This window comes from Thalassophryne amazonica, chromosome 5 (genome assembly GCF_902500255.1).
Source record: "Thalassophryne amazonica chromosome 5, fThaAma1.1, whole genome shotgun sequence".
Classification (NCBI taxonomy): Eukaryota; Metazoa; Chordata; class Actinopteri; order Batrachoidiformes; family Batrachoididae; genus Thalassophryne; species Thalassophryne amazonica.
Window position 1 is genome coordinate 43,553,038 of NC_047107.1, and position 72,089 is coordinate 43,625,126.

At 42.1% G+C, this 72,089-nt stretch overlaps 1 long non-coding RNA gene across 1 annotated transcript; it reads left to right on the top strand.

Moving 5' to 3' along the window:
• The first annotated feature begins 31,343 nt into the window (after positions 1-31,343).
• Positions 31,344-54,735, top strand: LOC117509769. Its single transcript, XR_004560510.1, has 4 exons — positions 31,344-31,354; positions 38,835-38,841; positions 39,828-39,834; positions 54,621-54,735. It is a non-coding gene; the product is annotated as an uncharacterized LOC117509769 (long non-coding RNA).
• The last annotated feature ends 17,354 nt before the right edge of the window (positions 54,736-72,089 follow it).

Here is a 72,089-nt window from a genome sequence, read left to right on the forward strand (position 1 = left end):
CTCAAATCATCAGATAAAGTTTTTACTTAGCACTGTCACCTGTGTGCTTGCTTTGGGGGTTGGTAAGGTTAGACCTTACTTGTGTGAAGTGCCTTGAGGCAACTTTGTTGTGATTTGGTGCTATATAAATGAAATAAATTGAAATTGTCATTTGTAATAGTTACTGTATTGTGAGTTTTCTCACCACTCAAGATCTCTGAAAGAAATGACTGTATCTGACATTTATTTAAAAAAATTGCTTTAATGAAAATGAGGATTCTACACTTAGCAACTATGCTTCACAAGCAACTTGACAGGCTTGTTCATTTTTAGTTCATGTTATAGTCATTGTGCATGTTAAAATATGCCAACATGGCCCAAAATAGGAGGTTCTCCTGTCCTCATCTGTACCTACCAGTACCCACAATTTCATAGTTGAATATGCAATATGTTTTATGTAGGGTGACCATATGCTGATTACCGAAAACCAAGACACTTGGCCCAGTAATGAGATACTCAGTGATACTCAAAGTTTACTCAATTTAATGGCCCAATGAAAAACCAGGACATTTTCATCACTTTCAAAAACAAACCCAGGACAGCTAGGACAGGATGTGAAAACAGGACATGTCCTGGGAAAACAGGCCATTTGGTCACCCTATTTTATAGAGTTCCTTCCATGTTCTGGTCCCTATTCTGTCTCCTACACTGTTATAGTAGCTTACAGTGTGAACCCACCTAAGAAGATACGCTATGTGACACAGTTTTTTCCCACAATACACCCTGACATATTTGTCTTGTTGACATGTCTCTTAATTGGAAGGCAGTGATTGGACAATTTTAAAAACACACCACAGATATGACACAAGTTCATGAAAGCAGGTAAGGCGGTGCCCAAAAGAGCAAGTTTTTTATCATATACAAACTTTTGTTTCCAGAGTAATATTGTTTGTTTTGGGTGAATTCACACTAAGCAGGGTGGATCACGTCCAAGTGTGTTACGGCCGCAAAGTCTGGTTTGTTTGACTAGTGTCAGCGCTCCCTGCTGTGGGCAGTGTTGGCCTGCTGGCACAGGTCTGGCTGACTTGCAAAGGTGTTCTGTGGTGTGATCTAGCTGTTACTATGCCCGAAACCAAGCCTGGAAAAAATACAATACTGATGAGTCCAATTTTCTGTGGAGTGAATGGTTGCTTCGAAAGAGCTTTTGTCCACAGGGTGGTCCAGCTGACTTCCACGACCACAACTGTGCGCCAACACATAGGAGCACTGAAGTGACTGACATGACTGTACTTGATTGGCTGCACACCTGAATGACCTAATCAGCTTGTGGCAGAGCAGGGAAAGATGAAAAATGTGTGCATTAGGTGGGCCTTAAGTGGTTGAGAACCACTGCGGTTGGCAAACCAGCTGCCCTGACACGTGCGGTTGCTGACACATCGGGGACATTTAGTGTCACAAAGTGTATCATAATTACTGTCATATTGGCGACTGCGGTAGGTAGGTTCACCAATTAAGATGACTTTGTCAGCTCAGAATGGTGGACTGACTTTGATGTTGTGAAAGATACTGTGATCTTTGCAAAATCAATGGTTGTCCTGGTTACCACGTGAGAAGCTGAGTGAGGAGTAGGACTCCCTCGGTTTGTGATTGTCCTGGATTGAGAATAAGATCCAGGCTTTCCATGACTTCTTGGATATGGCCATCAGCAGGTTATCTTTATGCAGTGAAAGCGAACCTGTAGAGACAGTCATTTATCCCAGCAGTCGCATTCACATCTCTGGGTCTTTGGCCTTGGACACTGAGAGAAACATTTGTACAAGATGATATATGTATGTGTGTGTCTTCACTTAATAACACAGGAGCACCGACTATCAAACTACTTTTTTTTAACAATAATTACAGCATTAAAACAACTTCCATAGATCAAACAACAAAAGCCAATACTGTAGGCCTCAAGTTAGTCATTGATCCAATTCTGAGATGTGTTGGTTCAGAACTGAAGCGGTTATGTCCCTCTCAAGGTCTATAACAACCTGTTTAGGTTGCTCACTGCACCCCTGAAACTGCCCCTTAAATCATAACTACGACATCTCTCCATCACTGGTTTGTTGCCAGTTTACCTCACGGCAAAATCTATCTTAGTTTTACCCCATGTATCTCCCTTCACAGCTCCCAAATCAAACATTTCACAGCCTCTAGAAAGGTGTAGTTCAAGGTATTTTTTTTATTTTTTGTTTTGTTTGTTTTTTCACTCAGACATCTCTCAAATGCAGTGTTAACAGACAGTATGAATTACCCTGCAGACATATATCAGTTTTGGCTAAAAACTGTGTTAGTGGGAAAACATAAAGAACCTTTTCTGAAGTTGTGAATTCTCTTGAGATGCCATGTTATTGTTGTCTTTAAAGGAAATATATTTATGTTTGAGTCCAGCATACCAAGCCCATAATCACGACTGTTGTCAGATTTCATAACAAGCAATAATTTTATACATATATAAGGCATTTTCAGCAGTTCTTATAGTGAAGGGAGACAAGGAAAGACATGAAGTAAAGGCGAAAACCAATCCAGATTCGAACCTGGGGATGCCGCAAGCCACATTCTGTGGCATGTGGTGCATACGTTATGCCTTCAGCCAGCTTCCCCACAGCAAAAGCTTTCACTTCTGATTTACAATAATACATTCACTTACATAACATAGCAGAAATCAGTTTTATTAATGAAACCCTGTCATGGATGGTTAATACACATAAGTTAATGTATGTAATTTCTTATGTCTATTATGTGTAAAGAAGCATTTTGAGGCAACACATAAAAAAGCCTGTCTTAATGACACCAATTAAAGATTTCAGCCATTCATCATGGTCCATGGTTCCTGCTTTAGGGCCCCTTCACACATAGCATGAATAAGTAGTAATCAGGGTGAATCACGGTGAAACAGCCTGCACAAAAACATCGAGCCGACGTCGGGAGGGACATACGGTTGGGCAGGTGTGAACGATCCGCTGCAATGGTTTCGTCTATCAAAGGTGTGTAAAATGCCTGAATTCAACAAGGAGATAGACATATTTAACAAAAAATAAAACCACACACCATAAAAAACACTGCATTTTATTGAATCCCTCTTATCAAGCGAACAATACAAGTATGAACCATCTGTTCCTCTGTAGATGGCCCATGGTCACAGACCTACAGTCATGACATGACATGAGTGAAGGAGTGTTCTCTTATCATGTCCACATCTACTGGCCCGGCGTGTCCAGCCGGGCCGGTGCATATGTGGACGGTGCGCCGCAGGACAGACACTGTGCCATGTGGAACAGAGTTCACGTGGGTGACGTGACATTCAGCTCGCCCACTGGGTGTTATGATCTGATGGTCCGTTTCACCTGGGACAGTCTGTCAATGTGCATGCTGTGTGTATGTAGTTAGTGTAGTACTTTTTAATATACCTGTCCTGGCTGTGGTCTCTGTTTGTAATATGACACGTTATGTGTACTGAGCTGACATTTGTGTCTTTAGTCAGCAGCTGGGAGGCACCTCCCCGTGCTGTGTGCGCTCAGATGTGGATGTCTGGCCCCGCATGTTATCATGTCTGTACATACATATAAGCATTTTATGCAAGTGTGCTCCCTCCCCCGCCCCCCGCACACCACATGTGTACCCTTTTGCTGATTTTTAAAGTGTTACAAAAAGAGAACAGGTGAAAAATTATATAAATATACAAAAAAGACATATGTTTATGATTTTTCAGGAAAATTATAGTGTAGACACAAAATGTAAAACCTTTTAAATCTTGGAAACAGTAGCCAATTAGCCATTGTTATTGTCATATTTGAATTCAACATGCCAAAATCCATAATAAATAGGACATTTTATTTCTGAAGCAGGCAACTTATACATATTTGTGTACCAGTGTAATCAATCACTGAAATCATTTAGTTATTTGTAGTCAATCCATAATGTACAGTGAGTGAATAGATAGATAGATAGATGCTATCATCTTATAACTCAACAAATTAAAAGGACAGACAATGACAAATTAGTTCAAATCTGGCAAACTTTCATGCAGAAAGGTCTAAAAGCAGCTAATATTGCTCATCTAATATCCCCTACATGTGTTGGCAATCTGCTGGACATTTTAGTGGATGCTAGACTGTTGATGGATTACGTATAAGTGGTTGTCAGTGAGAGACCCAGGTCATGTCTTCAAACAAATTTACTAAATCAGACAACTTAACCATTATTTACTGTTTCACAATGACTATATCCTGAAACACAAATAAATGTCATCAAACCACAAAATGGTGCAGAAACAGTTTTGTATGACTTTAACCACAAATGAAAAAGTGCGATACCTCAACAACATGCACAGTGAATGGGAATGGTGAGAGTGAACTATTCTTGCTTTCTAAAACTTAATTAGCATGGTGATACTTACACACAACCCTGTGAAAAGAATGATGTATGAATTTAGCTGTAAAACAAAAAGAGAATAAGGGATACGATTGAGAGTGAATGGGCTACATGAGAGAGATAGGTTGAAATGAGCTTGTTTGTAAGTTTTTTTCAAAAGGTTACAGTACATTGTCCACAGCGCTGCACTGTTTCCACACTTTATGTTACAGCCTTTTTCCAAATGGATGAAATTCATTTTTTTCCCCTCAAAATTTTACACACAATACCGTATAATGACAGTGTGAAAAGATTTTTTAAGAGGTTTTTGCAAATGTATTAAAAGTAAAAAAAAAAAAAAAAAAAAAAAAAAAAAAAAATTAAAAATCCCATGTACGTTAGTATTCACAGCCTTTGTCATGAAGCACAGGTGGATACTGTTTCCACTGATCATGTTGAGATGTGTCTACAGCTTAATTGGAGTTCATTGGTACAGTCAGTTGACTGGACATGATTTGGACCTTACATATAAGGTCCCACAGTTGACAGTGCATGTAAGACTACAAACATAGCATGAAGTCAAAGAAATTGTCTGTAGACCTCAGAGACAGGATTATCTCAAGGCACAAATCAGGGGATGGGTACAGAAACATTTCTGCTACTTTGAAGGTCCCAATGAGCACAGTGGCCTCCATCATCAATAAATGGAAGAACCTTGGATCACCATAACTCTTCCTAGGGTTGGCCGCCCGTCTTAACTGAGCGAATGGGGGAGAAGGGCCTTAGTTAGGGAGTTGACCAAGAACCCGATGGTCACTCTGTCAGAGGCCCAGCATTGCTCTGTGGAGAGAGGAGAACCTTCCAGAAAGACAACCATCACTGCAGCAATCTAACAATCAGGCCTGTATGGTAGAGTGGCCAGATGAAAGCCATTCCTTAATCAAAGGCCCATGTCAGCCTGCCTGGAGTTTGCCAAAAGGCACCTGAAGGTCTCTCAGACCATGAAAAACAAAATTCTCTGGTCTGATGAAATAAAGATTTAACTCTTTAGTGTGAATGCCAGACATCATGTTTGGAGGAAACCAGGCACCGCTCATCATCTAGCTAATATCATTACTACCATGAAGAATGGTGGTGGCAGCATCATGCTGTGGGGATGTTTTTCAGCGGCAGGAACTGGGAGACTAGTCAGGATTGAGGGAACAATGAATGCAACAATGTACATATACATTCTGGATGAAAACCTGCACCAGAGCGCTTTTGACCTCAGACTCAGGCGACAATTCACCTTTCAGCGGGAAAGTGACCCTAGGCCCACAGCCACAGTATCAAAGGAGTGGATTCAGGGCAACTCTGTGAATGTCCTTGAGTGGCCCAGCCAGAGCCCAGACCTGAATCTGATTGAACTTCTCTGGAGAGATCTGAAAATGGCTGTGCATCAATGCTCCCCATCCAACCTGATGGAGCTTGAGAGGTGATGTAAAGAGGAATGGGCAAATCTGCCTAAAGATAGGTGCACCAAGCTTGTGGCATCACATTTAAGTAGACTTGAGGCTCTAATTGCTGTCAAAGGTGCATCAACAAAGTATCAAGCAAAGCATATGAATACTTACGTACATGTGATTTCTTAGTTGTTTTTATTTTTAATACATTTTCAAAACAAAACTTTTTCATGTTGTCATTATGGGATGTTGTGAGTAGAATTTTGAGAGGAAAAAATGAATATACTCCATTTTGGAATAAAGCTGTAACATAGCAAAATGTGGAAAAAGTGAAGCGCTGTGAATACTTTCCAGGTGCACTGTAAATGACATCAGAAGCGCTCAGTTACCACACCTACACCACCAGTCAAACATTTGACTGGTGGTGTACATTTCAAAGTATGTAGCATATTACATGGTCAAGTTCACTGATAATAAATGATGGCTTTTCTATTAGCTAATGTCCTATACTCTACATTTAAAATGATGCTGGAAATTAGAACTTGACTTCTGACACTGATTGCTGACCAGGCCATACCAAAATGTCACATAATTTCATCCATCAGCCCAGTGTCCCTGCTAAGTTTGATCAAAATCAGATAAGGCTTCTTTCAGCTATCTTCTGAAAATGTATACAAAGTTACATGGAGACCAAAGCAAACACAAGACCATATGACTCTGGCAGCATTCCAAATTAATGTCTTTTACAATCTGATCTGAAAATGGTTGTGCACCAACACTTTTTTCATGTCATCATTATGGGGTGTTGTGGGTATAATTTTGAGGGAATGTTGCTGTAACATAACAAAATGTGAAAAAAGTGAAGCGCTGTGAATATTTTCCGATTGCACTGTCTGTCTGGTGGCCATGAAGTCCACCATTGCTTGTCAAGAAAAGTGGACAGTTGAAATTGTGTCAGTTTCTGGAATGTAGAAATGTCCCATTTCTAGTCTAAACTTTTTTCTTTTATGGATTTAAAGTGTTCTGCACTGAAGATGGTGGAATAGTTTGAAGTGTTTTTCAAACTTTCAAATGCTTCAAATTGGTTTAAACCCCAGACTGTGCACAATTTGGCCAACATGACATCTAAAGTGAAGCCAGACTTTTTTTGCAATATTTTGTTCTTGTTTGGCTACAACATTGAGAATTAATTCCACCTCCTCTGTGTATGTCTAAAATGTTTTCCATTTATCGTTTCTCTTCAGTGACTTTTGAGTTCGACAGATTGCCCACTAGGAATACAAAAGGCAGAGCTTCAGTATTTTTTCATACTTAGGAACACAGTTGCACATGACACATACGTACCTATCTCTTAAAGAACCCAAAATATGACTCTGGACCATAATGATCGACCAGATGAATATTTATCATGTTTCATTTGACATACATTTGCACAAAGAGTTGGGTGTTCTGGAAACCCACTGTATAGGATAGATCCCACATGATCTGCAAGTATGTGCCTTAAACCCATTGCACTCATGCCAGAAGGTATTTGCTTTACACGTTTTATACACCACAGCTTTCTGTACACATTTCTGTGGTCATTGTAATTTATTTTGCATAAAGTTTTGCTGAGGTAGTGGTTATGATACAGTATGCATTAACTTTCAAAAAGGTTGGAATGAGAAAAAACAAACACTGTTCTGACCTGCAGTATAAATACAGTATGTAACAGTGGCCCAATTGTAGAAATGCCTGTCGGATTCACTTTTACTTTTAAGGGAAATGCAGCTGAAACTCTCTTTTATAATAACACTTCACTTTTAACTTGCAGCCCACTCCTGTTGACCACTCGAGCCTATATACATACACATTAATAGTCTGATCATTTTTCTCAAATGGGATACAACAATTCAATCAGCCATGCAGACACAGTAAACACATCCAATTACAGAGCTTTTTATGAATGCTTATTAGAGCATTACCCCAGGCTACTTACAGTGACGTAAACACAACAACTTACCGTCAATGTCTTGATGTTCTACCTTCACTTCCCTTGCCCCAGTGGATGAGGGATGACAAGTCAGCGTGTGTAATCTGTTAAAGGTAGAATAACAAATACCAAAGTGCCACTTCAGTTACTCCATCCCCCAGCAGCTGTTTCCACCCCTGGAGGGCAATTTAGATCAAGATTTATTAGACATAAATAAGTGAATGTGCTGCTCCTGTCTTAATCCCAAACTAGAATTTTGCTCACTTAAACAATAGACAGTCAAATGTCATGCACATTCTCTGAATTTCTTTTGTGAGATTTTCATCTTTACCCAACTGTTTACAAAGACTTTTCTGAATCCAATATACTAAGACACTCAACTATGACATTGTTGTTGATTGTGCTTGTTATTGATAATTATTATTGTTGTTGTTGTTGTTGTCTACAACTCTTCTTGAATGGGGTGCCAGCCCATCAGATGTTCCATCCCCAGGCAATGGTGGTACCCATTTTCAATTTGACTTGTCCATGGTAACAGACAGGCAGCCTGAATCACAGTGAGAATTGTATGTCAGTAGAAATATTGGTAGTCCAACTCCTGTCTTGCAGACCTACCTATAGAGCAGTTTGCATGATCCTGCTAACAGACACAACTTCTATCTTGGCAGTTGCAGTCAAAGATTTTCCTTAATCCCTGGCCCTCAATTGAAACTGTGTGACTGAGTTGATCGGGCTGCTTTCTAGGACATCCTGAGAATTTGTGGGATCCCCAAAAAGTTGCTGAACATCATAGCCAGCCATTATACAGATAGTATAAGTGCTGTGCGGAGCTGAGGCAGAGTCTTTTGAGTTTTTCCCAATGGAAACTGGTGTTTTGGCTCCTACACTGTTCAATACTTGCATGGTAGATTTTTGCAAATCAGCAAATTTGGTGCTTTTGTTGAAAAGAAAAGGTTTACCAAACTTGACTTTGCAAACAATGATGTAATTGTTATGGAATCAGTGGATACCCTAATTACAGCACTTGATAAGCTGAGTGAGGAATCAGAGTGTCTGGGATTGTGACTGTTTGAGATCAAGACTAAGATCCAGGCTTTTAATGACTTCCTGGACTCACCCATCGAGCGTATTGATATTTGGTGAGTGTTGAACTTATAGAGACATTTAGTTATCTCAACTATGACATTTATATCTCTGGCTCCTTGGCCTTTGAGATTGTGAGATGCCTGGAAGAGCTTACTGAGTTATGAAGTCACTGGATAGAGGTGTTTGGTGATGCCAGGCACTATCTTTGCAGGAGAACAAAGGTCCAGGTTTTTAGGGTCCCAGCACTACTTGTCTTCCTGTATGGTTGTGAGACTTGGATGGTCAGGGTCCAACCCCACTGAAGAACTTCCCGAGGAATAGCAGTGGGGACGGCCAAACCAGTGACCTGGCACTCCTGGCAATGAACCCTTGGAGAACCCTTGCCTCAGACAGCAACCAAATCATTGATCCTTTTGCTCTTAACCTCAACAATAGGTGCACTGTGCTGTTTTGAAGACATCAATGATAAGTGAAAGATTTTCTCTCTGCCTGCCGTTGGCATTTTTTCTTTTAGGCTGTGGCTACATAGGCCTGTGGATATTTGTATTGAACAGTAGCCTAGGTTTGTGTGTGATTTTGTTCATTCTGCATGTTATCAATGACTGTCACAGATCATCAAAACGTTGCTGTATGTATGCACGCACCTGAACGTGGCAGAAGTGTAGAAGAGGGCCGTTGTGACACACGAGACCTTATTTTATAGCACCTTCATAAAAATGGCAACCTCCCCCATAAGCACCTGCAGAAAAAATCTTTGGAGTCGCCACTGGTTCATTCATTAATAAAACAAAGACACAACAGTCCATTTTCTGCAGACTCAACCAAAGATGTGACTTTGTTGTATTGTGCTGTTGCAGTGGTGGAATCAGTGTCTTGTGTGCTGTAACCAATCAGGACACACTCAGCTAACACGTGTCTGCAGTACATGGCTGTGTGAAGCTGTGCACAGTACACCTGTGCAAGTGAAAATGGACACATGTAGCCACGTGGTTAAAGCCGTGACCTGTTTTACTCTGCAGGTGGTATTAATGGAGTATTTGGGCAATGTGGAGGCCATCAGTAGCACCAAAGCCTGTGCAGAAAGAGGAAGTGGTGGGATGTGTACTTGTGTCTGTTTGCCCATCTGGTTTTCAGTCTGATCCAGTAAGTGTTTGGAAGATTTGAGCATGCTGGAAATCCCCTCCGAGTCCAGACTGTCTGTCCAGCTGCTCTGTGAGGAGACCAACATGTCGTAACATTTCCTGCGATACAGCAGACATGAGGCTCTCCCTTCTTCTTTAAATTGCTGGATATAGTACATATAAGCATTTTTGGATTTCTTATTCTTCTCCTAGTCACTATTTCATGACGCACATTCACAACAGAGGGAAGGTGAACATGCTGGATATGTCATCTGCAGTAACTTCCTGTCCATGTGCATATTCTGTTTCACTTCCTCAAAAACAGAGACAGGGGTTTTGTTTTTTAATCATCACACTTTCATCAGTGGTCCATGTAATAAAGAGTCATGGAGTGGCACAAAGATTTTCATACTTTTTTTTTTTTTTAAATAACAAAACAACTACAATTTGCACCTCCAGGTTGTCAAAAGGCACATGGAGACTCAAACATTGATTTGATTGGTTTTTATTGTGTGAAAATTATTCTCTGTGCAGCCCTGACACGAAGCTGTGTAATAGACGGGTCAATTAGGGAATAATCCTGTTGTGTCTGATGATTTGTGTACGTTCATGCTGGTTCTGCAGTCGCAAATTGATCTTTAGCAGTGACGCGTTAGGTAAAACGGATATTGGCGTGAGATTGGGGTGTCTATTTATATGTGGCCCTGTGGTAGACTGGCGTTCTGTCGAGGGTCTATCCCCTCCTCATGCCCTATGACTGGTGGGATAGACGCCACCACCTCCGTGACCCTTAATCGGAGTAAGTACGTATAGAAAATGAATGGATGGCTCTTCCTCTGGGCACGATCTAGCACATATACGCCTCAACTTTGAGGACCCCAGCAGCTGGAGAAGGCCAAGGGTACACCCATGTTTTATCTAGAATCACCAGATAGTATACAAATAATGAATGTTTATGAGTTCAGTGGTACGAATATTTCATGAGGTGAAAGCTGTAACATACCATTCAACAAGGTGAAGCCAAGTTGAATGGTATGTTCCAGCTTTCACCCAATTAAATATCTGTTCCGTTGAAAGTAAAAACATTCATTTTTTTGTTCATATAATGGCTAAAATAGATCCTTGTCATTTTATATGTTATTAATTTATAAACAACAGAAAAGGGACTTACATTTTGGTGTTCCACTGCTGCTAAAGTCCAAATTGTGACGTGTAGTCCGTGGTGCTGTGCACTGACTTCAGATTTCCATTTAAAAAAAAAAGACTTTGTGTAGTTCCTCACTCGAGGCAAAAGTCACATCAGCTTTTCATCATTTCATGCATCCAGACGGTTTACAGCGGAGTGGATTTTGTGTGTGTGTGTGTTTGTGTTAGAACAACTAGCACCATCAGTTAGCTCAATTAAATCATCTCACTTCTGTCATTGTGAGCGTGCGCTCACACAAAAGGTATGCGCACGTGTGTACTACCAAAAAAAGGACTGTATATTTCCTCAGTGCAGCAAAAAAAAAAAAAAAAAATCTGAGAAATTAGTCCAGCTTTTCATTCTAACTTCCTTCAGATGGCTTACAGTGCAGTGGATTTGTTTTGTGTGTGCGTGCGCAAGTGCTTTTTGTGTGTGTGTGCGTATGTGCGTGCGTGTGTGTATATGCGCGCGTGCATGTGTGTGCGGCATGTACAGAGTGCAATGGTACCAAATGTATGGGACCAAATTTGCACTCTAAATGGAACCAAATCACACTCTAAACGCAATGCAACACAAATGGGACGAATAATCCATGTCATGTGACATACAAAGCACCAATCAAATGACAAGGATCCACTCAGCCATTATATAAATGGTTAATTAGGAGAGGTGGAGAAGAATGAAATGTCTACCTGAGTTGTTACCATTCAGGACCAGTGTTGGGGAAAGTAACTTTGGAAAGTTACTTCATTAGTTAATTTATACAGTTATATTTTACAGTTACTTCATACAGTTAGTTCATTAGCAGCTGCGGACACCTTTCCGGCAGCTGCTGAATGTAATTAATAAAGTTACTCATAATCTAATTTGGTTATTTTTAAGATTTAGTACTCAGAAAAGTAACTATTAGTTACTTTGCTGATTGCTCAATCTTACGAGTAACCAAGTTACATTACTCGTTACCTTATTAGTTACATTACTTATTAGTTGCAAGTTTTCTGCAGATTCTAATAAAGTAATTGCATAATGCTGCTAATGAAGTAACTGCAAAAAGCAACTAAAAAAGTAACTAAAAAAGTAACTTGTCAAAGTTACTTTCACAACACTGTTCAGGACTTAAGGCAGTTTTGTGATGTGGTGGATGCATTAATGCACAGTACCACCAGCATATGTTCTCAGACCTGACCTGACCTGACCATACTGTTTGTGTTTCTTCAATGAAAATAAAATCCAGTATACATTCAGTGATTTGGAAATGGTCATGTATTCATCCCTGACATGCCTAAAGAAATCTGTCTGCAAAAGTAATAATTCTTAAAAACAGTCCTTATATTTGGTTTGTCCAATTACAAATGGAGGGACTACGTATAATCATGGCTGTAATTCTTATGTGTTTAATGCAGTATTTTTGATAAACCCCTTGAATTGAAGTTGCAATTTTACATTTCAAGCATCGTTATTGTTTCATTTCAACTCCACTGTGATGTATACAAAGGCAAAATTACAAAAAAAAAAAAAAAAGTCACTGTAGAAATATACTCAACAAAAATATAAATGCAACACTTTTGGTTTTGCTCCCATTTTGTATGAGATGAACTCAAAGATCTAAAACTTCTTCCACATACACAATATCACCATTTCCCTCAAATATTGTTCACAAACCAGTCTAAATCTGTGATAGTGAGCACTTCTCCTTTGCTGAGATAATCCATCCCACCTCACAGGTGTGCCATACCAAGATGCTGATTAGACACCATGATTAGTGCACATGTGTGCCTTAGACTGCCCACAATAAAAGGCCACTCTGAAAGGTGCAGTTTTGTTTTATTGGGGGGGGGGGATACCAGTCAGTATCTGGTGTGACCACCATTTGCCTCATGCAGTGCAACACATCTCCTTCGCATCATACGTGAAGAGAACACCTCTCCAACGTGCCAAATGCCAGGGAATGTGAGCATTTGCCCACTCAAGTCGGTTACAACGACGAACTGGAGTCAGGTCGAGACCCCGATGAGGACAACGAGCATGCAGATGAGCTTCCCTGAGATGGTTTCTGATAGTTTGTGCAGAAATTCTTTGGTTATGCAAACCGATTGTTTCAGCAGCTGTCCGAGTGGCTGGTCTTAGACGATCTTGGAGGTGAACATGCTGGATGTGGAGGTCCTGGGCTGGTGTGGTTACACGTGGTCTGCGGTTGTGAGGCTGGTTGGATGTACTGCCAAATTCTCTGAAACGCCTTTGGAGACGGCTTATGGTAGAGACATGAACATTCAATACACGAACAAGAGCTCTGGTTGACTTTCCTGCTGTCAGCATGCCAATTGTACGCTCCCTCAAATCTTGCGACATCTGTGGCATTGTGCTGTGTAATAAAACTGCACCTTTCAGAGTGGCCTTGTATTGTGGACAGTCTAAGGCACACCTGTGCACTAATCATGGTGTCTAATCAGCATCTTGATATGGCACACCTGTGAGGTGGGATGGATTATCTCAGCAAAGGAGAAGTGCTCACTATCACAGATTTAGACTGGTTTGTGAACAATATTTGAGGGAAATGGTGATATTGTGTATGTGGAAAAAGTTTTAGATCTTTGAGTTCATCTCATACAAAATGGGAGCAAAACCAAAAGTGTTGCGTTTATATTTTTGTTGAGGTTAAAAAAAAACAAAAAAAAAAAAAAACGGAATTTTGTTCTAAAATTTTTTTTTTAGCCATTTCAAGAAATCTGTGCTGTGAAGTGCAGTGTTAAGGAAGTTGTGCGTGTGCTTAAGGCACTTGATTTGGTAATTGTCTTGAAACTGCTTTATAGACATGCATCTGTGCAAATATATACACATGTTCATGTGTGCACATATGCATACAGGCATGAATGTGTGGCTGCACATGTAAAAGAATGCATGTAGGTAATAATAACATGGTCAAGACTAGGGATGCCCTGGAGGCGCTCGTTACATGTGATGAGGCAGAGTCAAACTCTGATAGAGTCCATCTACCTTGCCTTAACCTTAATTTGACAAGAAGTGGTCCATCAAACAGCCTCAGGACCAATGTAATCTGTCACCCAACTTTAAAATATTTGTCATTTCATTCTCTGCTGTAACACAAGGTTCAAACATGCAGCCACTCAAGCAGCAAGACATTTCTTATTCACTATAGTCTGGATGTCTCATTTATATGAGGCATTCGGTGAGGAGCATTTTTGCCCCAAGGCAGTAATGCAGAAAAGAGAACTGGATGCTCATGATAATTTCTTTTAAATCTGTATTCACTGCCTACCTGTTGGTTTCATAGCTATCTGCTTTCCAAAAGAACCAAGAATCTAAATTGATGTCACACTGGCTTATCAAGCCTGCTGTTGTTAACATATGTCATCTTTCTACACTTATTTGGTTCTGTCTCATTTATTTTTCATTTGCTACCATACATTGTAATTTGAAACTCCCTCTGAGAGCCGAGTCAGAGTTTTTACATGAAGGCTGGCAGAGATCATTTATGATGATCTGATTATACAGCTTCATATATTTCAAAATTGAAATATGAACCTTCAAGTGTGAGAAATCTGCAGGTATTTTGCTTTGTTTTGTTTGTTTGTTTGCTACTGTAATTGATCATCAGCAGAGTTTGGCCAAGGATATCTGTCAAATTTTGACGCTCTGGCATTGCCGCTTTACGTCACTACGAGTATGTGACGAGTCACCCTACAGTCACATTACCTACAAATGAGGGTGACAAGCAGTTGATGTTTGTTGTTTGATGGGCATTCCCGGCGTGTGGACAGCTCGTGGTTACTTGGTGTTTACTGTGCACAATGTTTAATGATGGATTTTTAAGGACAGGAAACCCTGACACTGTCATGATGAGTTTTTCCTTCATGCTTGACAGCGTCACGGAACCAAAGCTTGCTTGATTTGTTTCAGTCTTACATCTTTCACAGTGATGTTCCTGTATCACTAGTTAGCATGCTAACATCTCTGTAAGATGTCTTCTTAATCATGTCAGAGGTATTATCTGGTTACAAAAGCATTTTTTTAGATTTAGAATGTTTCTTTCTCGCTAATGTTTACAAAATTTATGAGAACAAAAATGGCAAAAGATTTATACAGAAACACAGCTGTTTCTGCGTGTATCGCACCATCTTGGATTACCTCATTCAAGCCAACAACCAACTGACATCACCCTGCTTTTTTACTGGATTGGCAGTAGCATGTGCATTGCTTAATATTTGCTTAAAATAGACTTTATGTCTGCCTAGCTGCCTAGCTGGCAGTGTAGTGATTGTTGTGTCATGTTGGTGCAAAACGTCCATATTAATTGAGAATGAATGACAGGTCATCGTTTTGCCTCTGTCGCTTGTACCTATTATATGACCATAGGGCTAAATAGTCCCTTCGTGTTGCCATGAGTGTGAGGCAAGTTTGTTGTGATTTGGCAGTATATGAATAAAAAATAAATTGAAACGGAATTAAAATTAAAATTCATGTCACATAGTGATGCGCAGGGAAATGTGTTTTTTGTTAAATTCATTTGTCCCAGATAACAGACAGAACTATCTACTTGTCATCCACATCATCAGGGAGCACTTGTGTATGTTTGGGTTATGGTTAGGGTCATGATTAAGATTATGGTTAGGGACAGTAGTTCACATAGTGATGCAAAGGGTTAACCAAGTCGTCACACAAATGTTCGGGCAAAACAGACCATTTGCTTCATAATGTGACTGTTGGGGAAGTGTAATGACACGGACGCACAACAGGGGGCGCAAATGAATGGTCAATAGATACTCCAATAAATACAATTTATTGTGGCAAATGTGCACAACAGGTCGAATACTGCTTTTAGACAGTCAATTACAAAATACAACAGGTGACGTGTGGGCAGGCCCGAGGGTAGGAGACGCCTATCTAGAGAAGAGCCGGGGCCCACTAGGTTCCGCCACCAACGAAGACCTGCAGTACACCGAAGCCACCAAGTCCCGAGTCCCCAAGTGGCCTCTACTTCAGCTGTCAGATCCGGTACTGCTGGCAGGAACAAAAACAGGTTAATGGTGGGTGTGTGGACACCCAGTAAGCAGTCAGCAACTCACAATGTTTATCCACTTGGAGGGAACACCTCCACCTCCAACTCTGGAACCAGTTAACGGCAGAGCCTGAACTACTACTTAACGTAAGTGGAATGAGGAGTGAAGATTGTCACTCCCCCACCATCCACAAACCCAGCTCCAGCTGTAAGTAGAGTTCCAGGTACTCCTGCAAAAAGTTCAGAACAAACAAGGTATGTGCGTTCGGCACAGAAACAACAGCTGAGAGAATTACCTGAGTAGTAAACTGATATCTCGGCAGAGATGTGATCAGAACAGACCGGGAGTGACATGTTTAGCCGCATGTTCTCCTTGAATTGCTGGCTGTCTGAGTGGTGTCCAAAAAATGAGGTGGGCTTCATAGATAATTGGCAAAGCTTCTGGGGAAAACCTGGTCTTGTTAGGAGAGACGGCATCCATCCCACTTTGGATGGAGCAGCTCTCATTTCTAGAAATCTGGCCAATTTTCTTAAATCCTCCAAACCATGACTATCCAGGGTTGGGACCAGGAAGCAGAGTTGTAGTCTTACACACCTCTCTGCAGCTTCTCTCCCCCTGCCATCCCCTCATTACCCCATCCCCGTAGAGACGGTGCCTGCTCCCAGACTACCAATAACCAGCAAAAATCTATTTAAGCATAAAAATTCAAAAAGAAAAAATAATATAGCACCTTCAACTGCACCACAGACTAAAACAGTTAAATGTGGTCTATTAAACATTAGGTCTCTCTCTTCTAAGTCCCTGTTGGTAAATTATATAATAATTGATCAACATATTGATTTATTTAACAGAAACCTGGTTACAGCAGGATGAATATGTTAGTTTAAATGAGTCAACACCCCCGAGTCACACTAACTGTCAGAATGCTCGTAGCACGGGCCGAGGCGGAGGATTAGCAGCAATCTTCCATTCCAGCTTATTAATTAATCCAAAACCCAGACAGAGCTTTAATTCATTTGAAAGCTTGTCTCTTAGTCTTGTCCATCCAAATTGGAAGTCCCAAAAACCAGTTTTATTTGTTATTATCTATCGTCCACCTGGTCGTTACTGTGAGTTTCTCTGTGAATTTTCAGACCTTTTGTCTGACTTAGTGCTTAGCTCAGATAAGATAATTATAGTGGGCGATTTTAACATCCACACAGATGCTGAGAATGACAGCCTCAACACTGCATTTAATCTATTATTAGACTCTATTGGCTTTGCTCAAAAAGTAAATGAGTCCACCCACCACTTTAATCATATCTTAGATCTTGTTCTGACTTATGGTATGGAAATAGAAGACTTAACAGTATTCCCTGAAAACTCCCTTCTGTCTGATCATTTCTTAATAACATTTACATTTACTCTGATGGACTACCCAGCAGTGGGGAATAAGTTTCATTACACTAGAAGTCTTTCAGAAAGCGCTGTAACTAGGTTTAAGGATATGATTCCTTCTTTATGTTCTCTAATGCCATATACCAACACAGTGCAGAGTAGCTACCTAAACTCTGTAAGGGAGATAGAGTATCTCGTCAGTAGTTTTACATCCTCATTGAAGACAACTTTGGATGCTGTAGCTCCTCTGAAAAAGAGAGCTTTAAATCAGAAGTGTCTGACTCCGTGGTATAACTCACAAACTCGTAGCTTAAAGCAGATAACCCGTAAGTTGGAGAGGAAATGGCGTCTCACTAATTTAGAAGATCTTCACTTAGCCTGGAAAAAGAGTCTGTTGCTCTATAAAAAAGCCCTCCGTAAAGCTAGGACATCTTTCTACTCATCACTAATTGAAGAAAATAAGAACAACCCCAGGTTTCTTTTCAGCACTGTAGCCAGGCTGACAAAGAGTCAGAGCTCTATTGAGCTGAGTATTCCATTAACTTTAACTAGTAATGACTTCATGACTTTCTTTGCTAACAAAATTTTAACTATTAGAGAAAAAATTACTCATAACCATCCCAAAGACGTATCGTTATCTTTGGCTGCTTTCAGAGATGCCGGTATTTGGTTAGACTCTTTCTCTCCGATTGTTCTGTCTGAGTTATTTTCATTAGTTACTTCATCCAAGCCATCAACATGTTTATTAGACCCCATTCCTACCAGGCTGCTCAAGGAAGCCTTACCATTATTTAATGCTTCGATCTGAAATATGATCAATCTATCTTTGTTAGTTGGCTATGTACCACAGGCTTTTAAGGTGGCAGTAATTAAACCATTACTTAAAAAGCCATCACTTGACCCAGCTATCTTAGCTAATTATAGGCCAATCTCCAACCTTCCTTTTCTCTCAAAAATTCTTGAAAGGGTAGTTGTAAAACAGCTAACTGATCATCTGCAGAGGAATGGTCTATTTGAAGAGTTTCAGTCAGGTTTTAGAATTCATCATAGTAAAGAAACAGCATTAGTGAAGGTTACAAATGATCTTCTTATGGCCTCAGACAGTGGACTCATCTCTGTGCTTGTTCTGTTAGACCTCAGTGCTGCTTTTGATACTGTTGACCATAAAATTTTATTACAGAGATTAGAGCATGCCATAGGTATTAAAGGCACTGCGCTGCGGTGGTTTGAATCATATTTGTCTAATAGATTACAATTTGTTCATGTAAATGGGGAATCTTCTTCACAGACTAAAGTTAATTATGGAGTTCCACAAGGTTCTGTGCTAGGACCAATTTTATTCACTTTATACATGCTTCCCTTAGGCAGTATTATTAGACGGTATTGCTTAAATTTTCATTGTTACGCAGATGATACCCAGCTTTATCTATCCATGAAGCCAGAGGACACACACCAATTAGCTAAACTGCAGGATTGTCTTACAGACATAAAGACATGGATGACCTCTAATTTCCTGCTTTTAAACTCAGATAAAACTGAAGTTATTGTACTTGGCCCCACAAATCTTAGAAACATGGTGTCTAACCAGATCCTTACTCTGGATGGCATTACCCTGACCTCTAGTAATACTGTGAGAAATCTTGGAGTCATTTTTGATCAGGATATGTCATTCAAAGCGCATATTAAACAAATATGTAGGACTGCTTTTTTGCATTTACGCAATATCTCTAAAATCAGAAAGGTCTTGTCTCAGAGTGATGCTGAAAAACTAATTCATGCATTTATTTCCTCTAGGCTGGACTATTGTAATTCATTATTATCAGGTTGTCCTAAAAGTTCCCTAAAAAGCCTTCAGTTAATTCAAAATGCTGCAGCTAGAGTACTGACGGGGACTAGAAGGAGAGAGCATATCTCACCATATTGGCCTCTCTTCATTGGCTTCCTGTTAATTCTAGAATAGAATTTAAAATTCTTCTTCTTACTTATAAGGTTTTGAATAATCAGGTCCCATCTTATCTTAGGGACCTCGTAGTACCATATCACCCCAATAGAGCGCTTCGCTCTCAGACTGCAGGCTTACTTGTAGTTCCTAGGGTTTGTAAGAGTAGAATGGGAGGCAGAGCCTTCAGCTTTCAGGCTCCTCTCCTGTGGAACCAGCTCCCAATTCAGATCAGGGAGACAGACACCCTCTCTACTTTTAAGATTAGGCTTAAAACTTTCCTTTTTGCTAAAGCTTATAGTTAGGGCTGGATCAGGTGACCCTGAACCATCCCTTAGTTATGCTGCTATAGACGTAGACTGCTGGGGGGTTCCCATGATGCACTGTTTCTTTCTCTTTTTGCTCTGTATGTACCACTCTGCATTTAATCATTAGTGATCGATCTCTGCTCCCCTCCACAGCATGTCTTTTTCCTGGTTCTCTCCCTCAGCCCCAACCAGTCCCAGCAGAAGACTGCCCCTCCCTGAGCCTGGTTCTGCTGGAGGTTTCTTCCTGTTAAAAGGGAGTTTTTCCTTCCCACTGTAGCCAAGTGCTTGCTCACAGGGGGTCGTTTTGACCGTTGGGGTTTTACATAATTATTGTATGGCCTTGCCTTACAATATAAAACGCCTTGGGGCAACTGTTTGTTGTGATTTGGCGCTATATAAAAAAATTGATTGATTGATTGAGATGTGGTGTCTCCTCCAGGCTTTTATGGTGCAGTGATGATGGTTACTGACAGCTGGTAGTCCTGGCTCCTGGGTGGTGACTGCGCCCTCTGGTGCCTGAAACCCGACTACAGCCAGGGCGCCCTCTGGTGTTGGCCAGCAGTACCTCCTCTTCGGGCGGCCCACATAACAGGACCCCCCCCCTCAACGGGCGCCTCCTGGCACCCGACCTGGCTTGTCGGGGTGTCGCTGGTAGAACTCAGCCAGGAGGGCCAGGTCCAGGATGAAGCTCCTCTTCACCCAGGAGCGTTCTTCAGGTCCATAACCCTCCCAGTCCACCAGATATTGGAGACCCTGACCCCTCCGGCGAACATCCAGGAGCCTGCGGACAGTCCACGCAGGCTCGCCGTCAATGATGCAGGCAGGAGGCGGCGCAGGTCCGGGGGTGCAAAGGTCTGAGGTGTGGTATGGTTTGATCTTGGAGACATGAAAAACAGGATGGATCCGCAGTGAAGCTGGGAGTTTCAGATTCACTGCGGCTGGACTGATGACTTTGGCGATCTTGTAAGGTCCAATATACCTGTCCGTCCGTTTTTGCGACTCCGTGTTGAGAGGAATGTTCTTTGTTGACAGCCAGACCTCCTGCCCGGGCTGATATTCCGGGGCCGGGTCACGTCGGCGGTCTGCATGGCTCTTCGCCCTCGTCCAGGCTTTCAGCAGGGCAGAGCGGGCTGTACGCCACACCCGACGGCACCTCCTGAGATGGGCCTGGACCGAGGGAACCCCGACCTCTCCCTCCACAGCCGGAAACAATGGGGGCTGGTACCCCAAACACGCTTCAAACAAGGAGAGGCCGGTTGCTGATGAAACTTGACTGTTATGAGCGTACTCGATCCAGGCCAGATGTTGACTCCAGGCCGTCGGGTGCGCGGAGGTCATACACTGCAGGGCCTGTTCCAGCTCTTGATTAGCCCGCTCTGCTTATCCGTTGGTCTGTGGGTGGTACCCGGACGAAAGGCTCACGGTGGCCCCCAGTTCCCTGCAGAAACTCCTCCAGACCTGGGAGGAGAACTGAGGACCACGATCCGAGACGATGTTCGTAGGGATACCATGCAGACGTATGATGTGGTGGACCAGGAGGTCTGCAGTCTCCTGGGCCGACGGGAGCTTCGGGAGCACCACGAAGTGGGCCGCCTTGAAGAACCGGTCCACTATTGTCAGGATGGTTGTCATACCCTGGGATGCAGGGAGACCCGTGACGAAGTCCAGGCCGATATGGGACCAGGGGCGATGAGGCACAGGCAGCGGCTGGAGGAGTCCCTTCTCCGGTTGGTGGACTGCCTTGCCCCTGGCACAGGTGGTACAGGCCCGGACATACTCCTGGACATCGGCTTCAAAGACGCCCACCAGAACCGCTGCCGGACAACTGCCACGGTCCTCCGCACCCCTGGATGGCAGGCGAGCCTGGAACCATGGCAGAAGTCCAAAACTGCAGTCCTAGCGTCTGGTGGGATGTACAAACGGTTAGGTGGTCCACCGCCGGGGTCCGGGTGACGCGTCAGGGCCTCCCTGATGATGTTCTCCACGTCCCACGTCAGTGTGGCGATGATAGTGGACTCTGGGATGATGTTTTCTGGTGAATCCGACAACTCCGCTCTGACTTCCTCTTCATGCACCCGGGACAGTGCGTCCGACCACTGGTTCTTAGTCCCAGGGTGATAGGTGATCCTAAAGTCAAAACAGCCAAAAAAAAGAGACCACCGGCTTGCCTGGGGTTCAGACGCTTAGCGGTCCGGATATACTCCAGGTTCCGATGGTCGGTGAAGACCATGAATAGAACCACAGCTCCCTCCAACAAGTGTCTCCACTCCTCCAGGGCCTCCTTCACCGCCAGGAGCTCCCGATTGCCGACGTCATAATTCCGCTCTGCTGGGGTCAACCTGCGGGAGAAATAGGCACAGGGGTGGAGTACCTTATCGGACTCCCTGCTCTGGGACAGCACAGCTCCTATCCCTGAGTCAGAGGCATCTACTTCCACACCAAACTGGCGGCTATGATCAGGCTGCACCAGAACTGGCGCAGTAGAGAACCGGCGTTTCAACTCCCTAAACGTGGCTTTGCACCGATCCGACCAGGTGAAGGGAACTTTTGGGGAGGTCAGGGCTGTAAGGGGACGAACAACCTGACTATAGCCCTTGATAAACCTCCGATAGAAATTAGCGAAGCCGAGGAACTGTTGCAGCTTCCTACGGCTTGCCGGTTGGGGCCAATCTCTCACCGCCGCTACCTTGGCCGGATCAGGGGCGACGGAGTTGGAGGAGATTATGAACCCCAGGAAGGACAAAGAAGTACGGTGGAATTCACACTTCTCACCCTTCACAACCAGCCGGTTCTCCAACAACCGCTGCAGGACCTGACGTACATGCCTAACATGGGTCTCAGGATCCGGGGAAAAGATGAGGATATCGTCTAGGTATACGAAGACGAACCAATGCAGGAAGTCCCGCAAGACGTCATTTACTAATGCTTGGAATGTCGCGGGGGCATTAGTGAGGCCGAACGGCATGACCAGGTACTCAAAGTGACCTAAGGGGGTGTTAAATGCAGTCTTCCATTCGTCTCCCTTCCGGATCCGAACCAGGTGATACGCATTCCTAAGATCCAATTTAGTGAATATTTTGGCTCCATGCAGGGGCGTGAACACTGAATCCAACTGGGGCAACGGGTATCGGTTGCGAACCGTGATCTTGTTCAGCCCTCTGTAATCAATGCATGGACGGAGTCCGCCGTCTTTCTTGCCCACAAAAAAGAAACCTGCACCCATCGGGGAGGTGGAGTTCCGGATCAACCCGGCAGCTAATGAGTCCCGGATGTAGATCTCCATTGATTCTCGCTTGGGGCGTGAGAGGTTGTACAGTTTACTGGACGGATACTCAGCACCCGGGATTAAATCAATGGCACAATCGTACAGTCAATGCGGGGGTAGAGTGAGTCCCAGATCTTTGCTGAAAATGTCAGCAAGATCATGGTACTCAACAGGCACCGTCGTGAGATTGGGGGGGACTCGAACCTCCTCTTTAGCAGTCACACCGGGTGGAACCGAGGATCGTAAACACTCCCGGTGGCAGGTTTTGCTCCATTGAGCCACAACCCCAGACGGCCAATCAATCCGGGGATTGTGCTTACTAATCCATGGATAGCCCAAAATTACTCTGGAGGTAGTTGTCACAAAAAACACAATCTCCTCCCTGTGATTCCCAGACACAATCAGTGTTAAGGGCTGTGTCTGGTGTGTGATTAATGGAAGAAGGGTGCCATCTAGTGCCCATACCCTCACTGGTGAAGGAAGAGCCATTAGAGGGAGCCCTACTTCTGTAGCCCATCTGCTATCAAGCAGATTCCCTTCCGACCCCGTGTCAATCAGTGCTGGGGCTTGAATGGTTAAATCCCCACAGAGGATCACAACTGGGATTCGTGCGGATTTTCGTGCAGTACCCGCGTGTGTGTTATGGCCCACCCTTAGCCCAGTTTCTAAGGGTGAGCGTTGGTGTTTGACCGCTTGGGGCATTGTTTCTGCAGATGCTTGTTAGAGCCGCAGTTTTCTAATTTTATTTTGGCCCTGCTCGTGTCCATAGCTTCATCAGCAGGGGGAGCTGTTGTCACACGGAGCACTAGGGCTCTGGAGCGTGGGGAAGGCGGGGCTGCTTCGGAACGGGAAGGGAGAGGGGCAGCGCGTGCCCGGCCACGTCCTTTGTCTCGCTCCCGTCGACGTTCTTCCAATCAGTTGTCTAACTGTATAACCAGATCTATAAGCCCATCTAAATCCCACGGCTCAACCTTAGCCACCAGATGCTCCTTCAGGACTGACGACAGTCCGTTTACGAAGGCGGCGCAGAGTGCAGCGGTATTCCAGCCGGACCTCGCAGCCGCTATGCGGAAGTCGACCGCATACTCAGCTGCACTCTGACGCCCCTGTCTCATTGACAGCAGCGTCGTAGAAGCAATCTCGCCTCTGTTTGGGTGATCAAAGACTGTTCTGAACTCCCTCACAAACCCAGTATAAGAGGTAAGGAGCCGTGAATTCTGTTCCCAGAGCGCCGTAGCCCAGGCGCGTGCCTCGCCTCGAAGCAAATTAATTACATAAGCCACCCTGCTGGCGTCCGACTCGTACATCACTGGACGCTGTGAAAAGAGGAGCGAACACTGCATTAAAAAGTCCGCGCACGTCTCCACACAACCCCCGTATGGCTCTGGGGTCTTATGTATGCTTCAGGGGAAGGTGGGTGGGGTCGTTGAATGACCAGTGGAATGTCTATTTTCGACACCGGGTCAGCAGAAGGAGGAGCTGCAGCAGCGCCCTGAGCGCGCGCTTCCACCTGCGCGGTGAGAGCCTCCATTCTACGATTGTGGATGACGTTCTGCTCAGTCATTAGATCCAACCGAGCAGTAAAGGCGGTGAGGATTTGCTGCAACTCACCAATCACGCCTCCTGCAGACGCCTGTGCACCCTGCTCTTCCATTGGCTGTTCAACTGGTGGTTGATGCCCCTCGGGATCCATGACGTTGGCCGAGATATCCTGTTGGGGAAGTGTAATGACACGGACCCACAACAGGGGGCGCAAATGAACGGTCAATAGATAGTCCAATAAATACAATTTATTGTGGCAAATGTGCACAACAGGTCGAATACTGCTTTTAGACAGTCAATTACAAAATACAACAGGTGACGTGTGGGCAGGCCCGAGGGTAGGAGACGCCTATCCAGAGAAGAGCTGGGGCCCACAAGGTTCCGCCGCCAACGAAGACCTGCAGTACACCGAAGCCACCAAGTCCCGAGTCCCCAGGTGGCCTCTACTTCAGCTGTCAGATCCGGTACTGCTGGCAGGAACAAAAACAGGTTAATGGTGGGTGTGTGGACACCCAGTAAGCAGTCAGCAACTCACAATGTTTATCCACTTGGAGGGAACACATCCACCTCCAACTCTGGAACCAGTTAACGGCAAAGCCTGAACTACTACTTAATGTAAGTGCAATAAGGAGTGAAGATCGTCACTCCCCCACCATCCACAAACCCAGCTCCAGCTGTAAGTAGAGTTCCAGGTACTCCTGCAAAAAGTTCAGAACAAACAAGGTATGTGCGTTTGGCACAGAAACAACGGCTGAGAGAATTACCTGAGTGGTAAACTGATATCTCGGCAGAGATGTGGTGGTCTCCTCCAGGCTTTATGGTGCAGTGATGATGATTACTGACAGCTGGTAGTCCTGGCTCCTGGGTGGTGACTGCGCCCTCTGGTGCCTGAAACCCCGACTACAGCTAGGGCGCCCTCTGGCGTGGCCAGCAAGTACCTCCTCTTTGGGCAGCCCACATAACAGTGACAAATTCAGAGTGAGAAGGTGTCAGCGCAGCTCACCTGCGGATTTTGTCAGGCTGTTGAACAAGCAAATTAAGGAAGTCTAATTTTAATGACTCACCCACCTTGGAGTGGCAGGGCTTCATGACTTGGGGCTCTGAGTGGTAAAGTATTAGGAATGGATTAGATTTGCCCTGAGATGCTAAAGGTTCTGGGTGTGTTGGGTTGTCCTGATTAACATATCTCTTCAATTTCACATGAGGTCTGGAAACAGTACCCATGGACAAACAAAACTGGGATGGTGGTTCTCTTAAAAAAGAGGAGGAGAGAGAGACTACAGAGTGTGTTCCATTTATCAGGATATCAGGCTTCGTGGAAAAGCCAATACTTGTGGGCTGGAAAAAAGACCATGCATGATTACCAAACCTTGGATTAAAGAGGAACAGTATACATGGAAGAGCTGACCATAACTTAGAATAAAATATATCCTGGGAGAACAAGGTAGGGAATGCCACAGGTTCCTTAAACACTTAGGGTTAACAAGAAGAATTAATTTATTTGGTTTTGTTTGACATCAGTTATAAAGTACAAAGTCCCTCTGGATAATCCCGTACAGTAGGTGGCCGTATGCACCTGACATCAATTTCAATCTGCCAGTCAAAAAAAAAAAAAAAAGGTTTCAAACATTTCAATGCAGTGTTCCATTCAGTCATTGCTAATTTGCAGTACCAACAAAATATTTTGGCATTTTTTGTATTCAATAATTAGTTCTGCTTTTAAATTTCCTGTTGCTGTGTATTTCAGCTTGTGTTGTGATGTCTTCCTTTTCAGTCGAGGTCCAGAACAAAGTTCAAAACAGGTGTTATAAAAGTTTCAAAACAACTTGAGGCAGTGGTCACCACTAATTTACAGTACCAACCAAAACTTTTGGCACCACACTCAGCTACACGTTCCAACTATATTAATATTTCATCGTGAATTTGCCCAAAAAATCAGCAGATGCTAGTTCAGATCATCAGCTGATGCTCTCGCGGGACGTCACGTAGACACGTCTGTTGAATATTATGTAGGTTAAACAAGGTTGCTTTAGTGATTTCTCTGGCACATCAAATGTCACTATCATCTTCATTCCTGATTCTTTCCCTCAGCCCCAACCAGTCTCAGCAGAAGACTGCCCCTCCCTGAGCCTGGTTCTGCTGGAGGTTTCTTCCTGTTAAAAGGGAGTTTTTCCTTCCCACTGTAGCCAAGTGCTTGCTCATAGGGGGTCGTTTTGACCGTTGGGGTTTTTCATAATTATTGTATGGCCTTGCCTTACAATATAGAGCACCTTGGGGCAACTGTTTGTTGTGATTTGGCGCTATATAAAAAAAAAAGTTGAAAGTTGAGTTGAGTTGATTATGCACTTTTTTACCATATTATTACAGTCTCGCAGTCTCGTATGAACCCCTGCATGATATCACAGGATTTGACCACTTTCGGGGACAGCCTGCCATTGTGCAATACTACCACAGCATCACTTCACAAAAAAGATGGTGTACTCTTTTGTTGTTGGCTGCAATCACAGAAGCAGTTGCGAAAAGTGCAGTTTTTTTTCCAGTTCCCATTGGAGAAGGAAAGACAAGGCAAATGGGAAAGGTTTTGTCGGTAAGCGTTAGCCTACACACCTTTACAGAGTAACTGCATTCTCTCGCCTGCACAACCGACTCAACAACAAACAAAACAAACAAACCGCAACGTGTGTCCACTTTCCACCACATCGTCACTTTTTCTTTGCATTTTCACTTTGTTTGCTGTGTAATTTGCCCAAAAACTCAGAGAAAGTGCCATGTTTCTGATGGGGACATATGAGGGCTGTCCCCGGATGTAGGGGTTACTGCGTCAAATGCATAGTATTTTAACACTTTACTGACCGCCCTCAAACAGACTACAGTGCCCAATTATAGGGAGTGGGGGGGCAGCATAACTGAGAGGAACTCCCTAAAACGCTCACCCCTATCCACACCTTCATTCATCCACTGCAAAATATAGATTTGTGCTTTTGTGATATTGGTGTGTGTGTGTGTGTGTGTGTGTGCATGTGTGTATGATTTTTCTTTTTTACATTACTGTTTTTTTGAGCAGCAGATCAGTTGACCATGTGTTATGAAGAGTACTGAAGTCAATTTAAAAATGTCGGTCTGTTATCCTGGTGCATCATGCAGTTCAGACAAAGACTTTCTCGGTTCCCTAAATTTTTAGCACTTGCAACAGCTTTTATCTGATTAAGTAACCAGTCAGCAACATACTTCATATACTCAACAAAAATATAAACGCAACACTTTTGGTTTTGCTCCCATTTTGTATGAGATGAGCTCAAAGATCTAAACCTTTTTCCACATACACAATATCACCATTTCCCTCAAATATTGTTCACAAACCAGTCTAAATCTGTGATAGTGAGCACTTCTCCTTTGCTGAGATAATCCATCCCACCTCACAGGTGTGCCATACCAAGATGCTGATTAGACACCAGATTAGTGCACAGGTGTGCCTTAGACTGCCCACAATAAAAGGCCACTCTGAAAGGTGCAGTTTTGTTTTATTGGGGGGGATACCAGTCAGTATCTGGTGTGACCACCATTTGCCTCATGCAATGCAACACATCTCCTTCGCATCATCCGTGAAGAGAGCACCTCGCCAACGTGCCAAATGGCAGCGAATGTGAGCATTTGCCCACTCAATCGGTTACGACGACGAACTGGAGTCAGGTCGAGACCCCGATGAGGACGACGAGCATGCAAATGAGCTTCCCTGAGACAGTTTCTGACAGTTTGTGCAGACATTCTTTGGTTATGCAAACCGATTGTTTCAGCAGCTGTCCGAGTGGCTGGTCTCAGACGATCTTGGAGGTGAACATGCTGGATGTGGAGGTCCTGGGCTGGTGTGGTTACACGTGGTCTGCGGTTGTGAGGCTGGTTGGATGTACTGCCAAATTCTCTGAAACGCCTTTGGAGACAGCTTATGGTAGAGAAATGAACATTCAATACACGAGCAACAGCTCTGGTTGACATTCCTGCTGTCAGCATGCCAATTGCACGCTCCCTCAAATCTTGCGACATCTGTGGCATTGTGCTGTGTGATAAAACTGCATCTTTCAGAGTGGCCTTTTATTGTGGGCAGTCTAAGGCACACTTGTGCACTAATCATGGTGTCTAATCAGCATCTTGATATGGCACACCTGTGAGGTGGGATGGATTATCTCAGCAAAGGAGAAGTGCTCACTATCACAGGTTTAGACTGGTTTGTGAACAATATTTGAGAGAAATGGTGATATTGTATATGTGGAAAAGGTTTTAGATCTTTGAGTTCATCTCATACAAAATGGGAGCAAAACCAAAAGTGTTGCGTTTATATTTTTGTTGAGTGTATGTAGTTCATTTTCATAACTGACGAACAGTATTTTGATTTTTGGTTATTTCTATATTTGTGTGTGTATATTTGTGTGTGCTTGCACACTATACATAAGTCTGCATGTTTGTATGTCTGCACAGTTGTTTGCCTTTTTCCCACAGAATGTCTCTGTGGTTGACTTCTTGGCCATAAATGCCGGAAGTCCCACACCAATTGCATGTGACATCGGTTCCTGACAACCTCATGTTTTCAGCAAATGCCCAGCACACAGTTCGCTCCAAGAAATGCTTGTCCTTAATAAAAGAGGAGGTGTTTGTCCTCGCAAGCCTCTTGGGAAATCGTCCATGGCTCTCGTTTAAGCGGCTTGCAGACCACACTGAAAACACAGGCTTGTCCACAACAGATGTTTGTTTTGTGTCGACTTTGCTCTGCTACGTTTTGGAGCATAAGAATAGACTCCTTATGGAAGCTGTTGTCCACATGTGCCACTTTGCTGTGGTGTCTGAGGTTGGGACCTTATATCAAAAGCAAAAATGTTCACTCAGGCCCCTTGTTTAATGAGAATCTCTTGTAGATAAATGGCTTTACACATACTCTGATGCACAATATTGGGACAGTCAGGTATTTTAAAGGTGAAGTGGGCTTGTTTTTGTCAGCTCATATTGTCAAAGGCATCCATTTCCATTCATCTTCATAGTGTAAAGAGACACAGGCGTCTGTCTCAGTATTTGGGCAGACCAACCCTGCTCTACCAGCTTCCATTCAACTTAATTGTGTCGTGAGTGACAGGTGTCATGACAGGACTCCTTGACCTGCTGAGCTGTTGAGCTGACTCAGTTAGCACAGAGGCCAGTATTATTAATTTTGACACTGTATGTATTAGAGATGATCTAAAATAAATTCAAACTTGTGGACTTAATTATTGTTTTTTAAGTGCTGTGTGCTGTACAATCATTCCACTATGGAAAAAGAAACGTTCAAAGAAATCATTAAAGGCCAAAAATTATTATGACATTCATACCCGTGATGAGTGTATGTAAAAGCCCGACCACAACTGTACATCTGTAAATTCTTAATGATTCAGTGGGAACTCTGCTGCCCAACATGTAGGTTCTTGCAGGTTACGGGTTGACTCACACATCACAGTGTCTCTGTTCGTAATGACCAATTATTTTTGTTGTGGATGCCAAATTGTTTTATCAGGACATTATATTTCACTCAGTATTTTGCAAAATGGTTTGTGATAAATCAGTGCAACATCTATTGGTAGTTGTTGCACATTTTGTTTTGCATCCTTAGCTGCAGCCCACAGAACTTGAACAGATTTTTCTGACATTGCAGTATTCTGATCATTTAGCCTATTCATTCCATCACTTTTGCAATATTTGGTTTTTTTTAATACTATGTGCTAATATACAGAATGAAGAAGTGAGTGAGTGAGTGAGATACGGAGATTTTTGGCATGACATCATTCTGGATAATAATTTGTAGTGCTGTAGAGTACTGGCTATAAGAAAGGGATTGTTTTCTGCAATTTGTAATCTCGGATGTTACTGCAATGTGAATTATAAGATCAGTTGCTGTTATTGTTTACATTCTGTTTTTGGTGTGTGCTGCCTGGTTGGCAAAATATCTGTGACAGCAACAAACAGGAACAGGTGTTCATTTTGTCAGTTGATGGTGGCAATCTGCAACACTTTTGCTGTTTGGTAAAGACAATTATTTATATTTGATTGAAATTAGCATGGCTGCTAATAGTATTTTCTTCTGGAGCCAGCTGATTGGACAAAGATGTGAAGAGGAGCTCACCTCACCTGCACAATATCACCAGCAGCTGCCACTGTTATGACTGAGTGGTGATTGTTCACACTGCTGTTCTGGGACAATCTGATTACTCAGTATTGGAATGAGAAGTCAGTTTGGGTCAAAACTTGGCAATGGGAAACTGGTTCATGGATTTATTATTATTATTATTATTTTACAAATTTTTGTGCATTTACTGCCATTTGAAAGATTATTTTAGTTACCTGCTGTACTATTTGTGAGGTTAACCTCCACATGTTTACGACTGTAGGAACTATTTCCAATATAAGATCGGCTGTCTGCCTGGGTGGTTACCATCCAGGACCCAAGGCGGTTCTGTGGTGTCTTGGAGCGCCAGTAACCATCAACATGCTCCCAGCCTTGACTTGATTTGACTTGGACCCATGCTACCATGCTACATGACACTTTAGCTGTTCAGTGGTGAAAAGAAACGATTTACTGAGAGTGTTTTTTTGTTGTTGTTTTTTTTGCTTGCCCCGTGCCTTTGTATTACGTATAGAATTGCTTCATTTTAGCTTGTCCCATACCTTTTCACTATATATCCAGTTAGCCTGAGACAATGTTTGTGTTCTAAATCAATACTGTGCCGATTAAATTCACTTTTGTCCCAAGCGAAAAGATGAACCCCACAACTTCTAAAAATAGAACCAAGTTTGACTTCCCTTTTAAAGTTACCTGAATATATGGTATTTCATACATACAAAAAATAAAGAAAGAAACAGCTCAATTTGAGACAAGCTAATGTTAGCAGTATGGTTTTAATCAGAAAATTTCATCAGTTAATTACAAATCAAAGTGTTGTTTCAAAATGTGTGATTAAAAGCTCTTTGCATAATCTTAGGAGGAGAAATGAGGAAAAAGAAAGAAATGAAAGAGTAAAGGAAGAATGGGAAATATGGCCCTGAACATTACCACCAGCCGGGTCATTACTGCGCATTGCTCATGCTGTCATGGCAACTATTATCACAGCAATGTCGCTAATGGCATCTGAGACAGGGCAAGAGAAATATGTGAAAATTATTGTCACATTCAATTAAGATCCTTTCCTCTGAACTCAGCTGGTCTCCTCTAGGCCCTTCATTGATTAGTTATCAAAGAAGAATGGAAGGAAGAAACTGGAACTCCGACACTTTGATGCAGGAGTCATCACAAGATGTTGAAGTTCTCTGATAGATGAAGCCTGACCCTATCCAGCAACCTTAATCAGCATCATTGCTGACATATTTCTATTAGTTGTAGTGTAAGCTACTATCATCTCCGCTCAAAATGTAATTGTTCTGACAATGCCTGGGACATCTGGCCTTTCAGTGAAATGTGTCTTCCGAGACAGTTTGGAAGACAACAACCGGAAAGTCAATACTAAAGTATTTCCACTTGGCTCAGTGGGCATTATTTATTAAATATTAACTACACAAAAAAATTATAATTTTTGTTTAGGCCCAAAATTATAGGCCAACTATTCCCAACACTTACCTGAAAATAAGGAAGCATGACTTAAAGAAACCTGAGCCTCGAAAATGATGTCAGCTTAATGAGAACATATTGGGTTGATGGGCAGGTGGTTTGGTGAAAGGGAACAAGTGAAAAACAGTGTGGATGTTTAAAAGCTGGAAGATGGAATAATCTGGATTGATGAGTCCCGTTTGGTCAACATGTTTGTGTGCTCTGGAATGCATGAGGTTGTGGTGGCGGGCCACATGACAGAGGCCGGTCTGGATGGCCAGATTCCTGTGGTCAGACAACGACAGAGCTTCTTGCCCCCGTTTCAGAAAAGAAAAGAATAAAAAGGCAAAACCTCATTCATGTTTGTTGGCCTAGCTGTCGACAATAAACTCAAAGTACACCGAGCCTGCTTTCATATTTCCTAATTTAACATATGAGGTATATGTGTTCCAACATAGCACGTCTCTGTCTCATTATATTTCTCAAATAGAAAGTCTGCCATAAAAGACAGGATTATGAACCAGCCTTGTGTTAATAAGTGAGAATAAGGACATTTTCTTTCTCCTGAATGAACATTGGTGTAGTTGTAATCATGTATATATTTAGATTAATAACCCACCATGTCTGCAACCTGACTGTGGACCACAGACTACATGGCAGTCCTGCCAAAGCTAACCTTTAAGGTTGGTGAGATTGTATCATTGTCCAAGTCTCTTTCAAGATCATGTGACCACAATAATTTCAGGTTATCATGTGTATGTCTCCAAGAAACTTCATTCCACTTGGACAATATGGGCAGTGTTTCTGTCTCTGTGACCTTTTAGGTGATGTTTAATTTTCCTTACAGGGATGACAATTTATAATCTAAGTAAAGGAATACACCAGAATTACTTTGTTGAAATGTGAGCCATCTTACCAGCCATAATGGGCGGTGTTAGTATAGTGGCCACAAAGGGAATGTTGTGTTTCAGAGTCTTTGGATAGTGGAACTCAGAGAGCTTTTCCAGTCTAGAGTAGACCTGCCATCATCTCAGCCCTGGGGGGTTCAGACCAGGATTCTGACCCAGGTTGGTTTTCTCTGGAATGTGTGCATTTTTTTGGCTCTCTCAGCTGGTCAGCACTTACAGGATTGTCTGGAAAGCAGCTGGATGGTCCTGGTGTCTGAGGACAGAGTGGTTTGTGGCGCACAACCTGAACACAGTCAATGGAAGACATGTAACAATCTGGTGGTGGTTCATTCAACGTGAACACAAAGACTTTGTTGTCAGCTGAGTTTTGGATATGGATGAGGCATGGTAGAAAACAGCACTGCAGTCTGGAATATGTCGTACCTCTGTTGTACAGTGGCTTGCAAAAGTATTCAGCCCTTGGTATTTCACAAATTTAAATTTGGTTTTGGTGTTTCAAATACAAAAAGTAAACCAGGCTTCTCAATATAATCAATTCTAAAATTGAAAACAAATCTCTACAGCTTGATAAAAATAATTAAAAATATAAAAACCAAGATGATGGGTTGCATAAGTAATCAGCCCCTTTGGTAGAATACCTGTAAATAATCAGTTTAATTGCCAGTTTTCTTCAGACAAGTCAGGGGATGGGTACATGAACATTTCCAAATCACTGAATATGTCTTGGACTTTATTTACATAAATTATGAAGAAATATAAAGAGTATGGCACTCTATGGTAAATCTGTGTGGAGTAGACAGTTCTCAAAAAGTAACTGTGCAAGATGGAGAAGAGTGAGGAAAGCCACCAAGACACCCAGACAACATAGAAGACGTTTTATCCTTTGCATTACAGCCCGACCAATATATCAATTTCCCTATAATAACGGCCAGTATGAGCTTTTCATAGACATATCTGTATTGGCATTATTTTAGCTGAAATGAAAACTTTTATATTACTGAATAATAAATGCAGGAAAAAATATACAATTTGGCTGCTGGAAATGGTGTTTTTACTTTGTTCAGCAGAGATTGCTCTGACAGCATTGTTTAAAATTTTGCCAAGTATGGCTGGGACCCCATAACCCCTTGGTCACATTAGCTACAAGTGACAGAGGCAAAGTGACTAGCTGCCATTCATTTTCAATCAGAGTCAGCATTTTACAGCTACAAGAGAGAAGTTGCTATGCTGCCGGCTAGACAGGGTAAAAACAGACAAGGAGGCTAATTCATGCAAATAATGAGCGATGCCACACAACAACTACCATTCCGAGTGAAGGCACTGTGATGTACTTTGGTTGGTTCTTGGTTATATTTACAATTATTTATAATAAAATTCACATTTAAACTGTAAAACATCGAGCCTCAATTACATTTCGTTTTCATGTAGGTTTCATCACAGAATTTTAAGAATTGCTGCCATTTGTTCTGTGTAATTATCAGAAGATATATCAGTATCATCACATTTAAACTACATAATATTTCACCTCTAAGTAATAGAATTTTTCCTGCCTATAGGGATTAAAATAGCTGTCACTGATATAGAAGATAATATGCTGCTGTGTGCAAAGGAGTGCTATTGCATCTTTTATTTAATCATAGGTTTGTTCTGGGCACAATCAAGATTGTAGACTATGCAGATTACTCAATTGTGAAGTTTCTTGTGAGGGCAGCGGCACTGCTTGTGCTCCGGTTCATAGCATGGAAGCGGAAGAGGAGTGGCAAACGTATCCTCATCTGCTAACATCACTGTAAGGAATTAGAAATTTGTATTCTGTTTTTTCAGGGTAGACTTTTAATTGAATGTTGTTGTTGTTCATTCGGCTGCTCCCGGTTTTGTTTGGGGTCGCCACAGCAGATACAGCCAGATCCGCATCGGTAATTGGCACACGTTTTACGCCGGATGCCCTTCGTGACGCAACTCCAGTTTTACCCGGAGAAACACACACAGCCGCTGGTGTTCCAAAGAGGTCTCCCATCCAAGTACTAACCAGATCCTGCTCTGCTTAGCTTCTGAGATCTGACGAGATCAGGCTGACACAGAGCAGACCGGCTGCAGACTTTTAATTGAATGAAATAACCTTAAAAAATGTCTGATTCATCAATACAAACAAGTAACCAGTGATTACTGTGTATACCTACTAAATGCACAGAACAAGCAAAGGATGCCAACAGAACCATCTGGCGTGAGCCAGCTTGATTGTAGATAAAGAGATATTCAAAGAAACATCCAGAGTTGTCATGAGTCAGACGAGACCACAAATGAGTGTTTTTGCTTTTTTGTGATCCTTAGCAAATATTGTTTTATACATTTTATGGACATATACATTAAATTCCAAGTGAATAAAAATCAAAACATGATTGATAGTGTCTGTCCCTGTGAGTACAAGCAGAGTATATGCATGTGGTACATCCACTTATGAAAGGCCGGTCACTATATTGCGCTATATAAATACCAGAAAACTCTGTGCTGAACTTTAAACCAAGTTTTTGTGAATCTATGATGGAATGTGGAGCACGTCAGCTTCCTGGGCTCCATCATCACATGGGACTTCAAGTGGGAGCTGAACATCGGCTCCCTCCTCAAGAAAACCCAGCAGAGGATGTACTTCCTGTGTCAGCTGAAAAAGTTCAACCCGTCCAAGACAATGACGGTGCCCTTCTACACAGTCATCATTTAGTCTGTCCTCACCACATCCATCACCATCTAGTACGCTGCTGCCACCACTAAGGACAAGGACAGACTGCAGCTTATCATCCGCTCTGCTGAGAAGGGAATGGGCTGATACTATCTTTTTGAGGTTCTCCCCTCTGGTAGAAGGCTACGGTCCATCAAGACTAAACATCTCACCATAAGAACAGCTTTTTCCCATCTGCAGTGGGCCTCACTGGGAGGGAGGACCATTGACACCCACTGGCACTGTTTCACGCTACCACCAAGCCTCCATCCCCAATTCCTAACTCAACTGAATGGGAAGGTGTGTCCAAAGTTTTGACTTGTAGTGTATGTCTTATTTAACTCATTTCAATTCATTTATAAGGTGCCAAATTTTAACATAAGTCACCCCAAGGCACCTCACAAAGGTAAGGTCTAACCTTACCAACCCCCTGACCAAACACAAAGGCAACAGTGGTAAGGAAACCTCAAGCGGATGAGACTCAGAGGAGTGACCCACTGCTTAGGCCATTCCAACAATGGCCAAAGCAGTGGGTCACTCCTCAAATAAACAAAGTCCAACAAAGAATTATCAAACATGCAGCTTTGATGTGCTTACCCACCTATTGCAATTAAATGGTAAATGGACTGCATTTATATCATGCTTTTCCATCTGCATCAGACGCTCAAAGCACTTTACAGTAATACCTCACATTCACCCTGATGTCAGGGTGCTGTCTTACAGGGTGCTCACTACACACCAGGAGCAACTAGGGGATTAAGGACCTTGCCCAAGGGCAGTTAGTGACTTTCTGGTCAGGCTGGGATTTGAACAGAGGATCCCATGGTCTCAAGCCCAACATTTAACCACTAGACCAGGGGTGGCCAAGTTGGGTCCTCGAGAGCCACCTTCCTGACACTCTTAGATGTCTCCCTGCTCCAACACACCTGAATCCAATGAAAGACTCGTTAGCAGACTTTTAATGAGCCTTTCATTGGATTCAAGTGTTGGAGCAGGGAGACAACTAAGAGTGTCAGGAAGGTGGCTCTCGAGGACCCAACTTGGCTACCCCTGCACTAGACCATCAATCAATCAATCAATCAATTTTTTTTTTATATAGCGCCAAATCACAACAAACAGCTGCCCCAAGGCGCTCCACATTGTAAGGCAAGGCCATACAATAATGATGTAAAACCCCAACGGTCAAAATGACCCCCTGTGAGCAAGCACTTGGCTACAGTGGGAAGGAAAAACTCCCTTTTAACAGGAAGAAACCTCCAGCAGAACCAGGCTCAGGGAGGGGCAGTCTTCTGCTGGGACTGGTTGGGGCTGAGGGAGAGAACCAGGAAAAAGATATGCTGTGGAGGGGAGCAGAGATCGATCACTAATGATTAAATGCAGAGTGGTGCATACAGAGCAAAAAGAGAAAGAAACAGTGCATCATGGGAACCCCCCAGCAGTCTACGTCTATAGCAGCATAACTAAGGGATGGTTCAGGGTCACCTGATCCAGCCCTAACTATAAGCTTTAGCAAAAAGGAAAGTTTTAAGCCTAATCTTAAAAGTAGAGAGGGTGTCTGTCTCCCTGATCTGAATTGGGAGCTGGTTCCACAGGTGAGGAGCCTGAAAGCTGAAGGCTCTGCCTCCCATTCTACTCTTACAAACCCTAGGAACTACAAGTAAGCCTGCAGTCTGAGAGCGAAGCGCTCTATTGGGGTGATATGGTACTACGAGGTCCCTAAGATAAGATGGGACCTGATTATTCAAAACCTTATAAGTAAGAAGAAGAATTTTAAATTCTATTCTAGAATTAACAGGAAGCCAATGAAGAGAGGCCAATATGGGTGAGATATGCTCTCTCCTTCTAGTCCCCGTCAGCACTCTAGCTGCAGCATTTTGAATTAACTGAAGGCTTTTTAGGGAACTTTTAGGACAACCTGATAATAATGAATTACAATAGTCCAGCCTAGAGGAAATAAATGCATGAATTAGTTTTTCAGCATCACTCTGAGACAAGACCTTTCTGATTTTAGAGATATTGCGTAAATGCAAAAAAGCAGTCCTACATATTTGTTTAATATGCGCTTTGAATGACATATCCTGATCAAAAATGACTCCAAGATTTCTCACAGTATTACTAGAGGTCAGGGTAATGCCATCCAGAGTAAGGATCTGGTTAGACACCATGTTTCTAAGATTTGTGGGGCCAAGTACAATAACTTCAGTTTTATCTGAGTTTAAAAGCAGGAAATTAGAGGTCATCCATGTCTTTATGTCTGTAAGACAATCCTGCAGTTTAGCTAATTGGTGTGTGTCCTCTGGCTTCATGGATAGATAAAGCTGGGTATCATCTGCGTAACAATGAAAATTTAAGCAATACCGTCTAATAATACTGCCTAAGGGAAGCATATATAAAGTGAATAAAATTGGTCCTAGCACAGAACCTTGTGGAACTCCATAATTAACTTTAGTCTGTGAAGAAGATTCCCCATTTACATGAACAAATTGTAATCTATTAGACAAATATGATTCAAACCACCGCAGCGCAGTGCCTTTAATACCTATGGCATGCTCTAATCTCTGTAATAAAATTTTATGGTCAACAGTATCAAAAGCAGCACTGAGGTCTAACAGAACAAGCACAGAGATGAGTCCACTGTCCGAGGCCATAAGAAGATCATTTGTAACCTTCACTAATGCTGTTTCTGTACTATGATGAATTCTAAAACCTGACTGAAACTCTTCAAATAGACCATTCCTCTGCAGATGATCAGTTAGCTGTTTTACAACTACCCTTTCAAGAATTTTTGAGAGAAAAGGAAGGTTGGAGATTGGCCTATAATTAGCTAAGATAGCTGGGTCAAGTGATGGCTTTTTAAGTAATGGTTTAATTACTGCCACCTTAAAAGCCTGTGGTACATAGCCAACTAACAAAGATAGATTGATCATATTTAAGATCGAAGCATTAAATAATGGTAGGGCTTCCTTGAGCAGCCTGGTAGGAATGGGGTCTAATAAACATGTTGATGGTTTGGATGAAGTAACTAATGAAAATAACTCAGACAGAACAATCGGAGAGAAAGAGTCTAACCAAATACCGGCATCACTGAAAGCAGCCAAAGATAACGATACGTCTTTGGGATGGTTATGAGTAATTTTTTCTCTAATAGTTAAAATTTTGTTAGCAAAGAAAGTCATGAACTCATTACTAGTTAAAGATAATGGAATACTCAGCTCAATAGAGCTCTGACTCTTTGTCAGCCTGGCTACAGTGCTGAAAAGAAACCTGGGGTTGTTCTTATTTTCTTCAATTAGTGATGAGTAGAAAGATGTCCTAGCTTTACGGAGGGCTTTTTTATAGAGCAACAGACTCTTTTTCCAGGCTAAGTGAAGATCTTCTAAATTAGTGAGATGCCATTTCCTCTCCAACTTACGGGTTATCTGCTTTAAGCTACGAGTTTGAGAGTTATACCATGGAGTCAGACACTTCTGATTTAAAGCTCTCTTTTTCAGAGGAGCTACAGCATCCAAAGTTGTCTTCAATGAGGATGTAAAACTATTGACGAGATACTCTATCTCCCTTACAGAGTTTAGGTAGCTACTCTGCACTGTGTTGTTATATGGCATTAGAGAACATAAAGAAGGAATCATATCCTTAAACCTAGTTACAGCGCTTTCTGAAAGACTTCTAGTGTAATGAAACTTATTCCCTACTGCTGGGTAGTCCATCAGAGTAAATGTAAATGTTATTAAAAAATGATCAGACAGAAGGGAGTTTTCAGGGAATACTGTTAAGTCTTCTATTTCCATACCATAAGTCAGAACAAGATCTAAGATATGATTAAAGTGGTGGGTGGACTCATTTACTTTTTGAGCAAAGCCAATAGAGTCTAATAATAGATTAAATGCAGTGTTGAGGCTGTCATTCTCAGCATCTGTGTGGATGTTAAAATCGCCCACTATAATTATCTTATCTGAGCTAAGCACTAAGTCAGACAAAAGGTCTGAAAATTCACAGAGAAACTCACAGTAACGACCAGGTGGACGATAGATAATAACAAATAAAACTGGTTTTTGGGACTTCCAATTTGGATGGACAAGACTAAGAGACAAGCTTTCAAATGAATTAAAGCTCTGTCTGGGTTTTTGATTAATTAATAAGCTGGAATGGAAGATTGCTGCTAATCCACCGCCCCGGCCCGTGCTACGAGCATTCTGACAGTTAGTGTGACTCGGGGGTGTTGACTCATTTAAACTAACATATTCATCCTGCTGTAACCAGGTTTCTGTTAGGCAGAATAAATCAATATGTTGATCAATTATTATATCATTTACCAACAGGGACTTAGAAGAGAGAGACCTAATGTTTAATAGACCACATTTAACTGTTTTAGTCTGTGGTGCAGTTGAAGGTGCTATATTATTTTTTCTTTTTGAATTTTTATGCTTAAATAGATTTTTGCTGGTTATTGGTAGTCTGGGAGCAGGCACCGTCTCTACGGGGATGGGGTAATGAGGGGATGGCAGGGGGAGAGAAGCTGCAGAGAGGTGTGTAAGACTACAACTCTGCTTCCTGGTCCCAACCCTGGATAGTCACGGTTTGGAGGATTTAAGAAAATTAGCCAGATTTCTAGAAATGAGAGCTGCTCCATCCAAAGTGGGATGGATGCCGTCTCTCCTAACAAGACCAGGTTTTCCCCAGAAGCTTTGCCAATTATCTATGAAGCCCACCTCATTTTTTGGACACCACTCAGACAGCCAGCAATTCAAGGAGAACATGCGGCTAAACATGTCACTCCCGGTCTGATTGGGGAGGGGCCCAGAGAAAACTACAGAGTCCGACATTGTTTTTGCAAAGTTACACACCGATTTAATGTTAATTTTAGTGACCTCCGATTGACGTAACCGGGTGTCATTACTGCCGACGTGAATTACAATCTTACCAAATTTACGCTTAGCCTTAACCAGCAGTTTCAAATTTCCTTCAATGTCGCCTGCTCTGGCCCCCGGAAGACAATTGACTATGGTTGCTGGTGTCGCTAACTTCACATTTCTCAAAACAGAGTCGCCAATAACCAGAGTTTGATCCTCGGCGGGTGTGTCGTCGAGTGGGGAAAAACGGTTAGAGATGTGAACGGGTTGACGGTGTACACGGGGCTTCTGTTTAGGGCTACGCTTCCTCCTCACAGTCACCCAGTCAGCCTGCTTTCCCGGCTGCTCGGGATCTGCCAGGGGGGAACTAACGGCGGCTAAGCTACCTTGGTCCGCACCGACTACAGGGGCCTGGCTAGCTGTAGAATTTTCCACGGTGCGGAGCCGAGTCTCCAATTCGCCCAGCCTGGCCTCCAAAGCTACGAATAAGCTACACTTATTACAAGTACCATTACTGCTAAAGGAGGCCGAGGAATAACTAAACATTTCACACCCAGAGCAGAAAAGTGCGGGAGAGACAGGAGAAGCCGCCATGCTAAATCGGCTAAGAGCTAGTAGCTACGCTAAGCTAGCGGATTCCTAAAAACACGCAAAGTGAATAATGTGTAAATAATTTAGAGGTGATTCAGCAGAATGAGTGCTTTAGTTAAGGCACGTAAAGATTACACTGGGAAACAAATCGTAATCTAGATAACTAGATCAATCTAACTGCGCAGATTAAACAGCTAACAGATACAGAAAAACACCGCTGTGCTCCGGAACAGGAAGTGATACAATACCGCAGTGAGAGCCAACCACCAGACTGCATCACCTCCCTTATGGATTAAGGGATGTGATGAATTATCCATCCATCCATCCATCCATCCATCCATCCATCCATCCATCCATCCATCCATCCATCCATCCATCCATCCATTTTCTAAACCCATTTATTCCAGTTAAGGGTAAGGTAGTCATTCAAAGTTGTTGAAATGAAATAAACACATTTCTGGATTATTCACATCATGCATAGATGCTGGCAGTTGGTATATGTAAAGATAGTTTTCATTGAAAAATTAAACATATTCAACAAATGTTGGAGCTTGTAACAATATATTTGAAAAACTTTCTAGTGACATGAAGTAGAGATTGACTTAACACATTTTATTAGGCAACATGACATGTGCAGAGTTGGAAAATAATTGTATTTGAAGGTTTTTAGCCCAGGTGTATGAAACTTTATGTCATCAAAAGTTAGCTTGCTTCAGTTTTAAGATTAGGCTTAAAACTTTCCTTTTTGCTAAAGCTTATAGTTAGGGCTGGATCAGGTGACCCTGAACCATCCCTTAGTTATGCTGCTATAGACGTAGACTGCTGGGGGGTTCCCATGATGCACTGTTTCTTTCTCTTTTTGCTCTGTATGCACCACTCTGCATTTAATCATTAGTGATCGATCTCTGCTCCCCTCCACAGCATGTCTTTTTCCTGGTTCTCTCCCTCAGCCCCAACCAGTCCCAGCAGAAGACTGCCCCTCCCTGAGCCTGGTTCTGCTGGAGGTTTCTTCCTGTTAAAAGGGTTTTTTCCTTCCCACTGTAGCCAAGTGCTTGCCCACAGGGGGGTCGTTTTGACCGTTGGGGTTTTACTAATTATTGTATGGCCTTGCCTTGCAATATAAAGTGCCTGGGGCAACTGTTGTTGTGATTTGGCGCTATATAAAAAATTAGGTAGGAAGAAGTTAAGCTTCATATTTATTGCATTTTAGATTCCGTTTTTTCCGTATAACTTTATATTCTAATAGCTTTGTTTCAGGGGTATTTGTGTGTTTTTACTTAGCTTTACTGTATATTCAGTTCAGTTAGTTTTTTTCAGTTACCTTTATATCCATTTCATGTGCAGGCCAGTGTCATTTGTGGCACATTAAGAAGATTTATGGCTCCACTAAAAGCCAAGCTGGTTTTTAAGAATGTGGTGGTTACACTGACCTTCAACAGTTCATGTTCTGGACCTGAATGATTTCAGGGAGGAATAAGGTAGCAAAAGAAGGAACTGGATACTCCGCCTCTCTGTGGTCTACTCTAACTAGTGCATTCCAAAAAATTTACATGAAAATTTGTCTTACCTGAGCTTATTTTGTTAACTTTTTATTTTGTTACTTTTATTTTGAGTTTATTTGATGTTCAGCTAGCTGTCTCAGCATGCTGATGCAGCACGTTAGTTTTTTCACAAATTGAAGATGACAGCAACTGTGTAACGAGATTCAAATTTCTGTTTGCTTTACCTTCTCTTAGTTTGATATTAAATTAAGTATTCAGTTAACGGTATGTTTAAGATTCAGTGAACATCATATGCTGGTACATTTAGATTCAGTTAATTTATTTGGTTAACATTATATTGTAATGGCCATTGGTTTTGTTGTTGTGTGTGAAGTCTGCATTTGTTCCTCATGTGTACAGTTGTACATAGGTTTCTTCCAAGCGGTAAGCTTTGATGATCAGAAATGAGGCATACTGGGAAGAAGGAAAAGTTGCCGTTCTTTGATTTGGTCACTTGAGGCTGGCAACAAAAGCAAACACATTGCCATCCTTTTCATGGACCAAACAAAAAAATTAAATCCCTGCCGAATGTTGTTTCTGAACCCTCTTATCAGTAAAAAGTGACTCAGCCAGATACATTTATACCAGACTATGATTCAGTAAGGATGTTCACTTTTTTAGCCACAGACATTTCAAATTTTCTCTGTTACTTGTTATCATAACGCCATTACATCATTTTCAAGATTGTACAAGACGGGTTTAAATTAATAAAACCAGGTTATGAAGTTTCTTTCTCTCGTGGTATAATTTGTGGTAAAAATATGTGCCAAAAAATGCAGGAAATGGCACCTAAAAATTAAAACATTTCTGAGGGAGCATCCTGACAGAACCCCCCCCCCCCCCAACCAAGCTGTACTCATTCGCAAATCTTTTGAGAGAAAAAAAAAAGAAGAAGAAAAAAGAAGTTAACAGCCTTGAAAAAAAAAAAAAAAAAAAAAAAAATTTTGGTCTCTACAGTTGCTCCCTCCATGAGAATTGTATGCAGGGTGAATTTTTTCTAACTTTTTCATTTAGGATTTTGCAAGCCATAAAGTTATGTTTTGCCGCTTTGACTTGAAGTTCGCTGAGCCAAGAGTTCAGACTCACGCACAGGCCATTAGCTCCGTTTGTTAGCTGCTGTGGAAGACCACCTCTTTCCTTTAAGAATTTTCTTACAAATATCTGTAATAATACAGGAGTCGCAGGGGTGGTGCCCAAGTGGTTAATGCGCTTGGTTTCAGTTCAGAAGGTTCCGGGTTCAAATCCCACCCCTGCCACATTTCTCCATGTAATGTGGAGTTGCGTCAGGAAGGGCATCCGGCGTAAAACTTGTGCCAATTCAAACATGCAGATCCACCTTGGATTTGCTGTGGCGACCCCAAGTGCAAACAAGGGAGCAGCTGAAGGGACTTACTATCTGTAATAATACAGGAAGTTTATGGATGTGATGAGGGAGGACATGCAGGTGGTTGGCCTGGTAGGAAGATGCAGAGGACATGGTGAGATGGAAATTGTTGACCTGCTGTGGTGACCTCTAACAGGAGCAACAGAAAGAAGAAGACGATTTGCTTTTATGTGAACATTAAAGGTTATGAGCTGCTTATTTTCTCAGTAACTGTGTATTAAGTGAGTCTAACCAACCTGGTCTCACGGCAAGTCGTGCTTCAGCAGCACGAAATATACAGTAATCTATTGGTTCGTGATATTGTGATGAAAGGTGCCTCATTTTTGTCAAGGCAGCACGAATTCATTCTCATTCATTCCGTGATGGCTGCACAAAATTAAAAGTGAAGCGGAGGGTCAGGGGTGGTTATGGTTAGGGTGGGGGGAAGGAGTAAGATTAGGTTATGGTTAAGGTTAGGGTTGGGGGTGGGAGCAGGGTTAGGAATAGTGAGTTAATAACAGCTCTGTAAAGAAAATTTGACTCATTTCGTCATGGGAGCACGAAAAAAAACAAAAAAACGTGAGACTAGGCTGGTCTAACACATGAAGCTATGACAGCTGTTCAAAGTGCTAACACTGTAACAGTAAATTTGACAAGAATTCCACTCAAGGCGAATATAGCAGCAGAGACATACTTTAGGAAGTTTCACCACACAACAAGCCATATTATATTCAAAGTGTTTGTAATAAAATATTCCAAATGAAACAGACACAGCCTCCACAACAGCTACCAGCAGCATCAAGTGGCCTCTGACCTACGTTCACAGTGAGTGGTGGACGTACTTGGCTCAGCTGTTGTCAATCAAGGTGATCACACCCACAATTATACTGAATTTTATGACTTAAAACAGTTAGAAAAGATAGAAAAAAAATAACCCTCAAACAGTTCTCATGGAAGAGGAAACTATCTTAGGATTCAAACAACTTTATTGATCCCTAAAAGGGCAAATCATGTCACACCCAGTTACCTCAGACAAAAAATACAGCAATTAATCCACAATTATTACTAGTTGAACGTAATAATGGCACACATCAGAATTAAAACACCGCATATACATTTGATTGTTTATGTACGTTAACTTTTTAAGACAGTCCGTCATCTGAATTGAGGCAATATGAGTGTGGGGGACCCGCAGCAGCCTCCTGCACAGCCACGAGCTTGGGGGAAAACGGAAAGCTGTAGCAGCTGAGCCGCGCTGCCTCCCGGTGGGGGGAAAGGAGCGACAGAGCGGAGGCCTGGGGGGTGGGGGTAGGGTCAGGGTACAACCCCAATTCCAGTGAAGTTGGGACGTTGTGTAAAATGTAAATAAAAACAGAATACAATGAATTGCAAATCCTCTTCAACCTATATTCTATTGAACACACCACAAAGACAAGATATTTAAAGTTCAAACTGATAAACGTTAGTGTTTTTGTGCAAATATTTGCTCATTTTGAAATGGATGCCTGCAACACATTTCAAAAAAGCTGGGACAGTGGTATGTTTACCACTACGTTACACCACCTTTCCTTCTAACAACACTCAATAAGCATTTGGGAACTGAGGACACTAATTGTTGAAGCTTTGTAGGTGGAATTCTTTCCCATTCTTGCTTGATGTACAACTTCAGTTGTTCAACAGTCCGGGGTCTCCGTTGTCGTATTTTGTCCTTCATAATGCGCCACACATTTTCAATGGGTGACAGGTCTGGACTGCAGGCAGGCCAGTCTAGTACCCGCACTCTTTGACTACGAAGCCACACTGTTGTAACACGTGCAGAATGTGGCTCGGCATTGTCTTGCTGAAATAAGCAGGGACATCTCTGAAAAAGATGTTGCTTGGATGGCAGCATGTGTTGCTCCAAAACCTGGATGTACCTTTCAGCATTGACGGTGCCATCACAGATGTGTAATTTGCCCATGCCATGGGCAATAACACACCCCCATACCATCACAGATGCTGGCGTTTGAACTTTGTGCTGGTAACAATCTGGATGGTCTTCTTCCTCTTTTGTCCGGAGGACACGATGTCCATGATTTCCAAAAACAATTTGAAATGTGGACCAGAGGTGTCAAATCTGGCTTCAGAAAGTAAAAACCCTGTGTTGGTTCTACCTGTGCACCTAAAGCAGGTGATCTCAATAATAAGCTCATCCACCTGCCTGAAGAGCTGAACTAATTACAATAAGATGGATGATTGGGAAGATGGAACAAATATGTGGCTGGACTTGTACTTTTGAAGCTGGATTTGACACCTCTCTAGGGTGGAGATTCTTCTGGATGAAAACATCTATTGAGACCAAAGTGGTTTTTGTAGCAGGCTGTAAACATGTTTATTTCTGCTGTAAATTTGGACATTTTAATGTGGACTCCTATGGGAATGTGCTCTATTTTGGAAAGAGCCTCAAGTGGCCAGTCAGGGGAACTGTAACTTTTTGGACTTCCAGTAGGGCTTCATCTGAGGCCATCAAAGTTTACCAGTTTTTCCAAATATGGGTTAGTCATGATGCCTTGCCAATATGAAAACACACAGAAGAAAATGTTTTAAGCTTCTTATCGACTCTTTCAGGCCTCGATAGAAAACCCATGGGTGGTGTCACACAAGTTTTGTCCACGATAGACATAGTTTATGATTTCTTCCAGTTACTCTAGTTTCCTCCCATCATCAAAACATGCACATTAGGTTAATAGAAGTTGGCAGCAGAACTACAACTCCAGTTATTAGAAAAACATTCACCTAGTTTAAAACCACATGAGGGTGGAGACTGTTGCGGCACTAAGGTGTTGTCCTCATTGGGATGCTGGAACTGGAAGCGAAGTGTGCACTTCTCACTATGATCTACTGATCTACGAAACACCCCCACACGTCTTGGCAAGAAAGCAACAAGTGATTCATAACTTGATTTTTCTTCTCTGGATATTGAGACAAATAATCATTTTCCAAGTGGACAAACTATAAGGTGCCACTCATAATGAGTGACATGTCTCAGCTGTGGCTAACATTATTACAGATAAATAAAGAGGATGTGTAATAATTCGTACATGTTATTATCCTATTATGAAATTGTAGCCTGTGGCACAGACCTCTGGAAACTTTTAGACTAGACTATTTGCTCAGGTCTATTAATAAACTTTGCTTTGAATGACGGAGTGTCCCAAGCAGACAGCACATGTCATTGATGAGAGACAGAGAGAGACTGACCGCACCAGAGGGAGTAGTAGAGAGAGGCAGTGCCCGTCTGTTCAGAGACGACCCTCTCTCTCTGGTTGGATGGTGCCACCAAACCATCTTCCTGCCCTAGAATACTGCAATTCCTCCGCCTCCACCTCTGCACTTTGCTCCTTCTTCCAGCCAGCTTCCACCTCAATTACTCCGACAATGTTGGCTTCCTTGTCGGTCTGACAGCCCACTTTCCTGCCCTGGTTCAGTGCCCCTTACCACACTACACACACCCTGCTTCTAATGGCTTTTGGACAAAGCATGCTTTTATTTTAAAAAAGAAAGCAGGGAAAGTTTGTTCAAATAGAATCCAGTATATTTGTGTAATAGCATGCTATCATGGTGTAATTATACATAAAAATCTGCAATATAATTTGAAATTGGAAGATGGACACTGATATTTCTTGTTAAAACAATTCAAGTAAGTTCAAAGCAAAGGAACGGAAATGGGTGAAGTAATGTTTAGCTAAAACCAAGCCATCCCAAACAGGAATTTGTCCAAAACCACATCTAATTCAGCCAAATTGTGACCAGCTTCACTCTTTAGTAATAATGTCATTAAACGAGAAAAATGATGGCAGGAAAATGTTGACTGGAGCTAAGCTGGTACAGTGGATTGTCCATTAAACAAAGGAATGATGAGTGCGATGTCTGATTAATCTGATTACTTTTAGATTACATTTCAAAGTAATCCTACCCAACCTTGGCTGTAAATAACACATGAATGCCCAAGACTGTTCAAGCTTGGGGTACACAGCTAATGTATTGATCACAAAAATGGAGAAAAAGCTGTAGTGAAAGAAAAACAATGATGAAACTAGAAGCACTCAGAAAGTGCAAACCTCCGCCAAGGCCATGGGGTCACTGACGCCATAACATCTACATGCCGTGGAATCATTGAACCTAAAAAAGTCTAACAATGATGTTTGCTCAGTAGTAAAAAAAAGTTTTCATCTGCTGTGACTGGATAGCATGTATCCTTAGCGCTTGGCATCACAGTTTATTGCAACTTGCACCTTTCCCAGAAGCTACTGTCACCTGAGCACTGATATTGATATTGCATGTCCTTATAGACAAAAACAAATAAGAGACAAAATTCAATTTATTATTCAACTAAACTGCAAATATATGAATTTTTTTTTAACATTTATGAAACACTTCTCTAAACAAGGCCATAGGGTCACTGACCCTAAAGAGATTCCCTCCTTGGCACAGTGATCTATTTCTTTTTGTCTTTTTCTCTAAAATTGTATATAATAATCATCCATCCATCCATCCATTTTCTTCCGCTTTATCCGGAGTCGGGTCGCGGGGGCAGCAGCTCAAGCAAAGCCGCCCAGACCTCCCGATCCACACACACCTCCCCCAGCTCCTCCGGGGGAACCCCAAGGCGTTCCCAAGCCAGCCGAGAGACGTAGTCCCTCCAGCGTGTCCTGGGTCTTCCCCGGGGCCTCCTCCCAATGGGACGTGCCCGGAACACCTCTCCAGCGAGGCGTCCAGGGGGATCCAGAAAAGATGCCCGAGCCACCTCAACTGACTCCTTCCGATGTGGAGGAGCAGCGGCTCGACTCCGAGCTCCTCCCAAGTGACCGAGCTCCTCACCCTATCTCTAAGGGAGCGCCCAGCCACCCTGCGGAGGAAACTCATCTCGGCCGCTTGTACTCGCGATCTCGTTCTTTCGGTCATGAGCCAAATCTCATGACCATAGGTGAGGATCGGAACATAGATCGATCTGTAAATCAAGAGCTTTGCCCCCCTACTCAGCTCTCTCTTCACCACGACGGTCCGACACAGCGACCGCATCACTGCAGATGCTGTCTATTGATATAGATTATTAATATATAAACAAAAATAAATTTAAGAAATATTACAATTTGAAAACAAATGCACCCGAATGTGATGACAGCTGCAACTGCTTAATGCTAACTTTTAACACTGAAAATGCCATAGACATGCTAACGTGTTAGCATCGGGATCCGGATCGTGATCCGGATCACCACTAAAATTTAATCCCTTGTTCCTCTTGTCATTTCCAACCACTCCACAAAATTTCATCAAAATCCGTTCGAAACTTTTTGAGTTATCCTGCTGACAGACAGACAAACAAACAAACAAACACGACCGAAAACATAACCTCCTTGGCGGAGGCAAAAATGAATTATTAACAAGCAGCATTACAAGCATGACTTCCAGAAACACAATACCTTCAGGCAGACGTCATCAGCAGCCGATAAACTGAATTCAAACAGAAAAACTATTAGGAATCTATTCTCAAATTGGACTTTGACATCAGAAATAAGGTGACTATAAAGAGGAGGAGAGGTTAGACTTTACTCATGTGAAGTGCCTTGAGGCAGCTTTGTTGTAATTTGGCACTATAGAAATAAATTAAACTGAACTGATGGTCAAGTGGTTAAAGAGGTAGGTTTGTCACCAGACAATCCTTTCAAATTCTTGACAGACCAGAAAATCACTCAGGGCCCTTGCACAAGGTCCTTAATCCCCAAAGTGCTTCTTAGTGGTGCATCTTAGCTACAATTTCCATAAAAAAAATGTTCATTTTGTGATAAAAGCATGGAATTTGGCACACATATTCTAAATTAACTAATGTTTGTTTTCAGATATGGAGCCATCCTGGAGCTGACCTCTAATGAGCTATAGGGGTCAATAAAGAATTACACAGGGGTTAGAATAAAAAAACAAATGCTCCAATCATGTCTAAAACCATACCACATATTTGTCTGATCATAACAATTCCAAAAAGGTATAGTTTAGACTATCTATGACTGAATTCCATGGAGTTATGGGGTAAAAACAGCAAAAATGATTATAAATGTCAGTTTCAGTTTGTACAGGGGTCAAGAGTTAAAGTTGCTCCAATTTTAGACTTGGGTTTAAAGTCTGCTTGTGCTACCTGTCTGTCTGTGTCCTTGGACAAAACACTTAATCTGCGTTGACTCAGTCCACCCAGCTGTAAAATGTGGTACCGGCCTTGGCTAGGGAAGTAAATGTGAAACATCATTTTAAAGTGCTTTGAGCATCCACTGAATGGAAAGGTTATATAGAAATTTCTATGACGGTTTTATAGGACCTACTGGAATGTATTTTGGCTTTTCTAAACTCAGTTGGAATGTTTGGTATTTGTGGAAAAATGCAGTAAACTAGAGCACAAAATTTTACCTTGGAAAAACTTTCAAGGTCAAAGCCTTGTTAGAAATTGCTTTTCATGAGATAAATTACATGTGATCAAATGTCAGGAGTATGTTAGTATGTTAGTTCATGCACTTGAAGGATTTTTTGCTGTCTTGTCAGGTTTTCTTTTCAGCTTTTCACTTTCTGAATTCTTTATCAGCAAGGTTGGGTAGGATTACTTTGAAAGAATACATGTGGATTACATGTAATCTGATTACTTTTGGATTACATTTCAAAGTAATCCTACCGAACCCTGTTTATCAGATAATTTTAACAGAACATTTGGTATTTTTGCTATGCACAATTTGTCATTGCTTTTTGGCATTTGGTTTCTAACTGACAACAGGAAGACAGACAAACAGGCATAAAATTGGAACCTCTATCCAATTTTGGTGGTATAGCTAAATCCATAACAGACAACTGAGAGTGACTGAGGCACTTTTGATTGAGATATAATGGAAAATGCATACCAAATGAGCTTTTCAATATTAAATTCAAATATCCACAAAATCCTTAATCCAGCTCAGATCTGGATCAAATTTTCTCAGGCGATAGTGAGTGCCCATCTGCACCTCACTTTCAAATATGAGAGTGATCAGGGCATGATTGATTAAGATATCATTTCCAATTCCACAAATGTTTACCCTGGAAAAAATTTCAAGGTCAAAGTTCTGTTACAAACAGCTTTTCATAAGTTAAAATATACATCAAAAAGGCTTTCCTCTAGATCAGATGCAAATCAAACTTAGTCAATTCATTGAGAGTGTCCGTTTGCACCTTACTGTCACAAATGAAAGTGGGACATGTTTGATTGAGCTATAATGCAAAATGTACATCAAATGGACTTTTCAATATTAAATTCAAACTTTGTCGGTCGATAGTGGGTGCCAGTCTACACCTCACTTTCAAATATGAGTGTGACTGGGGCATGTTTGATTAAGATATTGTAAAATATATATTTAATGGGGTTTTCAATGTTAATATTTAAATGGCCACAGAATCTATAATCTGGATGAGATCCAGAGAAATTTTGTCAGTTAATAAAGGATAAAGAAATCTGATCTTTTGTCAGAGTTATGAATTTTTCATTCTCTCAAGGTATGTAAACTTTTGAGCTGTATGTCCAACTCCCAGTCTGTTCACACCATGGACTTATATAATGTGAATGCTACCACACACACACACACACACACACACACACACACACACACACACACACACACACACACACACACACACACACACACACACACACACACACACACACACACACACATATGTCAATGTGGTCTCTTTGAGTGCATGCAGATGTTTGTATTGATTCTGAATAGTCGCTTTTCTCAACAAGGAAGAATTCAATGTATATATAATCAGTTTGATATCTAGTGTGTTTATTTATTTGCCTGTTCTTTGCACATATTTCTTGCCTAATATTATCACTTGGGACTTAGATCCCAAGGAATCAGAGTCCTTTCAATATTAAGGCAAACTTCATGTGACTACCATCCACTGGCACAATGGAAGTTTACCATCATGTCCTGTGTTTTATGATTCTGACAGCTGGCAACATAGGGATTCTGTGTGGCAGCTTGGAGAGACAGCTGACTGCAGGGAATCGACCCCACTAGGACTGTAATGGGCAAGCTACCCATGAGTCTTTGACGCTGTTTCAGTTTGTTGGAGACACCCGCCAAGTGCTACAGAAAGTGAACAAAGCCTATACCCCTAAAGCCTGCAAGAGCGGGGGAGTAAAATGGTTAAACGATTGACAACATGGCCACAGACCCAGGAACAGACACAATTACGAGCAAGAATATGAGAGACAACCACAGCAAGAGTAGGACACTCACTTCAGGTATGCACATGTGGCTGGACTAAAAAATATCATACAAAGGGTTGAGGACCCACCAACGAAAGAGAGGGTGCATGAGAGAGCAGAGCCAGGGGCCTCGCATTGACCAATACATCTTATGAAGTAATCAGTCAAATCACTCCATTGAAGCACAGCGACGGGACAAAAACCAAAGATCAAAGAGCACAGACCAAGTGTGAAGTGGCCCAAAGCTGTTGAAAAGAGAGAGTGGTAAACAGCCAACAATGACCTGTCAAGAATCCTGGAGCAAGAAGTGGGCAGCGCAGATAAAGAGGTTGAAAGGATGGGCGACATCATCTACCACTATGGAAAAGAGTGCTTTGGAGCAAACATGAAAAGCAACAAAGTAACACCAGCAACAGCCAATTCCAGCAGGCAGCAAGAGATCAAAAGACTGGTTAGAGAAAGAAGGCAGCTGTGAAAGCAGCGGAAGAAGGCCACTGATGCAGAGAGAGATGGTCTCATGCTATCCAGGGGGTCATCAAATGTTGACTGGCAACCTTGCAAAAAGCAGAGAACTTGGGGAAACTTCGCAGGAGGAAGGAACACACAAGAACACAATTCTATAAAAATCCCTTCAAGTTTGTCAAACACCTTTTCTCTAAGGAAAAAAAGCAGAACCCTGAAAACTCCAAAGCAGGGACTGGAACAACATCTGGAAAAGGTCTACTGTGACACAAAAAGGCACAAATGGTTTGTTATCCCACATGACATCCCATCCCATCTATTCAACCTCCTAAATTCAACTTGGAGACTGGACCTCCAAAATGGAAGTAAGTAGAGAACACAGAACAGCTCACAAGAGCAGTGTCAGCCCCTGGGCAGAATGGCATATCACATAAGCTTTGCAAGAATGCACCAGATGTTTTACACTACCTTTGGAGACTCATGAGGATAATGTGGCAAGAGGGAATAATTCCTAAGGTGTGGCGAAGGACTGGAGGTGTACTTATTTCCAAGAAGAAGGTTACAATTCTGGCCAATCTGCCTTCTCAACATTGAGGGGAAAATCTTTTTCAGCATGATAGCACAGAGGCTCTCCACCTACCTGGAGAAGAACAAATATGTCAATGCATCTACACAAAAGGCTGACATTCCTGGGTTCTCTGGTTGCTTGGAGCATACCAGTATGATCTGGCACCAGATCCAAGTGGCGTAGAGGGACAAAAGAAACCTCCATGTCATCTTCCTTGACCTGGCTAATACCTTTGGGTCAGTTCCCCATAACCTCCTCTTGGAATCCTTCAAATTCTTCCATGTTCCATTATCTATCACTCATCTCATAAAAGACTACATTGAAGACCTGCAAATGTGCTTCACAACTGCTCACTTTACAACATCATGGCAGCGTGTGGAAGTAGGCATCATGGTAGGCTGTACAATCTCACTCCTGTCCTTCACAATGACCATGGAGGTCATCATCAGGGCCTCCAAATGGGTGGTGGGGGTGAGCGAACCAAGAATTTGATCTGCCTTCCACCTGTCCGAGCATACATGGATGACATGACCACTCTGACCACTACTGCAGCATGTACCAAGCGGCTACTTGGAAACTGCAGGATAACATCAAGTGGGCTCGAATAAAAACCAAGCCAAACAAGTCACGAAGCATCACAATAGTCATGGGAGTACTTAAACATTTGATGTTCTGCACTGGTGATGACCCAATTCCAACAGTGTCTGAGCAACCTGTCAAAAGCCTGGACAGATGGTACAATGTAAGCTTCAGGGACAAAGATCAAGTGCTGCAACTAAGGCAGGGCATCACCAACAGCCTAGAAAACATCAGTAAGACCTTGCTGTCAGGGAAACTTAAGCTCTGCAGTTTGGACTTCTAACTCAGGTGATGTGGCCACTCACTATCTACGAGATCCCAATAACAACTGTGGGAAAGATAGAGCCAACCATGACTTCATACATGAAGAAATGGCTCAGGGTCCCACGCTGTCTGATTACAGAGGTGTCAAATCTAGCTTCAGAAAGTAAAAGTCCAGCCACATATTTGGTCCATCTTCCCAATAAACCAGCTGATTGTAATTAGTTCAGCTCTTCAAGCAGGTGGATGAGCTAATTATTGGATGGAGATGGGGATGGCCAGATCAGGCTTGATCGCCCTGTAGCTGGCCACCTTTGACGAGGGTGTCTAGTGTTGAAAGGCCGAAACACCCCGTGATTCAAAGGTACACTACTGATGATGTGTCCCGAAATTTACATCCTTTCCATGTCTGATAAACAGCTCCCACACCACTCTCAATATTAAGGCAAACTTCATGTGACTACCATCCATTGGCACAATGGACAGGTTGCATCACATCCCGTCTTTGATGAAGCTGTGGACTCTCAGATGGAGTGGACTCAACTACACCACTTGTGTGTTGTCACAACACAAATAACACTGAAGTCAGTGGGAAATTGGTCTTAAAAATGATTCTGAAAATTAACCAACTGTATGAGCCAAGGCTTTGATGGTCCTACATGAGCCATACACAGAAGATGGAAAAAGTTGCATCTCTGACTGGCAACTTGAGGCTGACTCCAGAAGTGAGCAGATTCTCACAGAAGCCCATGTAAAAATGTCCAACATTACAAGAAAAATAAACATGTTTAAGGCCTTGTCCAAATCAAGGTTTTGGTCTCTGTAGATGGTTTCCCCCTTCGTGACAAGTTCACAGGGGTCTTTTTCTTTCCAGCTTCTTAATTTATGGCATTTTAAGCTATAAAGCCATGCATAATTAAGGGCATGGCCGTTTTGAGTGAACTACCATACAGTCTCCAAGAACATGATTTAACCCTGAGAGCCTAAAGTTATTTTTTCGATTTTACCATGCCTTCAGTAATTGTACTTGTTTTACTGTAATGCCCATGTGTTGCATATCAAAATGTTCAGAAGAATCTCAGCTATTAGAATCGATTATTTGAGTGCAACACTGGATGTGGAAATATTTTGGCTATAAATCTGAAAAAAATTAAATACATTTTCATAAAATTCTTCAAATCTGTATTGAAAAGACACCTTTATTGCAAACTGTTTTGGTGGTACTAATGGATGGAACATGTTAGGTGCATAAAAGTACTGTGATATATGAAGGAAATGGCGGGGGGGGGGGGGCTTGTAAATCTGGAAAAAGAAAATAGCCCATCCACATCTTTGTCATGACAGTATTATTTGACTCCTAGTGTGTAGGACTAAATAAAAGGTGTTTTCAGTTTGACATTACCATTTTTTCAGCATCTATGAGGGTTTCATCACAGTATGAATGCATTTGAAACCTGAACAGTGGGACGGTGTGCTTTGAATGAGCCTGTTGAAGCAGAGAGAGAGAGAGAGAGAGAGAGACCACTGTGACCTTCTCTGGGCTTTAGGATTCACTGTGCGGGAAAGATCATCTAGGAGAGGGATTGAAGCTAGATGTGTGTGTCTTTTCCGGAAGTAGTTAAATGAAGTCAATGTGGCATTCTGTCACTGATTTAGTAATAGAAACATGATGAAGAACAGAAATGGATGCAATGAGGTGTCCTTCATCCTTAGAGGGATTATAAACACTCAAACTGAGGTTAGCTTGGTAGCTTAGGTTGTCAGTACCTCAAAGACAGGGGTGTGTAAAGGTTCCATTTATTCTGCCAAGGTTATGCATGGTGTCACCCACAATCCACATCTTTATCCAAATATGAGTTTGTCATGATGTAGGCAGAGCAAACACTGCCAATGTGGCAACACCCACAGAAGCAATTTTTGGCTTCAAAATTGCTCTTCTGGGTATCTCTAGAACACCTATGAGTGACATTATGCAGTGTATATCCAGTATACGAGGGCTGTCAATAAAGTAACGGTCCTTTTTATTTTTTTCAAAAACTATATGGATTTCATTCATATGTTTTTACGTCAGACATGCTTGAACCCTCGTGCGCATGCGTGAGTTTTTCCACGCCTGTCGGTGACGTCATTCGCCTGTGAGCACTCCTTGTGGGAGGAGTCGTCCAGCCCCTCGTCGGAATTCCTTTGTCTGAGAAGTTGCTGAGAGACTGACGCTTTGTTTGATCAAAATTTTTTCTAAAACTGTGAGACACATCGAAGTGGACACAGTTCGAAAAATTAAGCTGGTTTTCAGTGAAAATTTTAATGGCTGATGAGAGATTTTGAGGTGAGACTGTCGCTTTAAGGACTTTTCACGGTGCGAGACGTCGCGCAGCGCTCTCAGGCGGCGTCATCAGCCTGTTCAAGATGAAAACCTCCACATTTCAGGCTCTATTGATCCAGGACGTCGTGAGAGAACAGAGAAGTTTCAGAAGAAGTCGGTTTCAGCATTTTATCCGGATATTCCACTGTTAAAGGAGATTTTTTTAATGAAAGACGTGCGGACGGGTCCGCGCGTCGGGACGCAGCCGCCGCGACGCTCCGCCACAGGAAAAACACCTCTGTTGAAAGCCTTAAGGACAAGTTGGAACATGTCCTGCCTGTTAAACAATTTCTCATATACTCACTACACTGAAAGCCATCAAAAGCCGCCTGGATTTTACAAATGGTTATCAACACGGAGGTGTTTTTCCTGTACCGCCGCACCGCGTCGGCTGCGTCCTGACGCGCGGATCCGTCCGCACGTCTTTCATTAAAAAAAATCTCCTTTAACAGTGGAATATCCGGATAAAATGCTGAAACCGACTTCTTCTGAAACTTCTCTGTTCTCTCACGACGTCCTGGATCAATAGAGCCTGAAATGTGGAGGTTTTCAGCTTGAACAGGCTGATGACGGCGCCTGAGAGCGCTGCGCGACGTCTCGCACCGTGAAAAGTCCTTAAAGCGACAGAATCACCTCAAAATCTCTCATCAGCTGTTAAAATTTTCACTGAAAACCAGCTTAATTTTTCGAACCGTGTCCACTTCGATGTGTCTCACAGGTTTAGAAAAAATTTTGATCAAACAACGCGCCAGTCTCTCAGCAACTTCTCAGACAAAGGAATTCCGACGAGGGGCTGGACGACTCCTCCCACAAGGAGTGCTCACAGGCGAATGACGTCACCGACAGGCGTGGAAAAACTCACGCATGCGCACGAGGGTTCAAGCATGTCTGACGTAAAAACATATGAATGAAATCCATATAGTTTTTGAAAAAAATAAAAAGGACCGTTACTTTATTGACAGACCTCGTATATTCTGTGAGGCCTACCTATGCAACAAATTTTATTTAGATCCAATCATGTCTTTTTTAGGTATTCTGCCAGCAAACACCCAACCAAACAAATGGGGTTGAACACATTTCCTCCCAGTCAGAGAAAGAAGAAGAGATCCAACTGCTCCTCCGCTGTTCCATTCCAGCCCGCACTATTCCTTGAAAATGTCTTGATGTCAAGTGTGGTTAAGGAATTCCAGTCCTGACACCAGGAATGTGTTACACATATCTCTGCATTCCAAAAACAGATGCTCCAAATTCCCAAAGGTTTTTTTTTTTTTTTTGCAAGAAGGCAGTAGTCCTGCATCTGTCATAGTCATACTTAACCTTAGCCAAGGGTAGAGAGACACGCATCCTGTTCATGTTGAGTCATCAGCCAAGAGTCTTTTGATTACAACATAGGGATCATTCCACATTACATTTATAAATGCTGTCTACTTTTAGTTCAAGGTGAAATTTTATGAGATAAAGACAGTCAAAGTGGATGAAGGAGTGAACATGGATTCATTACGTAGATGCTTCTGGCCATGTTTGGTTGTATGACCTTCCTCACATTTGCACTTGTTACAGTAAACTGTTGGTGCTAACAAAAGAATACACCTGTTGGTCATTACTTCAGAGACACCAGACACCATGTCTACATGGAATGCTCCCTTCCCTTCAAGCGGGCCAGGGCACTGGTGACATATACACAATATTACATGGACATAGACAGTTTTTAAATTGACATATTCACACTGAGAAACGTAATCATTCATTTAGCTGTTCATCCATTCCATGTTCAAAATAAGTGCATTACATTGCTTTAACTATGAGATAATATGTCCCTCCACTGCCATAAATAGGATTATCACTAGATATTCTCCCTTTATGTACCTCAGTGTGTCTGTGTGGTGGAGTGTAAATCCACAGATATATAGGAGGTTAAAGGACAGCATGGGCAAAAAATCCCTTCTTTACCCATGCTGTCTGTCAAAGTATACAATTGAGTTTAGCTGTTCAAATTCAAATATCTCTCTCTCTCTCACACACACACACACACACACACACACACACACACACACACACACACACACACACACACACACACACACACATTATATATATATATATATATATATATATATATATATATATATATATATATATATATATATATATATATATACACAGTGAGGAAAATAAGTATTTGAACACCCTGTGATTTTGCAAGTTCTCCCACTTAGAAATCATGGAGAGGTCTGAAATTTTCATCTTAGGTGCATGGCCACTGTGAGAGACATAATCTTAAAAAAAAAATCTGGAAATGACAATGTATGATTTTTTTTTAATAATTTATTTGTATGTTACTGCTGCAAATAAGTATTTGAACACCTACCAACCTGCAAGAATTCTGGCTCACACAGACCTGTTAATTTTTCTTTAAGAAGCCCTCTTATTCTGCACTCTTTGCCTGTATTAATTGCACCTGTTTGAACTTGTTACCTGTATAAAAGACACCTGTTCACACACTCAATCAATCACACTCCAACCTGTCCACCATAGCCAAGACCAAAGAGCTGTCTAAGGACACCAGGGACAAAACTGTAGACCTGCACAAGGCTGGGATGGACTACAGGACAACAGGCAAGCAGCTTGGTAGAAGACAACAACTGTTATGATTATTTATTAGGAAGTGGAAGAAACACAAGATGACTGTCAATCTCCCTCGATCTGGGATTCCATGCAAGATCTCACTTTGTGGGGTAAGGGTGATTCTGAAAAAGCTCAGAACTACACAGGAGGACCTGGTCAATGACCTGAAGAGAGCTGGGACCACAGTCACAGAGATTACATTAGTAACACATGATGCTGTCATGGTTTAAAATCCCGCAGGGCAGCAAGGTCCCCCTGCTCAAGCCAGCACATGTCCAGTGACCATCTAGATGATCCAGAGGAGGCATGGGAGAAGGTCATGTGGTCAGATGAGACCAAAATAGAGCTTTCTGGAATCAACTCCACTTACCATGTTTAGAGGATGAGAACAACCCCAAGAAAACCATCCCAACCGTGAAGCATGGGGGTGGAAACATCATACTCTGGGGGTGCTCTTCTGAAAAGGGGACAGGATGACTGCACCTTATTGAAGGGAGGATGCATGGGGTCATGTATTGCGAGATTTTGGCAAACAACCTCCTTCCCTCAGTAAGAGCATTGAAGATGGGTCATGGCTGGGTCTTCCAGCATGACAATGACCCCAAACACACAGCCAGGGCAACTAAGGAGGGGCTCCATAAGAAGCATTTCAAGGTCCTGGAGTGGTCGGGCCAGTCTTCAGACCTGAACTCAATAGAAAATCTTTGGAGGGAGCTGAAACTCCAAACCTGAAAGATTCAGAGAAGATCTGTATGGAGGAGTGGACCAAAATCCCTGCTGCAGTGTGTGCAAACCTGGTGAAAAACTACAGGAAACATTTGACCTCTGTAATTGCAAACAAAGGCTACTGTACCAAATATTAATATTGATTTTTCACAGGTGTTCAAATACTTATTTGCAGCAGTAACATACAAATAAATTATGAAAAAAAATTATACATTGTGATTTCTGGATTTCTTTTTTTATATTATGTCTCTCTCAGTGGACATGCACCTAAGATGAAAATTTCAGACCCCTCCATGATTTCTAAGTCGCAGGGTGTTCAAATACTTATTTTTCTCACTCTATATATATATATACACTCCCTCTTACCTCCCAACTCCCTCTTACCTCCTGTGGGAAGGGTGGTATATGCATTTCTCAAGCTTGGGTCCTCTACCAGAGAGGCCTGGGTGTTTGAGGGTTAGGCGCAGTATCTTAGATGTTCCTAGGACTGCATTCATCTGGACAGAGACCTCTGATGTGCCTGGAATCTGTTGGAGCCACCCTTCCAGCTTGGGGGTTACAGCTCCCACTGCTCCTATTATCACTGGGAGCACTTTGGACTTTACCTTGTTCATCTGCGGTCTTCTTTCCCTTGTCAACCAGCACTATGTCTGGTTGGTTGGCCAGTAGCTGCTTGTCTGTCTGGAATTTGAAGTCCCACAGAACCTTACCCCTGTCATTCTCAACCACCTTTGGTGGCACTGGGACTTGGGGACTTTGAACCTGTATGGGTCACAGATGTTCTTGTAGATGATTACTAACAACCAAGTGTTGTCGGGAATCGTGGTTTCAAGCCTTTTGTGTAAAACATGGAGCCTCTATCTACTCCAGCCACAAACTCAGTTGAAATGCTGTGAGCAAATTGAGACTGTATACAGTACATTAACCCTCTGAGGTCCATAGACGTGCCAGCATGTCTAAGTGTACTTTCATCATGCATCTATTATCAGACCTAATTAAACCACTTCCTGAAAGTACAAATTCTCAGCTGTAAAATGGATTCATCCTCTAGATAATCTTTGATTCACAGCCAATCTTAGAAGCTAGAGAATGTCACATGTGTATGGTTCTTCTCTCACCCTATGAGAGGCTGCACTCTGGCTGCACCATCTGTTAGTAGGAGATACTCCATGAAATATGCCACTAAATTATAATAAACTCAGTGAGAATGGTACTGTTGGCCTGAAAACACTTTATTTTTATTTAATCTTACAAAGAAAATGTCTTGGAAAAACACACAGAGAGATTTCCCCTGGAAATGGTGCAGCATTTTTTTTAAAGCAGCATTAGACATTGTGTTTTGTTGTTTTTTTTACATCAGTTCTCAACAAAATTTGAATTTCTTCATCCAAAAACAAATTGCCTGACAACAGCAGCAGACAGCAAAGTATTATTACTTTAAAAATATTCTGCTTTGGAATGTTCCAGATCTCTGTTGTGCTCAAATTATGCAAAGAAAACCTGCACCCTCTTGGCCCTTTGTGGAATCAGTTTAAGGACTCTGCCATAAAGATTCTTCTAAGTGAAATGAAGAAGAAAGCTATGACTAAGAAAACATATGAAGAACAAATTCTTCAATGGTATTCATCTAGTAGTACCTGAAACAAGTGAATGAAGAATAAAATAGTGAATGTACAATTGCACTAACTCGAAGAATAGTAGCATTATGCAAACAAAAGGTTAACAAAAATGTCCAAGACAAAAATGGAAGTATAAGCATGCAGCAGCTCACCTCTTGCTGCCCCCTCCAACTTCCCCTCTGTGAGACCAACAGAAGGACTTGTAATTCATCGCTTCATATTTGGACCTTTCCACAGTCCCTCTTGGACAGACCACCAACATTCCCAGCCTTTTCTTGTGCTACTTGCACTCCAGTACCCTGTCCTCTAGCCAGCAGCACTCATGTTCAGATTGCAAACCAGCCGAGTGGGAAAGCCCCACATTGAACCAGAAGAGATACTATTCTCTGGGGTACGTCAATTTAAAACAAACTCAAAAGAAAAAAAGAAAAGCTTGAATGTCCTCCCATGGTTCCCTCAGTGAGAAGCGTAGTACCCAAAGTATCATGGTTTCAACAAAAGAATAGCTCACTTTTTAACATTTGAATGCATCTTAAATTGAAGCAATTGTGATTTTTTTTTATATAATTATTTAAGGTGACACATACACAAGAAACAAATGTCCAACAGGACATGGTTTTTGTTTCCTTTTTCCTAATTTAATGGTTACAGATTGTCGATGGTTGTTTCAGTCTAAAGGTCCACAGATTGTTAAATCTGTCACAAACAAATTGACCGATTTGGTGTGAAAGCACCCCGTAGTCTCATAGATAAGTTAATTAGTTGATGACCCTTTCAGAGAAGACTGCAAATTAGATTTTTAAATTCACAAATCCACAATTCTACACACTTAACTAAAGCAATTAATTCATCTTTATTTTGACTTGCAGTAGAAAAAGTAAGTCCATATTTCTGAGACAAAGTAATTATCCAGTTTGTAATACTTGTAATGAAGCCAGGCAAATATCTAATCAGCTAGTCACATTACAGGATGTCACTCCATTTAGGCATGTATACATGCTCAAACAGGTCATGTGAAAATCAAAAGCAAACATCAAAATTGGGGTAGAAAAGTGATTTAAGTAACTTTGAATGTGGCATGGTTGTTCGTGCCAGATAGGCTGGTTTGATGTACTGGGATTTTCACACATAATCATCTCATTGCCGAAGAGAATGGTGTGAAACATACAAACCATACAGCGAGTGTCATTTCTCTCTGTGAAAATGCTTTGTTGATAAGAGACAGAGAAGAACTGCCAGACTCACTTGGACTGTTACAAAGGCACCAGTAACTCAGCAGTTGTTACAGTCAAGGTATGCAGAAGAGCATGTCCAAAACTCCAGAACAGGAGCCACTCCTGTCAGCAAAGAACAAGAAACTGAGAATTCAAGAGGCATAGGTTCAGTGAAACTGGACAATTGAAGATGGGAAAAATGTTGCCTTCATTTGGCTTGAGCAACATACAAGTATGGATTTGCCCTGCCTGAAATCTACAAATCAAGCTGATGTGGCTACTTCTACTGTGGCTACTTATGTGGCTAGAGTTGAGCCGTCTATACTACTAGCTGAAGAGGTGACCAGAGAGTGTGCAGTGCTCTGAAAACCTGTGTGCCACCTTGAGCTTCACACATTTATTGTTTTTTACACATTAATTTATTTATTCAAATCACTGAGCCATCCTGTCTCTTGTGGGGTGCCTCAGGGATCAGTCCTGAGACCACTTCTCTTTAATCTGTATATTGTGTCACTTGGGTGCATCAGCAGCAGCTACGGGGTCTCATTCCATTGCTACGCTGATGATACTCAGCTGTATCTGAAGCTGGTAGCAATGTGTCTGAAGCTCCATCTGCTCTGTCTCCATCACTCTTTGTATCCCCTCCATCTCTATCCACCCCCCTTTCCAGTCTCACAGCCTGTCTGGAGGTGATTAAGGCATGGATGCAATAAATGTTTCGCCATCCACAGTTCAAAACCCGAAGTAATCCAAATTGGCACGACACACCAAATTCAAAAACAAAATCCTCAGCATCACCTTTTCTGGTCAAAACATCTCACTTTCTGCTACAGTCACCAAGTGTAGGGCCATTTCACACATAGTATGAATAAGTACAAATTAGGGCGAATCACGGCAAAACAGCTCACATGAACAAACCATGAAAATATCACGCAGACATTGGGAGGGACACGCGGCCAGGCAGGCGTGAACGATCCCGCTGTGGGAACACAGTGTAAGCAGCTGGAGCATGTGTAACCAAAAAATACATGCCACCTATGGGATTTGAACCTGCAATTTACAAAAGCTCTGATTGCCAGCCAGAAACTTTATCACTGCACTACCATTGATGTCCTATAAAAAGTGTGCAAAATGCCTGAAATCAACAAGGAGATAAACGTATTTAAATAAAAATAAAACCATACACCATAAAAAACATTGCATGGTCACAGACGTACAATCATGAAATGACATGAATGAAGCAGTGCACTCTTATCATGTCCACATCTGCTGGCCCGGTGTATCCAGTCAGCCCTGCACGCATGTCCAGCCCGACACGCATGTCATGATGACTGCGGGCCGAAGGACAGACACCACATCATGTGTGTGCTGTGTGTTATGATCTGATGGTCCGTTTCACCTGGGTCAGCCTGTCAATGTGCGCGCCATGCGCTCGCTGGTTGCAGCCTGTAGCAACAGCGATATATGTTTTTATGTACTATATTTTCTGCACCATAAAGCGCACCGGATTATAAGGCACGGCCTCAATTAGTGGGTACTTAACCCTTACAAAAGGCGCACCGGATTATAAGGCGTGGCCTCAATTAGCGGGTACTTAACCCTTACAAAAGGCGCACGCTAAAACATATAGTCTACAAAAAAAAAAAAAAAAGGTCACGGAAGCAAAACGGTGAGTTTATTTGAACTTTTTAACAACTTTGAACTACCGGTATTTAACAATATGGTACCCACATTATTTTTTATAATGGTTCTGTCACAAATCCATCGAAGTCTTCATCTTCTGTGTCTGAATTGAACAGCTGGTCTTCTAGCTGTGGCCACCTCGCTTTGTTTCTGCGGAAACTCCATTTGGTCTTTTTAACTTGGCGCAGTTCATTTTCTTGTTTCCTCTCGCAGCTGCTCTGTTCCCATGAACAACCGCGTAACTGATAGCCTGCAGTTTGAATTGTGCCTCGTAAGCATGTCTCTTCGCTGGCGCCATTTTCGGGGGTGTTTAGACAAACAAATGTTGTTTTGCAGGATACCTGTAGTATACGGTAACTACCGGAGGAGTGGCGGAGGTAAGTGTACGTACCACGGACTCTTCTCTGATAGGTTTATTGCTGGCAGCGTACGTACTCTACGCTACCAGCGTATGTACTTTACGTATTACGTAATGTTCTCCGATTGGTTTATCGCTGCCAGGGTACGTACTCTACGCTGCTAGCGTACATACTTTACGTATTACGTCCTTGTGTCAGCGGGAAATGGTCCGATATTCCGACGGTCAAAGACAACGTCGGTCGTTTTTACAGATTTTGGAATTCAGTGTGCACATAAGGCGCACCAGATTACAGGGTGCACGGCCGATTTTTGTGAAAATTTAAGGCTTTTAGGTGTGCCTTATGGTGCAGAAAATACGGTATGTCCATGTGAGGACAGCAAGAAGACACATGCACATCACAGTGGACAGTTGTTAGGTCATGTCCATCCAAACACGGTATGTGTTCCCCAGCTGGGATGTCCAGAACCAGAGATTTGGCCACATTCGTACTATGTGTGAAGGGGCCCTTAGTGTCATCTTTGATCCACAACTCAACTTTGAATCTCATATAAACATATAAAACACATCTGTAAAACCTAAATCTTCCACCTTCTTAACATAGCTTAACTCAGCCCCACACTCTCCCTTTCCGAATCTGAAAAGCTCATCCATGCCTTCATCTCCTCCAAACTGGACTACTGCAAAGCACTTCTCACTGGGATTCCTGGCAAGAACATACAAAGACTTAAGTATGTCCAGAACAGCACTGCCTGGGTCCTGATGAAAGTGTGTAAGCATGAGCACATCACACACATCCTCTGCTCACTTCACTGGCTTCCCATTTCTGCCCCAATCACATACGAAATCTATCTGCTCACTTTTCAGTGTTTATATGGTAATAATGCCCCATCATATCTCACAGAACTCCTCACCCCTCACTGTCCCACACATTCTCTCTGCTCCTCCAACACTCACTTTCTTCTGACTCCCAGGACTCGATCCTGCACCACAGGAGACCACGCCTTCTCCTGCACAGCTCCTCGACTGTGGAATGCAGTGCCTCCTCATCTGAGGTTCTCCACAGACTGTGGAATCTTTTGAAAAGGGCCTGAAAATGTTTCTTTTAACCCAATGTTTTTAATGATGCACACTTTTTTTTATTTTCGCTATCGTTTTTAATGATGTCTTTTATCTGCTTCTTATTGTTTGTGTTCTTATTGATTTTTTTACTGACTGTAGCACTTTGAGATTTATTTAAATGTAAAGTGCAATATAAATAAAATGTATCATTATTATTATTATCATTATTATTATTATTATTTATTACAACCCCAATTCCAATGAAGCTGAGACATTGTGTGAAATGTAAATAAAAACAGAATACAATGATTTACAAATCCTCTTCAACCTATATTCAGTTTAATACACCACAAAGACAGAAGATATTTAATGCTCAAACTGATATTTTTTTTGTTTGTTTGTTTGTTTGTTTTTGTGCAAATATTTGTTCATTTTGCAACCAAGTTTTATTTTTTCTTACTATTGCCGAGGCAGATGGTCACCCCACTGAGACTGGTCTGTTTGTGGTTTATATATGCAAATTGGAAGTTTCTGTGTTTACTTATGGGGTGAGTAAGGTTTAAACCTTATGCAGTGTCTTGGTGGAACTATGTTATGATTTGGCAGATCTGTGATAAATACATTTAATTCAGTTGTTCATATTTATGAATGATTAATGTATGGAAATGAAGGCCAAGACATATTCATTGACTTGGTAATGTTTACATATCCATTCCCTGACTTGTCTAAAGAAAACTGGCTCTACCCTGTGTGAATGATAGAAGATCTAAAATAAATTCAAACTTGTGTACCCAGTTCTTGTTCTTTTGTTTTTTTTAAAGTTGATGATGTATGCTGTATGATCATTCCTCCCTGGTAAAAGAATAGGTCAAAGACATCATTAAAAGCCCAAAATTACCAAGGCTTGATGAGTGTATCGAAATATCTGAGCACAACTGTATATTGCAAAGTGTAAATTCAGGGTATTTCAATATATCTGGAATGGTAAAGAACCAAAATGTGCTCACGTCAGATGCTCCTGCCAACAGGTGCTTTGAGGTACAGCTGTAATTTTGTTCTGACTCAACATTTTATTTTTATCTTTATCTTTGGTGCCCATTAATGGTGCATTTCTCCCTCTATGGCTACCGCTGTTTTGCATTTTCAATCAGATGATAACTGCTGGACAAAACAACCAAGGCTTTTGTGCATTTTAGATAATGCATGCCAAATTCTGCCAAGAATAAAGGCACTTTTTCTGAACAAACTTGGAATGTGAGCAGTGAACCCAAATCAGAGCAATATGAAATTACTGCTTGATTGTCTGTGAACATTTGTCAGCTTAGTGCTCACAATTAATTTACTGCCTGTCCACTTACAAAAAAAAAACCAAAACCCCGTCCTCTTTTGTCATTTGCAGAAATCAATTTAGGAGCCAGAGAATGGCCTCTCTGGCCCATTCATTATCTTCGCATACGATGTTGCATTTGTAATTTTCATGTAATCAAAATTGTCATTGAAGTGTGCTCTTGTCCCTCTGGCGAGGCAATTCATGAAACATAGAGGTAATCACAATAACTGTGTAGTGACAGAATATGCTGATTATGTGATTAAGTGTGCATGTAATTGGCATTATTGTTATTTTTAGCTAGAAGTTAATTGCTAATGGAGATCCTAGTAATTGGATCACCAAACAGCAACACTGCAAATCTATTAGCTCCTAATAATTGCTGCAAAGTGAGAACAGAACGAGTGGGTGGAAGGTGTTTATGGGGGATAAGTGGCTGTCTTTGCTGCAGAGGCGATACAGATAGCATATTTGTTCAGTTTTGTTAAATTTGCAGCATTGCACATACTGTAATATGAAAAAGGTGTAACAGTGAATTTGCTAATGTGATAGGTGGCAGTTTTTGTCACTTGGCGAATTACGCAGACACCGAATTACACCTAATTAAAGATTCCTGATGCGAATATGGTGTGATCGGCGATGACGAGTGAGGATTTGGAAGTTGACAGTGAAAAGGACTTCAGCGTGCACCGGAGAGACTCTAAACATGAGGGGAGGGAAAATAGATGGGCTGAAATAAGAGGAGAGAGAACGAGCCTGTGCTGTATCATTTGACAGGGGACCTCTCCAGTGCTATCAGATGGAGGCGTCAGATCAGGCTCACATACACACTCTCTCATTCCCGTTCTCTCCCTCTGTCTGTCTCGCTCCTTCCCCTTGTCTCCTTGCGGAGCAGGGACCAGCCACTCACTGATAGAACAGGCCCATTAGGATCCTGCTATCACCCTCCGCAGCGGCGAGATTGAAAGGCCCTGATAGCTGCGCTCTGATCCTCATAGTCCAGGGAAAATCACTCGGTATCAGTCATTGGATCCTTTACTTGAGACAGAAGGAAGAGAGGGAAAGAGGGAGCAGAGAGAATGGGAGGGTGGGTGGAATGAAAGGCAGGTTAGACACCTAGTGAGAGTTTACGAGAGAAAAACAGAGAGCGGAAGGGAGCGACAGAGACTGTCAGAGAGAGGAAATTCAGACAAAAGGAGGAAGAAGTTTGTGAGGCTTTGGCTTATTGTCTCCACACGTTGTTTACCACAAGTAAGAAGGGCGGATATCAGGATCGGCACACAAATGTGCCACAAAAGAGCCCTACCCTTCATCACAAAGTGGCAGGATTTTACACACGGAGGCAGATGGGTACTCAACAGGCAACTGATTTTTTTTTTCCCCCCATTGGAATGAAAAAAAAACTTGTGTCCAGATATTCTAAAAAATATTCCAAATAGAGAGCAACAACACAAATTTTAAAAATGCCATTTGTGTTTTTGTTGCTGATTTTTTAAAAACAACAAAAGGAAAAAAAAATCCAAGAAAGTTAAAAGGTTTATTTCGTGTGTTTATAAAGTGAAACCTGAAATTTACAAGGATACTTCACAGATAAACAACTAACTATCATCAATAAAGTAAAATGACTGATTTTTTTTTTTTTGCCCACAGATAGATGACGATGATCTGATGAAATCCACATTCATTTACCCTTTCCTTCTTTAACCTTATGGATGCCAAATAATGGCATTTTTGGGGAGTCTGTCCCATTTTCACTTTGAGACAAATTTCTCAAAGTGAAAATGGGACAGGTATACTGTCCCATGTTTCCACATGTACTTATTGAAAAACCTGGGGGGAAAAAAATCAAGCGATTATCTATTATACTTTTAGAGTTAGCCCTTTGAAGTTGACAAGAAAATAGGTGTTTGCACCAGAAAAGTGCCATGCATGTTTTTTGGCTTTTCTGGGAGAAAAACTATTTGGAGTATGAGTTTAATATCTTTTTCATACTGGCTCTATAATCTTCAAAATATGTGAAAATAAAGCAAACCTGCGACCATGAACTGGGAGCCACTTGATAATTTCATACGGAGTGACCCAGGTATTGATAGATACATGTAAGGGCCAGTGAAATATCTATTTTTGGGCCATGTTGGTATATTTTTATGTGCATAATGACCAGAGGTGGGACAGAGTCACCATAAAGTCACTCTGAAGTCATGAATCAGCAAGTCCCAAGTCAAATCTCGAGTCATAATGACCACCAATTGTTTGCAAGCATACTTGAGACTTGACTTGGGACTTGCAGATTGATGACTTCAGAATGACTTGACAGTGACTTTGTCCCACCTCTGATAATGGCCATAACATTAAAACAAAGACAGACAGGCTTGTGAAGTTGCTTCTTGTTGTTAACTGCAAAATCCTGGTGTCATGGTGTCATGAAGGCCTGTTATGACTGCCTGATATCTAGAACTCCAAATGATAACTTTTCAGTTGCTATTTGGCAGCACAGTGACTTAGTGGTTAGCACTTTGCCTCACAGCCAGAAGGTCATGGGATTAATTCCCACCTGTGGCCTTTCTGTGTGGAGTTTGCATGGGTTTCCTCCTCAGTTTAATGATATGCAGGTTAGATGAATTGGAAACTTTATAATTGCCCAGGTTTCCTTTGCAAACGAGATCTCAATCTCAACAGGACTAACCTGGTTAAATAGTCAAGTAAGTAGGTTAAAATTTGTTTGTGTGTCTTTCTCTATTCAGATTTGTCTTCTTTCAATTCTATTCATGCTGTGTTGGTTCAGTTCAGTTTACTGACTTGATGAAGTCCTTTTCAAGTCCGGAGACCCACCGTTTCTCAATTCTCAATTGGAAGTATAAGAAATAACCTAACTGAGGAACACAAAGCATTATGTTTTTTTGGACACATTCTGTTCATGTGCAACTGATGTACATATTCAAATCATATAGATCCAACAATTTTTTTCAGTCTGTGGCTGTGAGACTAATCAGTGACCTAAGACTCTTTGGAGTTTCCTTGTGTACCTCTGGAATGACTTTGTGTCAAATGAATGGTAACTTTGGGAGACTAAGATGAGGAGTATCATTTGCATTGTGAGGGATCAGCTATGACATTTTAACAATGTGGTGTATCTCTCTGGGCATGATACAGCATGTAGGTGCCTCAGTGTTGGGGACCTCAGAGGTTGGAGAAGGCCAATGGGTTGCCCATGTTTCATCTGGTTGCAGCAGACACATAATTTCTTTTGAAAAGTGGAAATGGATGAGTTGTCTGTGTGGGTGGACGCCATCCAGGACCGAAAGTACTTCTATGATGTGGTGGATGCAGCGATACAGCCCAGTCTCACGTTTGTTTTTTCTTTCGTTAGTGTCTACCCTCCCCAGTGTTTTACCTTTTAGCGTTAGTGTCTACCTTCCCAAAACGTTAACCACAACCCCCCAGACTCCCCCTTCACCCCACATTTCATGCCCCTGTCACGAAATGAATTTGTGTTCCCATTACGAGAAGCGCTTTTCATACCATCGTCACCAACCCATTAATGTACTTTTCATAACCTAGGCCCATGAACTGCACTTGAGTGATACGTGGTCCCCTTGCATGCTCCCAGACCAGTCCTGTGGTGGTGTACAGTCAAAATTACCAAAAAAACCCATAACTCTTCAAAAACATAAGCACTCAAATGTGGAATAATGAGCTAAAATATCAAACAAACACAATCAAATTTTGCAGTATACTTATAATCCTATTCAGATCACAACAAATAAACAAACATTGATTTCAAAAGCAAATGACAGTGGGCTTCCCTGCAGCGCAGATAGTATTTATCCTTTCAGTCTTTGTCCGTTCACCATAATCTCCACCTCACTGCCTGTCGGGACTTGTACTCATTTAGGCTGCTAGCAGAGGGTCTGCAGGCCAGGCCAGAGCAGGTGGAGGACAGAAGAGGACAGGGGACTGGGGAGCAAAGGCATGTCCTTGTATGGACAGACACTTGACTGGCATGACAGGGGCCAGCTCAGCAGCGCTGTGCTGGAGTATGGCTCCCTATCAGTGAGGACATGAGAGCAGCCAAAGCACTTAGTGGATGCCTTCCAGAGAACAGGCCAGGATAAACTTTGTACGTGCATGCAGTGTAAAACTATTAAAAACTGTTGTGTGTGCTTCTTCCAAAAGCATGCATATATGCACCTGGAGTAAAAAAACAGCTGCACAAAATTGGGATGATGGTATTTGATCAGGTGGTATGTTGCGGAAAAACAGGTCTGACTGACTCACATTAGGTTTAAACCACAGAACACTGAAGGAGCTGCCTATCTGGCATGGGAACGAGTGTATGACTCATGCAGATTAAAATAGGCAGCACTTGAAGCTGAGTGATTCTGGATGTAAAAGCAAAGTTTTAAATTGCTGAGTGCACATACGTATGTCTGTGTCCACGAGAAGGGAACCTGCTGTCGTCTGTGTGGTGTCTGTTGGATTTAGACCGCTGTAATAATGCCTTGCCGTTGAGAAGCTAATGAAGCATGTCTGCTTTCTTCATTCTGACACAGAATGAAGAAAGAAAAGGCCGACTGAGTCTGCTCTTTTTCTCTCTGTCCGAGGTACAGACGATGGACGGATCCAAACTGAAGGGCCCAGATGGACTGTGAGGTGGAAAGCCAGAGGTGGGTGCTTCATGCTGCAGTCTGCATTTGAAAATGACCCTGTCATGGGGACAGGCCCATTGACGGCATGGATAACCCCTCCTTGTGGTGCTGACGCCTGTGTGGACT